Genomic DNA, 72,089 nt, shown 5'->3' with positions numbered 1-72,089 from the left:
AGCATGGCTTTGGCTCAAGTACAAGGGAAATCAATGGCATTGTGCCTGTAGGCTAGTGACCTTCTCCCAAATCTAACCTCACTGGCACTTGTCTGTTCTGAGAGATTAAGAAAGTGTTGAACGGATCCCATATCTTTACAATGAGGGCAACCTGGGCTCCCACCCCAGTGCCTTCCTAATTTCCTAAAATGGCCTGAATCGCTGTGGTCACTTCCTAAGTGGGCTCTCCGTCTGCACCTCTCCCCACGCTGGTCCTTTGTCCCCACTGCTGTTTCAGGAACATGCTTAAAACAACAAAGATCATCAAGTCAGAATAGCTTCCCTTCTCCAAGCATCATTCCTGCTGTTGAGCCTGCAGGATGAAATCAGGATCCACAGCACATGTACCCCAGCCTCTCTCTACCCTCTGGGCTCAACCTACCTTTTCTGTTCTATCTCCTAACCCTTCCCCATAAGACACTGTGTGCACACCCAACTGTTTCACTAGGACCTTGCCATGCTCGTGCATTTGCATCCTCTGTTCCTTCTGCCTGGAATTACATTACATGTTAGACCTCTCCTGGAATAAGAAACAGAGCCTGCAGCTGTGAGGATTTTCCCAGGTACTCAGAGGAGCTCATTTCAGCAAACTTGTAGGAAGGTCCTATTCTGGCCAGAAGATGCATTCAATCTGTTGGTCCTTTACAAAAATTGAAGTTTTTTTTTCATGTGAATTGGCTTATGATATCTGTTTTACTATGAGTACAGGGAGCTGCTTTGCTATTATGAGCTGAATTGTGTCTCTCTCAGATTCATATGTTGAAGTCACAAGTCCCAATACTTCAGAATGTGACTATATTTAAAGATAGGACCTTTAAAGAGGTGATTTAGTTAAAATGAGGCTGCTAGGGTGGACCCTAATCCAATCCAACTGGTGTCCTTATAAGAAGAGGAAATTTGGACCCACACACAGATACCAGAGTTGCACGCACACAGAGGAAAGGCCATGTGAGGACACAGCGAGAAGGTGGCCGTCTGCAAGAAAAGGAGAGAGCCCTCAGGAGAAACCAGCCCTGCGGACACCTTGATCTAGAACTTCTAACCTCCAGAACTGTGAGAAAATAAATTTCTGTTGTTTAAACCCCCCAGTCTGTGGTAATTTGTTATGTGAGCCCTAGCAAACTAATACACTTGTAACAAGCAAAATGTTCTTATTCATCTTTGAATTCTTTAAATTCTTAGTGCTTAGAGCTTCTTGGAACATAGCAGATAATCAATAAAGGTATATCAAATGGCAGAAAGAATCTGGGATTGGCATCACCGTACAGGGCTGGGATGTAAGCACCACATTTTGGGGGAAAGGGCATATCCAGCTGCAGAGAGATCTGGGATGTTCCCAGGAGTCTAGGGCAGTAATAAAAATGATAGGGGTCCAGGGCACTGCTGTCCACTGCATATCACCATTCGGGCACATGCTCAGGGACCCTCTGAAGACATCTCTTCCCTCCTGAAGACCTTCATGTCCCTTTGGGATGACAGTGAGTTTCCAGATTCTTGGCTTGGTTTTCCTTTATCATAAGGAAACAAGAGAAGGTCTTTTTTTTCCACGTCAGCACGTATTAGTATAACCTCCACCCCACATACTGCCTTCCACCTCTGAAAAATAGGACATTCCTGTTTAGTGAAATAACATGCCAGCCACAAAGACAAATGGAGAGCAGCAAGAAAAAGAAGCTGGGAGGCTGTGAATTGCTTTTCTTTCTTTCCCATATAAATATAGTAAGAGAATGTCCGATGCATAATTGAGCTTTGGCGAAAGATCTCAGACCATTTGTGGGGGACGAGTGGGGACTTTTTACGGAGCCAACTTCTTTTCTACTTGAGGAAAAATTGATGTTGGAGCCAAGTTATACCCAGCCTGACCTTTTCCCTCTCTTCCTCCTCCAATGATGACACTTCCAGACTGTTTTCTGGGATTAATGTTCCCGTTTCAACCTACCTATGGTAAAGTTCCTTTACCCATGTCCTCATAACACATTCACTTGCATAGTCTTGTGAGTGCCTCCAATTTATACTTGTTAGTATATATATATTTTTACCAAGTTCACAAAGCTTTTGCTTCAAGGTAGGACTGCCTGGCTTAGTGTCTGATGCCCATAGATGCTCTACAAATGTCTGTATGGAGGAATGAATGAGATGACCTTGTTTTCCCTACCTCTACCTTATGCCTAAACATACACACACACACACACACACACACACACACACACACACACGTACACACACGCACAAATACTTCTCTATTCTACTCCCTTTTCTTTCTTTCTTTCTTTTTTTTTTTTTTGCGGTACGTGGGCCTCTCACTGTTGTGGCCTCTCCCGTTGCAGAGCACAGGCTCCGGACGCGCAGGCCCAGCGGCCATGGCTCACAGGCCCAGCCGCTCCACGGCATGTGGGATCCTCCCGGACCGGGGCACGAACCCGCGTCCCTTGCATCGGCAGGCGGACTCTTCAACCACTGCACCACCAGGGAAGCCCCTCTACCCCCTTTTCTTGATAGCAGTTGTCAAGCTTGCACCTGCCTGGCAGGGTGTCTTCTCCCAAGCTTGCCTTTAAACAGGGTCTCAGGACTTCTCTGGCGGTCCAGTGGTTAAGACTCCGCGCTTCCCCTGCAGGGGGCACGGGTTCGCTCTCTGGTGGGAGAACTAAGATCCCGCATGCTGCACGGTGCTGCAAATAATCAAACAAACACACAAATAAATAAGTAAACAGGGTCTCATGCTCTGGGCTGCTAATTCTTTATCGATCCTACCAGAACTGCCCAATCTCAGCTCTTGTCATGTCAATTGCACCGATTCCAGAAAAAGAAATGTATTAGCCCAAAGAAATGAATGGTGGCATGCCAAGTCTTGCCAGAAGGCCAATGGGGAAGAGATTATTTTAAGGGGAAGGGGATTCCTTAGATGATGCCACAGGTGTTTTCTGTATTTTAAGCTGACTGTGCTTGGCACGTTGGGCTATAGACAGCTTGCTGCAGAATTTCTCCTTTGATAAGGGTTTGGCGAGAAGCCTTATTAGATTTAAGTCTTTAGTATAGTGAGGGGACATCTTATCTACTTTGGAAAACCTGTTCTCTTAGAGCTCTATGCAATGCTATAATTTACATATGGATCAATCTGACCATTATGTATCCAGTTGATAACTCATTTAGATTCTGATTCCCAGCACCTCAGTGTACAACTCTGCAAGAAAGCAACACTGTGTCTCTGCTCGTCTTTCGGTGCATGGAGACTAACAACCTCAAACCCATGTAAGCCATCCAGAGCTGAAGACAGCGGGCCCCCTATTGGACAATGCAGCTGATGAATGAGGTGACATTAATTAATAAGCCTAGAATGAATGGCTTATGGTCATTCATTCACTCAGCATATATTTATTCACAAAGCAGCTTGGTTTTGAGTTTCTCAAGGAGCTCCTGACATCTTCTTGGAAGTATAGAAAAGTCCAAATCTGTTATTCTTAGACATAAATGGCTAGAGAAGAAAGAATCAAATTTAGGCTCCAGTTTGAAGTCTCCTGGGTCAAAGCATGCCCTATGTCATGTAGGTCTTATACTCCACTTCTGTACTTCTTGCCACTTTCTTACCTGGGCTCAGGAAGCCCTGTTTGTGTTTTTTTGTTTGGGGTTTTTTTTGCACAGCTAATACAAGGATCCTGCAGTTCCTCCAGATTCATGGGTCCCAAGCATTAGTGGTAGGACTGACTTTTAAAAACCTAGCATCCTATAGACGTGCAAAGAAAAAGGGCAATATTTTAAAGGGTGTCTCCCCAACTCAGGCAATTTGGAAACCACTGGTTTTGCGAACAACTCAAGCTTCCGAATTAGTAAAACTTGGACTTCAGTGTTCTAGTCTGAGTAAACTCCCTCACCTCTCTAAGGCCTGTTTCCCACCGTCTCTGAAATGGAGATAATTACACCTACTTCAAAGAGTTGGTGTGTACCTATGTGTGTTTTGTAAAAAAAGAGAAAATACCTATGAAGTGTTTATCACAGAACATAGTAGGTTTTCAGTAACTATCAGCTCCTGTATCTTCCACGTTTCAGTCCTGAGAATTGACTTAAGCCACACTGACCTCTCCTTCTTTACATCATGTCTGCCTCTTTGGGTTCTCAAAGGCCATTGCCAAGTGTGCCTATGCGGCCTCTAGCACGTACACTCTGAACTACGGATCGGTGCCCGGTGAACCTTGAGACATTGTTCAGATTTGCTTCTGTAGCTTTATGTAATTCAAACATGATTATGGAGTTGGAAAAAAACGAGTCAAAGAGTCAGTGCACTTCCTTGCATCAAACAGTAAAAGAGCTCTTAGTTGAGAAGCATTTTCTGTCAAGGGAAGCTTCAGGCTTGTTCTCTCCATAGCTGGACTTCTTTACTTCATGCTTAATCACAACTCAGAGAACATTCCGGAGGGCTGCAGAATCCAGCCAAGGGTGATGATGGGCTTATCGTCTTGGAAATGCACTTGGAAATCTCCCCCAACAGTTTCCCTCCAGTGAGGGCTGCATGGCCTCACTAATTTAATGAGCCAGGCAGGGGGAACAGAGGTGTTGCATTGGGCTCTGGGGGGTCTTCATTGTGCCGTGTCATGAGAAGGGAATAAACACTACCTTATGGAATAAAGTTGGGGACAGACTAGGGCAACATCGGACCGAGGAGAGTCACTGGCGACAATCCAGTTCAACCCTAGTCTTTAAAGAAGGGGAAACGAAGGCTCGGAGAGGGCAGGCTCTTTGCTCAAAGTGACACGGATACTGCAGCTGGTGACGGATCTCAGGCAGCAGCTCCCATTTCTAGTTTGTGCTGCTGCCTGATGTGCTCCTGGCACAACAATTCTGTGGTCTTTGGAATTCCATAGGGTGAGGCTTGTCTTCATTGTTTATTTTCAAACTTTGGTGATTCTCCTCATGACCCTTATCTCAGCTACCATTGCTTAAAGGTCACATTGAAAAGCAGGGAGAAGTGAATGAATGAGTCAACGAATGCAGCTCTCAGCCCTCTGTCTGGCTGCTGCCAGCTCCGCCCTAAATTAACTACACGGTGCACACTATTTGGCTTCATTGGGTGCCAGACAGATAGTGTTCCTCCCAGCTCAAGACAGGACAGCAGGCAGTTCTGTCTTTCTGGTCTCCATAGTGCCCCTCCTGGAGCAGGGGTTCGGTGACATCTTGCTGAAAGAAGGAATAAAGGAGCAAAGGAACCAATTGATTCCTACCTGTTGGAGTTCCTCTCTCTTCACCCTCACTCCCTGGTGTCCTTGTCCTTTGGTCCACAGTGCCTAGAATCACAGATTTTGAGAAAGGACTTTTCAGAAAGGCAATGCTGGATAACCAGATCCAACCCAGTCCCTTTCCAGAACGGATGACGTGCCCAAGGAAGGGTCACAGAGTGACTCCGTGTCGGGGCTGGGACTGAATCCCAGCTTTTGTGATTCCTGGTGCAGGAGCTAAGCTTTCCCTGCCCCTCTGTTCCTTCTATTCGCTTGTCCTCCCCAGGAACATCTCAGACCTTGGCTCTTAACCTGGAAGATGTGTTCCAGGGGCCACTTTACATGCTCACCGTACGATGCGCTCCGAGACGACATCCTCATTAAGAAAGTTGGCATAACAGTAAGTGTGCAAAGCATGGCTTATCCCCTACACTGAAGGATAAACATTGCCTTTCCTCTATCCTGAAGGACCACCCAGCTCAGCTGAGACTGGTTTAGGAACATGGGGCTCCACAAGAGGCTCTGAGGACTGGGGCCAAGGACTGGGTGACAAGTGTCACATCATGCCTCACACTTGGTACGTCTCAGTTTACTGTTCTCATATGACGCTCGTACATCTCCTGTTATCTAAGAATATACTGCACACTCTTAAAGATGTGCAGACAGAGGCTCAGAAATGGGACGACTTGGCCAAGGTCTTGCAGTGGCTATGATGGAGTGAGGACTCCGGTACCTGGTGATGGATCGATGAGAGGATATTAAAGTGGATAGATATTCGTTAGGCCGACCTCAGCAGGAACATCGCCTGCCTTCCACGTCAGTCACCACAATTGGAGAGTGAGAATTAGGTTGACAGAATTGTGAGTCTCAGCACTGATGTTCTTAGCTCTCTTCCTAACAAGCCACATACGTTAGGACATTTGCTATCACAAGGCAACCTGAAAATACAGTCTCTTAAATGAGATAGAAGTTTGTTCTCTCTTTCCTAACAGTCTGAGGTGAGCAGCTCAGACAGGCAGGAAGCCTTGCTCTTAGAGGTTGTACAGGGACCTAGATTCCCTTCATGCTGTGGATCTATTCCCTAGGGTGTGAGAAGCAAGCAATTGCCTTTAAGCAAGTGACATGAAATTCACAACCTGTCACTTTTTCTTACTGGCAAGAATGTAAGTCATAAGGCTCCCTCGATCTGTGAAATCCTGAGAAATATAGTTTGTAAATGAGTGGGCGTGCGTGTAGTTAATTTTGTTTGTGAGTTGAGGAGTGGTTCTATTATTAAAAGAAAGAAGGGAAGATAAATGCTGGGGACCGTTAGCAGTCTTGGGCACAAGGGCTAGAAAACCAGGTTCCACTCTGAGTCTTACTAAGAAGAAGAGAAATCAGAATACTGCACCTTGATCGACTACATACTGAAGGGCAAAGTCTAGGCTAAGTCGTTGATGCCTATTGTCCTATTTAATGCTCTTAAGAACCCTACAACATATGTCCTATTATTATTCCTGCATTCTGCATAAGGAAACAGGCTGGGATTACATTAGCTGGTAAGGGAGAGCCAAGACTGGTGCTCAAATCTAGCTGACACTTAAAGTTCGTGATCTTAACTTTTATGCTATACTTCCTTCTTCCCTACCATTTGAATTCCAAGCTGGGAACTCCTATGTGACAGGACAGCCCAGGCAACCTAAAACACTCAGTCAAACAAGGAATATATCCACTCCCCACCGTTCTGTTAATTATACTTAATGTACGAGCAATCCAAGGTGGCATTCACGGAGAGATTATTCAGTCATTCATTCACGAAGGAAGAAAAGATTGGACACCTTCTAGGGAGCAGGTTTGAGGTTACTCACTTGCTTATTCGATGCTGAGAGAATTGGACATAGTGTCTGATTTTTAAGGAGCTTATAAACTAGAGAAGGAGATGGTCCTTAACTCTGTAATGACAACCTATAATTCCACAACTAAAACTGGTAGTAAATATATACTATAAAGAAAATGCCATAAGAGAAAACGACGGGAGGAAGCACTTACTTTAGACACAGTGACCTGGGAAGACTTCTCAGAATAAGCATCATCTCAGCTGTGCTATGAAATGTGAACAGGAGGCATGAAAAGAGTGTGGGCTGAAGTCTCCAGGGAGAGGGACCAGCCTGGAAAGGCCTTGACGCAAGCGGGAACTTGGCATGTTCAAGGCACGGGCAGGGGCCCAGCTTAGCTGGCGTTTGGCAGGTGGGGAAATCCCATAGGAGATAAGGATGCTCTGGAAGCCCCAGGTCAGACCAGGGAGAGCCTTGGAGACTGTGTTAAGGAGGTTGGAGCTCTATCTTACTCCACGGGGACATTGGCAGGAGTGAAATGAATTATTTGTATTTTACTAAGAGCCCTGTTGTGGAAAATGGAGGGGGAGAATCAAGAGAGAAAAAGGTTGAGAAGCTATTGCAATGGTTCAGGTGAGAAATGATGGTGGCTTGGACGACGGAGTGGGGAGAGGGGGTGGAGTGTTGTGGATTTGTGATCCATTTGGGGTTGAGTGATGGATTGGATTGGAGATGGTGGAGGGGACGGGATCCTGAACTGAGTTAAGAAAGAAATGACTCTCCCAGGTTTCTGGTTGAGAGACTTGGTGGATGGTGGTACTTGCAACTGACATGGGAGAGACGAAGAGAAGGACTAGTTGAAGCGATGAACTAAGGTGATCAGCAGAGCGGGCGAAGATTTTGAAACAAGTATGGTGGCCAAGGGGCAACAAAATTAGGTCAGACCCACCCTGGGGCTCTGGGTGATCGTTCTACATGCAGGTCACACAGGCACATTGAGAATCCCTCGGTGAGGGGCTCTTTGGGGGTGAAAGTCTGTTCACCAGATCAATTCAGGGATACTGAGCAGAGCTGCTTAAATTATGCTCATCAAGGAATGACCCTAAGTCCGGGGAGAGTGATAGGGTACCCCAGGGGACACATACGATAGGGAAAACAGGCTCGAAATTACTCTGTCCTTTGTTTTCTCATAAAAGCTAATGTGAATTTTTTTCCTATTCCATAATATATACCTGTATTTATGTGTAATATACATGTATGTGTATATAATGTCTATTGTAATGAGATTAATATTATTAATATTAAATTATGTCTCCAATTACTTATAATCAAGTGAAATTGACCATCCAGGAAAACGTGTCTCATTTATACCTTGGTTTCATTTACCTCCTGGCATAAAGCCAGGCACTTTCTGAGGTATGTGTCTCCCTTTCTAAGAAATATGACTGTCAATGAATAAAAATCAGAGTAGGAACATGTAGGTACGCCTTCACCATCATCTCCAGTCTTGGGTGAGATTGTTCCCGTCCCTCGAACAATGATAATACTGTCCATATGCCCTCCTGCAGTGGCCAACTTCACCGTGTCACGTGCACACAGGTCATTTTAGTCTTTATCTGAGCTGGACAAGAGGCACTGTGGCTTTCTGCCCCAAGACCTCGTGTTGTGTGAAGATCAAAGTAAGGTGATCAGGAACAGCAGAGCTCTGACGATACCCCATGCTCCTGGAACTGAGCCGGGGCACACACCATGGACAGGCACACACGGCTTCTTGTCTGAGGACGAAGCTCTGTCCCCAGTCCTGGGCTCCTTGCATAGAAATGGGAGTGGGAGGCCTGCCTGAGAATGACCTTCATTAGCTCTGAACCAGCTTTTCCTCCTCTCCCTTTCCCCCCTCAGAGATTTATTTATTCATTTGCTTTGGCAGAGTTAATGGGGACTGAGGCTGGGATGGCGGGTAGCCAATAGTGGATGGAGAGTGTTATATATTGCTTCCTGCAGGGTGACACTGGGGGCGGGCAGGGCGGGAAGAAGGGAGGGAGGGAGGGATGGGGCTAGACGGGCGGCTGAGGTCTGCTCTAATTGAATACCTAGAGAACAAGATGGATGGTTCCCCCCAGGGAGCAATTAGAACTTGAGGTAGCAGGAAGAAAGAGGAAGGAAAAAGCTGGGTGGGGACCGAGAAAAGGAGTCAGGGAGAGAAAACCCCTGGTGGTGTTGGATCTCAGAATAAGGCAGATACACCAGGCAACAGAGATGGAGGTGAGGTGGGGGGAGTCCCTGTAGCACACACATCCCAACAGCTGGTCCAGCCCAGGGCAGAGGCGCTGGTGTCACTTAAGAAAGTCCTTCCAGTCTCCCCCTTGGACCTGGCAACTCCACGTTTGATGACGCATGAAATTCATTACTTAGGCTTAGGATTTTGAGTCCCTTGTGGGAAGCAATAATTTAAGCTGTGATCATTGTTTTACGCCACGATATGAATGAGCTGTGTGGTGGTGTGGTGGGTGGAGGGGAGGTGTTAAGAGTAAATTAATACCTGGAAAAAACAAGTTAGGGGATATGAGTGGAGGATGATGAGGAACGAATGGGGTTGAGGACCCCAGAAGCTGATCACTGTTGTCTTCTCTATCACCCCAAGCTTAGTGCTCTATGGCTGAATTTGAAGGGTTCAGTGCCCTGGCCCAGAAACACAGGCAGAGATGCAGGAAGGATGCTTGAGGGAGGGTGGGTGGAGCTCGCTTGGGGGAGGCATAGGTAGAGAGCGTGCATAAAGATTTGGGGAGTTAGGCAGAAGACTGCTTCAGGGAAAAGTTATTACCAAGAGTGGAGGTTTTTAGGGAGAATTTGATAGAAAAAAATGACTGGCAGGTGGGTGAGTAGCAGGCAAAATGTGAAGGATCCTTATCATACGCTATGGAGTTTGGGCTTAATTTTACAGATCACCAGAAAGAACCACCAGCACTTTCTGAGCAGGGAGCAGAAGAGAGGTGGTTGAAGGGGAAGGTGCAGAAAACTAGCCCCCTGGACCTCATTTCACTTGCTCTTCCTAACACCCCGGGAAGGGAGGTCTTACCCTCTGATTTCTGTGGCTGGGGACCTTGTGACCTGAGAGGTTATATACCTGCCCAAGACATTCAGCTGCAAAGCAGGAAAGCTGAGATTCAAATCCAGGTCTATCTGAAACCCAGATCTGTGCCATGACAGCATATAGGCATGTTGGCGGGTTTTAGTGAGACTGAAATTCTCCACCAATATGCCAGGTTTTGTTAGCATATTAGTTTCCTAGGGCCGCCATATGCATGACCACAGATTCAGTGGATTAAAAGAGCAAAAATGGATTCTCTTCTGGTTCCGGAAGCTAGAAGTCTGAAATCAAGGTTCTCTCTGAAGGTTCTAGGGGAGAATCCTTCCTTGCATCTTCCAGCTTCCAGTGGCTCCAGGAATTCCATGGCTCGTGGCAGCCTCACTGGGATCTCTGCCTCCGTCTTCACATGGCCATACCTCTGTGTCTACACCCCTTCTCATCTCTTATAAGGACATACGTCATTGGAATTAGGGCCCATCCTAACCCAGGAAGACCTTGCCCTCAGATCTTCAACCTTATTGCATCTGTAAAAACCCTTTATCCAAATAAGGTCACATTCACAGTTTCTGGGTGGACAGATCTTTGGAGGTCGCTACTCAGCTTACTCCAGGGAGCTTGAGGAAGGAGAACGGAGACCAGAAGCTCTGAGATACATCTCCTCCCCTTTCACCCCAGTCAGTAGCTGTGTGGCTATGGCATCTCCTAGTGCTTTACCATCCACTGTCTTAGTTGCTTTTCACAACAGTCTGGCAAGGGGTCGAGAAGGAAGGGATGGTCCTTGTTCTTTATAGGGATGAAGGAAAAAGGCCCAAACCCTGAAAACTTACCCCATGGTTCCACCCTCTGGAACTAGACTTTTGGCTGGCTGGGGGGTGAGTGAGTGAGTAAGGGACCTATTTCTTTACCAATTGAAACAGTGTCTGGTTCCAGACTAACTGAAATAGTAGTGGCATCTCCTCTCCTGATTTTCAAGACCAGTTGCTGTCACCGCAGTTTGACCCAGTACCCTGTGTTCAGAAACCCTTAGCTAAAAGACCCTTAGCAGATGGCCATGGTCACATGTCTGTAAGTAAACGAAAAGTTTTAATAACCTTGGCCAAAAGAAAACTTTGGTTCCTGGCTTTCACAGAGCTAAGGGTTCAAGTGTTCCTGGCTGGCTGGTGCAATGGCTGCTGGTGGCTGGAGCCCCTCCTTGCTGGCCACCTTCAGGGCTCACCGCCAATCCCTGCGGGTAGTGATGTCTTACATTTGTGATTGGCCTAAGCAGGCCCTGAGTCCTGGGCTCTGGTGCTGCCTTCCATGTGGCCATAGGGTGGGAGGTGTCCTGAAAGCCGTGGGCAGTGGTCACTGAGTGCACCTGGGTAAGGGGACAAGAAGGCCTGCGTTAGCATAAGTGTGTTTCATGTGTCAGGAGAGGGATTCGGGGAATATTTCAGAGGCTCTGCAGTATCCAAGTGAGGTGTCCAGCCAGCCCCTCACGGCTTGGAGGAGCTGCCTCTCTGTGCTGGGACGCAGATGTCTGACATGTGTTTGTGCGGAAAGGGTAGGGGGAGGGAAAGTGGAGCTGAGAAAGGAAGCGGAGGGGGAGGGGGGGCGGAAGAGGGAGAGGATGAAAGAGAAATTGGTGGGGGAGTAAGGGTCAACCAGAGAAAGGTAAATAAAAGGAAGGGAGAGAAGAGTGAAAGGAGAGAAAAAAGTGGCTGGTTCTTGTGTGATGGGAAACGGGGTGATCCTTGACTGATTTGCTCTCAGGGACGGGTGGCCTTTGACCATCACATCCCCCTGGAAGGATGCTCTTTGAAACCTTAAGCACAAAAAATGTAGGATGTTCCCAGCCATGTCATTCCAACAATAAAGATAATAATAAAAAGTAAATTCACCCAAGTTCTGTGGGTTTTTTCATGATGAATTTTTAAAAATAGCAAACAGGATTTCATGAGGTTTTACAATAGCAAACATTATCTTCTTCCAAAAAGTACATTTCGATGACCCTCCATTGTCAGTGCTCCAAGTACAGGCTTATCAGGTAGAGCGCACCGAACAGGTGAGTATCAGCAGAATGAGGGGGACGTCATTGGTGAGCGTCCTTGTGTTCATTTGTACAAAGCTATTTCACATATGCTATAAGACTGGATTCTATGAGGAAAGATAAAGCAGGTTTTTATTTTTTAATTAGAAAAATGTATGGCTAAAGAAAAATGAATCCTTCAGTCCCAACATCCACCTACTCCAGCTGCTTACATTTCTCCAGCGTGTCTAATGACTGTGCATTCATGAGGATGTTTATACAACACGAGGAAGGATGTTCTCCTTCAAAGCTGTCCAAGAATGGAAGACCCTCTTCAGGAGGAAGGAAGTACTTGTCAGTACTGCAGTTTCAAATGCACCCCGCCATCACCACCAAAACATATATCCACATCCTAAGCCTCAGTACCCGTGAATGTGCCTTATTTGCATATAGGGTCTTTTCAGATGTAATTAAGCTAAGGATCTCAAGCTGAGATCATCCTGGCTTTAGGGAGGCCCTAAATCCAATGACTGGTGTCCTGATAAGAGAAAGGAGTGGGAGGTATGGGACCCAGACATGGGGGAGAAAGCAGAGACTGGAGTGATGCGGCCACAAGCCAAGGAATGCCAGGAGCCACTAGGAGCTGGAATTGCCAAGGAAGGGTTCTCTCTAGAGCCTTCAGAGGGAGAGAGGACCTGCCTGCTGACACCTTGATTTCAGACTTCTGGCTCCAAACTGTGAGCGTATACATTTCTGTTGTTTTAAGTTTCCAAGATTGTGGTGATGTCTTGCAGCAGCTATAGGAGACTAATACAGAGGGATCAAGCAGGGGATTACGCCTCCTTGGTGAGGATTATCTCCAACGGAACCTGAGCATCAGAAGAGCAGGTCGTTTGGCTGTGTGACTGTCAAGGTTCTTTCTAATCCTCAGATTTTATAACTCAGAGAATGTTTACTCACCTGCATTATGTACTTATAATTTCATGTTCTGCTTTTATGTTCAATGTGATTCTATATGACTGTGTATGTGATTTCATGTATTTGTCTCTAATGACTACATAATATGCCATCAGATGAAAGTACCACAATTTCCTAACTTCTCTTACTGTTGATGCAAATGGTTTAAATATGTTTTACTATTATAAGGAACGCTGCCTCAGGCCTCCCTGCTCAAGCAGCTATTTTTCATTCGATGTCCTATGACGGTGGTTCTCAACCAGGGGTGAGGCATGTGGCGGTGTCTGAAGAAGACTGATTATTACAAGCTGTTGTCAGGGTTGCTACTGTCATCTAGTGGGTAGAGGCTGGGGTTGCTGCCAAGCATCCTACTTACAGGACATCTTTCCAGCAAATACTATCCAGTCCAAAGTGTCGACAGTGGTAAGACTGAGAAAACATGCCTTCGGATAAAATCTTGGGATGGAATCAATAGGTCCTTGGGTTTCACTCTTTCTTTTTTTTTTTTTTGTGGTACACGGGCCTCTCACTGTTGTGGCCTCTCCCGTTGTGGAGCACAGGCTCCCGACGCGCAGGCTCAGCGGCCATGGCTCACGGGCCCAGCCGCTCCGCGGCATGTGGGATCTTCCCGGACCGGGGCACGAACCCGTGTCCCCCGCATCGACAGGCGGACTCTCAACCACTGCGCCACCAGGGAAGCCCGGGGTTTGACTCTTGACATGTGTTGTAAGAGTGTAGGCAACTGCCCGACAGTCACGTGCCGGCCAGTGGCAGAGCCAGGCCCACAACTAGGACAGACTGCAGTCCAGCACTGTCGTCATCCCAGCCCAGAGACCTCTCCTCCATAGTCTCAAGCTATGGAAACATCTAACAAGGTGTTTCAGGACCGAGAACCAACACAAGATAAATATACCTGGACCTTTGGTGCTGAGGCTCTTGAGGACTTTGGGAAAATGAAGTTTACCCCTCTTCCAAACGGAACGTTGGTTCCCACGGTGTTAGGAAGACTTCCCTAAACACTTCAGTCCGTACCGCCCATCTCATCATGCCTCTCATCATTGTCTGCACTGATCATGAAAGCGCTTTAAATGCTCTGGCACATGGTAGGCCCTTCATAGATGCTTGGAAAATGTCTGAATGATGATCAGTTTAATAGCTTTCTGTGAACTATCCTGGGTATGAATACAGTCTGGTCTGAAACAGTGACTGTAGGAGAACACATGCTCACTGAAACTTGAAATGGTCCAGGCAGAACCTGCAGCCTCTCCTTCATCTCTTGAGATTAGGGGGCTGTTCCCCATTGGATGGTGGAGGAACCCATTCCATCCGTGCTCTCGGAGCGTGGTCCAGAAGAGGGCCCCTTCCGTGTCATCTGGGAGCTCATTAATAATGCAGGCGGCTACTTCACAGGTGTACAGTCCATCGTCTACCTAAAGCCCAGAGCCGTGTTTATATGTGGATGGATGAAAACGGCCCCCCCTACCACCACAATAGCAGAAGGAGCTGGGAAGTTCAACAGAATTGATCTGGGCAAGACACTCTTCCTTGCCAGTGAATGTGATGAAATCGTGTAATAATGCACAGGGCAGGGAAGGGGCACGCACTCCTTTAGCATGATAAGGTGGGATTATTATCTTGCAAGCCCCTAAAATGAATACAAATTTCTCATGAAGGCCAGACAAGAGTCTTGAGAATGACATTAATCCTCAACATGGGATAACGTGCTAGTCTCAGATCCTTTATGAGGAAAAACGGTCACAGTCCAGAGAAAAGCCTTTTGCCCTCATTTCTCTTCCTCTGCCCTTAAGCATCGTCTAGAACTCCCTCCCCACCCCACCGCTTCCTACCCTTTGGAAACCAGAGCTTGTGCCTTCTTCTTACCAAAGTAATAGAGATGGTATTAAGAAAGGTCATTGGGATTAAGAGGGTATTTCAGGCATTAGGAGGCTGTAGAGATGGGGATTTCATTACTGTATCAGGAGGATGACACATCCTGGGCAAGAGGAGGGGGAAGAGATAGCAAAGGAAAAGGTCTTGAAGGAAAAGAGCTGCAGGAAGGGGTGCCTGTGCAGGAGGGGTGCCTCCCCTCTTTGTGAGGTGGGAAGGGACCGGGGAGTGAGGCCAGGGTTTAATGTCTGAGTCCCGTGTCCCACCCTTTCCCCTAAGGCTGCATGAGTGTGACCAGATCCTTTCAGTAGGAAGCTGCTTCATTGGGTCCCAGAGTCTGTTAGATTGGAGGAAGACAAGAGAAGAAAGAGAAGGAAGTCTCCACCTCCACCCCAACCCTCTGGTCATCTAACAGGTGTAAACCACACCCTCTTCATGGCTTATTGGGTGACAAGAAGTACTTGCCCTCAGACTGTGAACCAGCTGGAAAAAAAGTAAATAAAATGCTCCTTAATTAGCATCACTCTCTGTGGGACAGTAAACAAGGGTCTACTATGCAGGTTCTATTGATATAAGAAAACTGAGAACCAAAAGGTCTATAAACAGCTTCATGGTAAAACAGCAATCTGGGTCCAGGACACCAAGCACGTGTTCCTCCCCGTATCTGACTATCTCTGTGCCCCTGGGAGAAGAGAGAGCACCCGCCTGTATGGTCTCCGGGAGAAGGCAGTGGGTGCCAAGCAAGGGACACAGTGGTCCACACAGCCAAGGGGGAGAATGTGATGTCCCACTCTGTGCACCACGCACAGTTCATACATCCCAGCATGTGATTCATTGCTCTTAACTTCTCCCCTCCGTGTTGTAGTGAAACTGAGAGGGGTTTTGCCCTCCAAAAAGCATCTGGAAGTCTTTGAAAGGCATTGATCATGTCAGCAGGCACATGCCTACCTGAAGAACAGTTGGGTTGCAGTGGATCAGAGTGAAGTGTGTGACATGGGCTGCAAATAGGGAGCCCCTAGCGTCTGACATGCAGTGGGACTGCATTCAGAGGGAGTCTTCATAGTCTTATAGGAGCAAAAATGTCTTTCCTGCAGCAAAAAATGTTCATAATCCTCTTCTTATCCATCAAACCTCAATCAAAACTTAACCTCTTTCTTGCTGTTGTATTTATTTTTCAAGAAGTGAGCATATTGGCTCACCTTACTTCCTTTACCTTCTTTTCCTTGCTTTCTTTGTGGGTTTTATCCAAAGTCGTGAAGCCTGGGAGGTGGACGTGGAGGAGGCCGTGTCCATGGCAATGAAATGATAGACTATAAGTAGTAGTCAAACATTTAACACATGTATTCACTCATGCACTCAACAAGTAAACATACTTACTGAGCACCTGGCATACTGGCATGTGAAGGACAAGCAAGATGAATAAGACAGGACTAGTTAACAAGATACAGCATGTATCCTGATTACTACTATACCAAGAGGAAAATCATTGCCCCAAGATGTACAAATAAAATAGTATAGGATTTGAGGAGAGAACGTTCAGCTTAAGAGTACATGGAAGGCTTTGTGAGGTCTCAAGATGACATTTTTGTTGGGCTTAAGGAGGATTCAGGCATGAGAGCATGGACAGTAGTAGAGATTACTGGCAAATGAACCTGATAAAATAGTGACAAGGAATTATAGGTTAAATATTGAGGATGGTAAATTATATAGGTTGAAGTTCAGGTAAAGTATATGATGGGAAGTAGTGGAAATTGTCTTTGGGAAGATATGTTGGTATCAGATGGTGGACCATATTTGGTGGATTATGATGGCTGCAGAGGAGTAGAATATGATAAGTGTGGTCCTTCACCCAAAACTCACAGACACAGGCGAGTGGAATAGTTGTAAAGAAGAACATTTATTATACTTTTTCAGTGGCCCAGAAGAAATGATGAAGACCTGAATGACATCAATAAGAGTTGGAATGGAGAGGAGAGTTTGGCTGGATGATAAACTTCAGATACTGGGTTGGTAGGATTTATCACTGATCATTTGTCAAGCCAAGGGAGGAAGTGAAGTTCAAGATGACTTCAACGTTTCCAGATGGTGAAGGAGAAATCAGAGGAATCTATTAAGAAAAATGGGAAACTAAAGAAAACTAGCTGATTTTGGAGGGAAGATCAGATATTCAGTTTTGGAAACACTGAATGTGTCAGTCCACTGGGCTATCGAGGTAGACATGTATAGCAGCTCTTTTTCTGCAATTGCAAGGTTGTAGTTTCAAAATCGGGAGTCTTCAGAATAGAGATTATAATCAGAGCAATCAAGCTGGCTGAGATTGTCAAAAACAAGTCCAGAGAAAGAAGAGGAGAAGAATGGAGTAGAAAAGAAAGGAGAGGTGAGGTCAGATCTTTGGATAAGCTATGGTTCAAAAGGCAAAAAAAGAAAAAAAAAAAGAAAAAGAGAAAAGTTAAAGAGAAAAGAAATTGGAGAAGATAAGAAGGAGGAGGAAGAGGTTCCAAAAGGAGTAATTTGAGAAGAGGGAGGACAAAGGGAGCACTACAGTACATTGGAAGCTGAATCAGATATGATATGATTAGGTTTGCTGTATAAAATGGAAAACCAAAATAACAGTGGTTTAAAATTTTAGAGATCTGTTTTTCTTTCAGAGAGAAGAAATCTGAGATAAACAATTAATAGGCTGGCATGACTGCCCCATGTTGTCATCAAGGACTCTGGCTCATTCTGTGCTTCTGTTCCATAAACTTTTGTATATGGCTCCCCTGTTAAAGTTTGCCTCATGGTCCAAGATGGCTGCTGGCGCTCCAACCATTATGTCCACATTACAATAAATGAAAGGAGGAGAGGGCAAAAATGCTTGTGTCCTCTTTTTGTACTACTTTTAGATATTCTTCTATAAGTCCTGTCAGACAACTTCTGTTTCCGTATTATTGGCTGCAGTTAGCAGCAGTGAAGCTGGGAAAGGTATTATTTGCATTGTTGCCTGGAATAAACTCAGAGTCTATTTGTAAGTAAAAGGGGAAATGAATACTGGATAAGCAATCAGCAGGAGTGTCTACCGTAGAAGCCAGAGGTGTTTCATATAGTCCAGAGGAGTCAATAGCAGTGGATTTAAAAGTGTGGCCACCAAACCAGTAGCTTCAGCGTCACTTGTGAACTTGTTAGAAATGCAGGATCCTGGGCTCCATCTTTGACCTATTGAATCAGAAACTCTGAGGGTGGTGTTAACAATAATGAACAAGAAATTGGTGTCTTAATAACCCATCCAGTTGATGGGTTATACTTAATTTGAGAACCATTATTCAACAGGTTTAAATGCTGCCATTTATCCCAAATTGTTTGCCTCAATAATCACTGTTTGAGCAATTGTCACGTATCAGGCACAGTGTTGTCCCTCTATCTATATCATATCATTTAATAGGTGGCTTAGTTAAGGGACCATGAGAGCAAATAACAATACTTAGAATTACACTAAAATGGTTAAAAGTTTCTTTGAAGAGTTAAAAAGGCCTTATTATAACCCAGTGACACTCTTCTGAATATTGCTTCTTATTTCAAAGGACTAAGCAAAAATCTGGTTGTGACCATTGTGTTTATCTGAATTTTTAGTTAGAGTTTTGACCAAAATGAACCTACTTGAATAATTGGTCAGGTATACGGTGTGATATGGTTCCCAATAAAAAACACACAATTATGTGTTACTAAATTGAGGAAGAGAAGATGCACATTGTAAAACTAAAACTCACCAATAATCTCATAGCAGTGAGATGAAGTAACCATGGGCTCTTACTTCCCCTTATAGCTTAATAAGAATTGTGAACAGATAGAAGTAGACTGATTACAGTTTTTCTCCCTTACAAAGAGACAAATAAATAAGCAAATGATGTCAAAGATGGTTAGAAAATTGAGGTAGGAAAGACCACAGTTCCAGATAATCTTCTTACCAAATAATTAGCCAGAAAAGTTACTGACGTTTATTTTCATTTATTCATTTATTTAAGCAACGTTTTCAAAGTTCCCGCTACATCAAGCATGGCACGGAACACGGCATCAAAGCCAAGTAGACCAGTGTCTGCTCTTCAGGAGTGCACTTGTGCTCTGTAAGGAGGGGAGATGGGTCCAAGAAATACACACCATTGAGAGTTGCAGTGGTGACACGGATGCAACCTTCCGTGGGGCATAAAGGCCAATTCTTCCTGGAGAGATAGGATCCGAGATTTCACTCTTTTAATTGGTTTCTGTTCTGGATTTGGAGTTTTTCAAGGGTAGGCGTGAATTCATCTCTGTATTACAGAAAATCTTCCTCTCTTCTATTTCCAGTCAATAAGCCCTGTAAGCCTCACTTGGTGATCGTCCTGCTGCAGCCAATGAATGCACAGATAGCAATGTCTTGAGTATTCAGAACGTCCTCCATTACGTGCTTGCTGTAGATTTGCAGACTCATACCCAAGGCTTAACCCTGAACCATAGCTATTGTTTTGGTCAAGTGTGTGTGTGTGTGTGTGTGTGTGAGTGTGTGTGTGTGTGACATCTGGAGATCATTAAAAAAAGTCTAAAAACCCAACCCCATCAGGCTGAAACACGTCATTTTTTTAACATCTTTACTGGAGTATAATTGCTTTACAATGGTGTGTTAGTTTCTGTACATCATTGTTTTTAAAGCCAGCTACCACATAAAAGTTTTCTTTGACTCGGAAAGGAAATATTTGTTCCTATACCTGCTGTTGGCTGTTACCAAGTGACTTCCTATGGTCTTTGGACAGATGCATTTTTCCCCCCTATTTTGACATTTTCTTCCCTAAGGTCATTCTGAACTCCTCCAAGACATTGGTCATACACAAAACATGGCGAGACGGTCCCATGACATTGAGGGGCTGGGCAGACCATTCCCAGGAGAGGGAATCTCCACTGCTTCTTCTATTCCCATTGAAGAAATGTCTACCCAGGGTGTTGTACTTTAATCCAGTTAACCAACCTAGAAGGGGATGAAAAATAGAAGACCTGCAGGATGACAACGTTGTGTCGTGCATGGGACAGCAAAGAGTCTAGTCTACTGGAATACAGAGTGAGAGGTCGATGGAAAGACAGAAATAGTTCAAGGATCTTGTATCTTAAGCTAAAGAGTCTGGATTTCCTTTGTCCTAACCAGCCACATGACCTTGGACCAATCATGTCCCTTCTCTGGACCTCAGTTTCCTCTTCTGTAAAAGGAATGAGGTTGGATTAGAAGCCTCCTCTTACAGATGATAAAAAGGAGACACTCAAAGCCATTCAATGGTGTGTTGGAAGGTTTTTTAGGGAAGATTCATCGGAACTGTAGAATGGATGGCATTGAGGAAGTGTGGGATGCAGGGAATCACATAAGAAGGTATTTCAGGAGGCCAGGCTTTCTTGCTTGGTACCTGGCTCCTGACCCTTGGGTCTGAAGCAAAAGACATTGTCTCTCTGTCCCCATCACTCTGTTCCCCCCCTCCACTGCTCAGAATTCCAAGTCAAAGGTAAGGCTGACTGATTGGTGGGTTCTTTCCTTGGTCCCCCGAAGAGTTCAGCGTAACTCCTCCTCCTGGACAGCTGCAGGATGGGGTCTCAGGGGTAGCGGGGTCTTCTATACCCTGCTCTGGTTCTCCAGTAGCCAGTCAGAGCATTGGGAAGAAGCAGGCTACCGCCATCAGCATGAAGGATGGACCGTAGTTTGTCACTGAACTGAGTTTCTCAGTTGCACGTGCAGCTTCAAGAGATAAGGAGAGGAGGGGGGACAGCCCTCCCCCTCTGGGCCTCTTGCCTCCTCTATGGCACAAGGCCCAGCACCCTCCCCTGCCTTTGCCATCTGTATTCACCAAACTTCTTTATAATAACATTTGCATTTGTGTTGAATTTATACTGTCCGAGCTGACCCTCCCCACAGCTCTGAAAGTAGGTGGGACAGAGGTTGCTGGATCCATTTAACTTAAGAGGAAACTGAGATTTGGTTTCAGGGTGACCTACCCAGTTCACAGAGCTACTGAGTTGCAGAGCTGGACTCCCCTGAGTCTTCTGACTCCAAATCCATTGGTTGATTCTGGTACCAGAGCCCAGTGAATCCAGCCAGCCCTGGAGAGACTCAGCTATTGGGGAAGGAACAATCCAACCTCTCTCCTGTGCTCCAGTCTCCAGACAAGGACCCTCATTGCCGGGTACCAGTAGGAAGCTGGGTGGCAAGCGAGTCTGGGTGATGCTACAGAGAAGGGCAGAGAGTGGATCTGGGGGGCAAAGAGAGGCTCCCCAGCACACCAGGCATCTCATGCTTACCTCCACCATGGCATGTATACGTGTAGCAGTTTCCACTGAAAAAATGGAATGCTCAAGCTGCCAGTATTTAGTGGCTGCTGCTCTAGGGTAGAAGTTCATAATCTTCTCATATAATTCAGGGGATCAGTGAACTTGAGTTGGTAAAAATGACATTCTTTGCTTTCACTAAACGCTAACTGAAATTCAGCATTTCCTTCAATTATGAAATAGGCAAAAAGCCAAGGTAGAATTAGCAGTAACTGTGACATTGCCATCCATAAGATATTTTTATGTATATTCCAGATTTTGCAGATATCTGGAAAGATGATTTATATTCTTCACTACTTCAAAATTGTAGTAATTTTTAGACCTGGCTGTAGATCGTGTTATTTAATGTGTTATTTTAAAAAAAAAAGCTCATCTATTATTGTATCACACATTTGGTTTTTAAAAATTATTTTGACAACTGGTTCTCAATAAAACTGGTATCCTTTTAAATCCCACATATTGCATGCACTTAAATTTTTTTTTCTGAGTTCATAGATTCATCAGACTGCCAAGGGGGGTCTATGGCACAAGTAAGTTTCAGGAACCCCTACTCTCTGGGCCATGGCAGAACTCCTGGAGCAGAGGTCCGGGAAAGTCCTGGAAGACCGTGATTCTATTAAGAAAAACTCCTTAACACGTCTTTGGTTATAGGTTAGATCCTATTCTGGAATGGAAAAGTGGTACCATTGAGCTGAACTGTTTGGCATGGATTGTCCAGAGAAGCAGACATGATCATATTGTGAAAGTGTTGCTTCTCTGGGGGTTTGAGTCCCGGGCTGGGGAATAAGGCTAGAGAAGGTGTCATCGGGTGGAAAGTCACAGCCTAGGACTGGAAGGGGGGGGTGGATGTGCTTGAGCGGGTGTGGTCACTGCTACCTATGTCAGGCTATCCGTTTCTGCTCTGCCCTCCAGATACGTTTGTTACAGCCCAGAGTTAGTTCTCACTTGGGGAATTAAGGGCAAAGCAGTGAGAGGAAGGGGAAATAGCCTGAGAAGCGATACTGAGCCCCGATAAATGGAATGGGCAGAGAGAACCCAGACAGAGGTGACAAGCAGGACAGATATGCTGGTCGTATGATTCCTGGGGTGTTCCAGAGACCCTCAGGAAGAGAACCTGACAAAGCCTGGATTCCCGCAGACACACAGCCTGGGACTTTGCTGTGTTACCATCCTACACAGACTCTAAAATCCCGAATGATTGTAAGATGACCACAGCTCTGTGCACCGCTAAGAAAGAAAAATGCTGCCAGTTACAGTTGGGAGACATCAATTGTACGATGGATTCTGATTCCAGACATCTAAATGTGAATAAATGTGTCGCTCAGAATTGTTGAAATATGGTACTTTAATACTGAATTGAAGAGTGATTCTCCCTTCCAAGGTTGACAAGCCCAGGGAAGTGGACGTTTTCTGTTGTAGCTGTTGGTAGCCTTGATTTTCTCCCCCATCCCATGAGCCCACTCAGAGAACTGGGGCTGTGTCTTAGCCATTTCTGTGTCCCCCCACATCAAGCACAATGTCTTTCTCCTGATAGATGCTACAAAAATGTGAGTTGTGTTAATTACTGACTGGCTGAATGCACTAATGAAAGAATGAATTCATGAAGAATGTGGTTCAGGGGCGTATCGAGGTGAGGTGGGGAGTGGAGGAAGCCACCCACCCCAGAAGGAAGGATTGTTTCATCACTGACCTTTTTGTTTTTAATTTAAACTTTTAATTTTATCTTGGGGTATAGTTGATTAACAATGCTCTGTTAGTTTCAGGTGTACAGCGAAGTGACTCAGTTATACATATATGTGTATCTATTCCTTTTCAAATTCTTTTCCTATTTAGGTTGTTACATAATATTGGCAGAGTTCCCCGTACTATACAGTAGGTCCTTGTTGGTTATCCATTCTAAATATAGCAGTGTGCATCGCTGACCTTTTTAGATTGTTTAGCTCATGGCAATAATAAAAAGCAGATCAACTTTTTATCCATTTTATGATTGTGTTTAAATCCTGTGCGCACTGTGCGTCCCCTTACTGCCCGCACCTAGGGCAGACCACTCCCTGCAGCCCTTTCTGTGCGCTTCCTGCAAACGTACGAAGTGGTGAAGCTCCGATTCACTGCACAATGAATCAAACCAGGATGAATGTGACCGGACGTCTCTGGTTGCCCACTTAAGCGGTCATGGCCTCCATTTATCTGAGATTTTACCCTGAAACCATGCAGACACTGGGGAGCACTGGGAAGATATACTGAACGCAGGACTGAAACACTGAATGGACAAATGAACAGTACTTGCCAAGTGGTTTCCATCATACTCCAGATGATGCCTCCCCCGCCCCCTACCCCCCATCTCACCCTGGCTGAAACAGCACTGCCATCTCCCTAAGGATGCCATCCACCTAGGGAACGGTTCTCCAAGCGAGCCGTTGAACATTTGCTCAATGAATTGTGAAATAACCTCTGCTTGGGGCACCATGAATCGGGAAAGAAGAGCAACCCCATAGGGCGGCTGCCCCGTGAGTGCTGTCTCCCAGCCGTGCATCCCTGGAGACCAGCCCAGTGAGCTTGGTGAAGAAGTGAGGGGATGGGCAGAGCTACTGGCTGCAGCCACGAGGCGTTTTGAGATGACTTGTGGGATGGCTCTGTGCTCATGGGATGGCTTGGGATGGCTCTGTGCTCATGAGTCACTAGGGCTAAGTTTAGTGCTGGCTTCAGTGACAGAACAGATGGGCAGTCAGAGCAAAGACCTTCTGCTGGACTCTAGCCTGACATGACCCCATCCGATTGGTCAGCCAGATCTGCCCTGACACAGACTCAGGCCTGTGCTCCCAGGTCCTGGCAATGGCAGGCAGAGGACAGGAATCCGTGACTGTCCATGATTCCTTCTACACACACTCATTCAGAAACTTGCGTTGAGCACCTGTTAGGCAAAGGTAAACGCAAGTCCCTCCCTCAAAGGACATGAAATCTAAATGGAAGATAGATCATAACCACACAGTTATATCAAAGGGATCAAACAGATGGGAAATGGACAGGAAATGACAGTGACTGCAACTCGGGTGGTGTTTTACAGTGAATAAAGAATCCTCTTCGATCTATCATTTTATTTGCCTCAAACAGTCATCATGGGGAGGTGTATTATTATCCACAGGTGACAGATCAACACACTGAGAAGTGAAATAAGTTGCCCGACATCCCAGAGGGAGCAAGTGGGGGAAGCTGGGAGGCCAGACCTCCTCCTTCAATTCCCAAAGCAGAGTCTTTTCCATACCACTCTGCTGTTAGGTCAGCTTCTTTTAGGATGGGATGTTCGTTTGCTTGGATAGGAGAGAGTGTGGTTTAAGAGTCCTAGTCCAAAACAGCAATGGTAATTTAATAATCTCGGAGTCCCTGGCTTTACCATTCTTTCAGCCTCTGTCACCCACACAACATTTCATTCCTCCCTCCAAGATGTTGTATTTTTTCCCTTCTTGCATAGGGATGTGCTTTATCCTCTTTTTTTTTTTTTAAATTGAAGTATAGTTTATTTACAGTGTTTCAGGTGTATAACGCAGTGATTCAGTTTTACATACATATATATATACTTTTTAAGATTCTTTTCCATTATAGGCTATTACAAGATTGAATATAGTTCCCTGTGCTATATATCCTCTTTTTAGGAAAAAATATAATTTTATTGCTTTTATGATCATAGAGCTATCTCTACTAATAGGAAGGGGAAAGTGGGAATACATTTGATTATTTTACTTAATAACTCTAATGCAGACAGGTAGATAGACAGGTATAGGTATACAGTAGCATTCTTTCTTATTATGACTACCCAATAATAAGAAGATAGAAAGCACTAGTGATTATCACATTTAATGGCATGTGGTTTAACAGAAATATTTGTGTATGATGATTTTCTGAGAGCTCTCCATGCTTATATTTTTTTAATTTTTAAAATTTTTGTTTCGTTTTTTATTGAGGTATGATTGACATACAACATTGTATTAGATTCAGATATACAACATAATGATATTTGATATTTGCAAATATTACAAAATGATCACCACAATAGGTCTAGTTAACATCCGTCACCACATGTGGTTCCAAAGACATTTTTTTTCTTGTGTTGGGGACTTTTAAGATCTACTCTCTTAGCAATGTACAAATATGTAACACAGTGTTATTAATACAGGCGCCATGCAGTACATATATCCCCAGAGCTTATTTAAGTTAAACTGGAGATTTGGTTCTTTTGACTCCCTTCTCCCATTCTGTGTTTTATCCTTTTAATATCTTTTCCTGCTTCTTCAGGGATCATATTTCTCTCCACCTCTGGAAGGGCCTGTGTCCTGGACAAGGGGAATGGGCAAGATGGCGGGAAGGGGTAGACATGATATTTATGGAGGGGCTAGGAAAGTACTCTGATACACTCCTGGATGCCTTCATTGAACCTTTATTTCCTGCCCAGTATCTCTCAGGGTTGTGGTGAGGATTCAGCCCAGGGGGCAGCCATTTCACCCTGCATCCCAGAAACTCAAGCCCACATGCAATTTCTTCAGGGAAACCCACTTTTCCACCATGTAGGGAAAGCCCTGGGTTGAATCCCCTGGGATGGAATCCAGAGAACAGGTCTCTTTCAAGTCTATTATATGCCTTTTCAGGCAAGAAATAAGATCTTCTTGTTCTAGGGTCTGTTATGATCCTCTGATGGTCACCTTGCGGGTTTTCTAGCCTGAACTCAAACATGCTCCCTGGTTTCCCTTTAGATGTATCTTGCCATTTTCAAATTCCAGCTTTTAACACAAAACCTAAGTGTCTGTAAGACAAGCTCTGGCCATGCTTCTGATCTAGAGCAATGAATCCTGCTGGGTGTCACTTCCTAATGAGATGTTTTGGGCATCGTTGGGATGTGGGGAGAGAATGGTCTGGTGGGGAGGTGAAGAGCATGGGTAGGGTGATGTTGAGGTGGAGGTGAGAATGCCCACGTGGTTTATTGATAGTAGGCAGAATGACATTGTTGTTTCGTCACATGATGAGTGTTTTCAAGGCACTGAGCCAAGACCAGCCATAAACCTATCAGGGGAAACATGTCTGTGAAATATTCCCGAGTTCACAAAGCAGAGGTCCACAGAGGCAGCACATCTCACCTGTTCACTCCTGCAGGTGGCCACCAAGCACAGGATCCGGAGAAGGTGGAGGTGGGTGGGCTTCTTAGAGACAGCTGGCAACAGAGCCAAAATTGCAACCCAGATCTACTGAACCCTAAGTTCACGTTCTATTCACGGCCCCCAAGTGTACATGATTGGGTGATAGTCATTCTGGTTCTAACTCTGCCCCTAATTAGTTTCATGACCTTGGTTATGTTACTTATCCTCTCTGGCCTTCGGTTTCCTCCTTTGTAAGATGCAGTTTTGGAAAAGTTGACCTCTGGCTCCCTAGGGGCAGGGACTGTGTCCCCAGCGTATGGAGTGCCACCTGGCACTTAGTCGATGCGATGTGAGTGCCTAGAGAGAATTAACTAATGTTCCACTATTCTGTGAATGTCCATTCTTATATGAGCTCTGTGAATGAGAAACGTTGCCGCCATGTCAGTCAGCAAAGGATGTTGCAGCCACCAAGCCATCACATTACAGCTGCCCCGACGGTGAGCGCTGACGGGACTCAGGATGGAAACAGGATGCCCACCATCAGCCCCTGCAGCCACCCCCCAACGGTGCACCCTGAGAGGACTCACGGTGGGAAAGCACAGGATACTGGTCATAGAGAGTTAATGTGCACGTCAAAGGAAGGATTTCAAGGAGCCCAGGCTCTTGCATCTTCCCATACATAGAAAAGTACTATATTCATCCACGTGAGATATCTGGTTTTCTTTAACTAACATTAATCTTTCGATGTTCCAACTACCTGGTCTTTGTTGCAAAAACTCCTAACAGAGCTACCTGAGAGGCTGTCTCCTGGGCTTGAAGTCCGCCAAATAAAACCTAATTCTCAACTTTTAGGTTGTGCAATGTTTTTCAGTCGACAGCTCCATGTCTTTAAATCTGCTCTCGATTTGTTTATACAGATCTTTCACGCTCTGACTATTTTATAAGGTGAGCTGTTAAAAGGAAGACACTTTTTCTAGTTCCTTCTATCAGCATGGTGCCCATTGCAGTGCTCTTGTGGCAAAAGAGGCTTGACTTGTTCTATTAATGGTGATAATGACAGTGGTCATGGTGAGCACGTGGAAACGAGGTGGTATGATCCTTTCCATCTTAATGATGGTCCTTCTCACCCTTTCTCTTAAGTCTTGGGTCACTGGTTTGTATCACGTTAATGTTCACTTTATTATATGTTGCTGCTTTAAGTGCATGAGGAAGTATGTATCCATGAGTGTATTGTGTGCATCCTAGACTTCAGTGTAGTGGACCTGTATTTTTTTTTTTGGTTGTTGTTGTGTTTTTGGCCAGGCTGCATGGCTTGCGGAGATCTTAGTTCCCTGACCAGGGATTGAACTTGCGCCCTCAGCAGTGAAAGCACGGAGTCCTAACCACTGGACCCCTACGGAATTCCCTAGTGGACCTGTATTATTTTTGCTTTTCCAACATCTGTTTCCCCTCCTTCTTTTAACACCTCCGTTTTCTTTAGGTAAACCCCCTTAGCCACTCTCACATTCTATACCATGAGTAGAGCTGACCCTACGTGCTTGTGGACTGTGGTTCAACCCTGGATAATAGAGCATTAAACCCTCCTGGCCACCGGGCTTTGTTCAATGATGGGCACGTGATTGGATCAGATCTAAAGAGACTCAGTTCTAGACCTTTTTTTAATTGAAGTATAGTTAAAAGAAAATAACAAAAACAAAACAAACAAAAAAACAAATTGAAGTATAGTTGATTTACAATGTTGTGTTAGTTTCAGGTGTACCTTTGAAAAGATACATGCACCCCAAAGCTCATAGAGGCGTTATTTACAATAGCCAAGACATGGAAGCAACATAAATGTCCACTGACAGATGAATGGATAAAGAAGATGTGGTATATATACACAATGGAATATTACTCAGCCTTAAAAAAAAGAATGAAATAATGCCATTTGCACCAACACAGATGGACCTAAAGATTATCATACTAAGTGAAGTAAGTCAGACAGAGAAGGACAAATATCATGATATCACTTATATGTGGAATCTAAAATGTGATACAAATGAACTTATTTACAAAACAGAAACAGATCCACAGACATAGTTTCAGGACTTTTGATGGAATCGTTGGGAATAAAGGCTTTATCTTTCTGCTGGACTTAGGACTGTGTAGATGTAGGCCTGTCCTACCAGCAGCCAACCTTCTTGCCTCCACAATGAGGGGGCAATTTGTCTGAGAATGGAGGCTACACAGAAGAAATCAGAGCCTAAAGATAGAGAAAGATACTGTTTGAGCTCCTGGAGCCAACTGAACCTGAAGCCAACTCCCCCAGGGTTTTAGTTGTGTGAGCCAATCAATTCATAATCCTAGGCCAGTTTGGGTTTACCATCATTTGTGACTGAAGGTGTGATAACATTCCAGTAAACTGTGAAGCTCTGGACAGTCAGAACTGATTTTCTCACTCTTCCCTCCCGAATCCTGCAGAACTGTGGTGTGGAATAGGGATGCTGTATGCAAGATGCTTAGCACGTGATGTGTGCTCCAAATGGTGACTTATTGGGTAGGATGGGCGCTGGACCACACAGCATGGACAGCCCTCAGTGAAGCAGTGCAGAGTGTGACGGGTGATCATCCCGGGGCCATGGGTTACCATGCGCACTGTCCAGTGCTGTTTATGAAACTGCTTGTTTTATAAATATAAATGATATATTTATAAATATAAATGTGGCATTGATAACAATTTGGGGACAGGATGCCATCTTTGCCTTCACACCAGTGTGGGCTTCTGATTTATTTTTCTCTCTAAATGTCTGCCTGGGAACTAGATGGCATTATTAAGGAGTTGTCTTGGTTTACCACATTTCCTTTCATTTTTTTTCTACAGACCTTATTATGAAGGTCACACAAGGCCATAGGCAGAACTGTGATCTAAGACAGAAGGACAGGATCTTACCATTCCTGGTAGAGCTAGGATGATGCCTCCTGAACGTAAGAAACCCACTGGTTTTTCTGCCTACGTTTCTCTCCACCATATTTTGTGGTAGACAGTGAGATTTTCCAGGTAATGAGCTATGCCTAATGCTTAACCCAGGCCTGGCCATGGGTGGGGCCAGTGCTTGGAGTTTCCTGAGGCCTCTGAAGGCTTACGTTGGCCCTGAGTACTTCTCTCAACCAATGAAGAATGTTTGCAGGACGGCAGGAGCATGGGGACCCTCTGGCCCAGTCAGTGGCCTCTGCGTGGTGTGAAGATCAAAGGAGCATGCATGACCTCATGAAATATTAGATACGAAAAAGCACATCTTTCAAAATCCATGCAGCAGGCCTGCCACAGTCACTGCAGAAAAACACAGGCTAAAAGCACCAAGGCAGCAGAACAGAATGCAAGAGCACTTGGGGTCTACGAGGATGCACATCTGTCTCCGTGGGCTCTTTAAGCGTTGATTTCTTTGTCTGTGAGGTGGGGAGGATAATAGTGGCTCCACAAGGTTCTGTTGTTAGGATCCATGTTTGTAGGGTGCCTGGTGTATTGCCTGGAAAAAATGTCAGGACTCAGTAAATGAAATCTGTTAATGTTAGTTTCTTACATTGTGTTCATTTACTACTTAATAGTCACAGCTCATGGGATGCTGGTACACACACATGCGCACACACGACTAAGGAGCTGTGTCATCATCCTCCAAGATGTGATCGCGGTCCTCATGTAGGGAAAACTGGGGAATGAACCTCTTCATTTTGTCTCCAGGGACTGGGCACCTGGAGGGACTTCGTCTATTTTGTTGGGTTATAGACAGTAGGGTACCTGCAGAGGTGTGTGGAACAGGGCTCACCCAGCGTTGGCCATCAGTGCATATTTGTTGAATGAATGTAAATGAATGAGCAAATCTCTTCTTAAAAATATCTTAAGGGACTTCCCTGGAGGTCCAGTGGTTAAGACTCCACGCTTCCACTGCAGGGGGCGCGGGTTTGATCCCTGGTCGGGGAACTAAGATCCCACAAGATGCACAGCTTGACCAAAAAAAAAAAGAACTTAAAGGAAAATGAAAACAACAAGATCCTACTGTATAGCACAGGAAACTATATTCAATATCCTGTAATAAACCATAATGGAAAAGAGTATGAAAAAGAATAAATATATATGTATTGCTATAACCGAGTCACTTTGCTGTACAGCAGAAATTAACACAACATTGTAAATCAACTACACTTCAATAAAATTTAAAAATAAATAAATATTTGAAAAAAGAAAATGAGCTTGATTTCTTAGAAGTGAAATACGGATGAACCACAAGCAATGAGTTCCCAACAAATGACAGACGAGGAAAACATTGAGAGACACTGTAAGGCTCTTTTTTCTGGAAAAAAAAAAAAAGGATGAATTCAGGAGGGTGGGAGAAATAAATTAGCTTTCTAACCTCATATAGTCCTTGGACTTTGAAGACTCATTGATGAGAATCTTTGATATTGAAGAGCTACTGAGAATTGGGTGTCTTCAAAAGTTATTTGTGTCGCAAATTGAAAGAGGCATAGGACTTTTTGAAAGTAAACTAAAACAAGCCAACCACTCAACCCAGAGTAAGACAACCCAGTCAAAATCCTGTGCTTCAGTGTTAGGTCCTGTTGGCAGTCAGGGTCCTGGGTCCTCAGTTTATTCATCTGGTCAGAGTAGAGGTACCACCCTAACGGATGGAGCTGCAGAAATGGAACCCAGAATAGCCTATATTCTGTTACTTGTTAAATACAACCCTACTTCCTTTGTTCCTACACTTATGTTGAATCTTACTGATTCCCAGTTCAGGAAATTCTAATATGGGCCAAGGAGTGAACTGGATTGGAGTTGTGAAAGAGAGAGGGTCTGCGGGGTCTGTGTGTTGAGGGGAAGGAAGTTGGCAGAAAGAGCCCTTGAATCTAACACTTGCTGACAATACTGCACTATCTCCTCCAGCCAGGGCCACCCAATTTAGCACTGGATTATTCTTGAATACTTCTGCACGTTAGTTCCCTTCCCTTTGAAAGAAGAAAACACACCTTATACTCTTTGAATCTCTCCATGTGCCTAGCTCAGTGTAAAAAACAAGGGCTTACCGATTGCCATGGACTGCCAGACTTTCATTCCCTAGGTGTGGGCACCAGTAGGCCTTAGACCTACCATGCAGCTGAGTATCAGATGCCAGCCAGGGCCCAGCATAAAAGTCACCCATGAGAAGGAGCTGACTTAACCCCTTGAAATGTCTGGCATTTATGACTTCTTATTTTTGTCCTTTGTAGGGAGAAATATTAGGGAGTCAGGCCCATTGGGCTGTCAACAGGGAACTAGGAGGAATGGGGCATGAACACAGCAACTGTAAGTGTCTGAGGAATTTGGGTAGACATCTTTGCAGGAATGGTATTTTGAAGGAAGGATAGAAATATTGTGTGTACGTGTGGGCACCAGCAAGAATGTGTTTAAGGGCCTATGCTGACGACTTCTAGACCAGAAAATGTGGAAAGAAAATAAAATACTGGGGCACCTAATTTTTTGCAATAGGTCATATTTCTAAAGGAAAAAGATATGAGAACACTACTCACTTTGGGTATTTTTTTCTTTTTCAGTAGTGGGAGCATTTTTTCTGTACCTGCCCGACCATGTCCTTGGACAACCACAGTCAGGTCAAAGCTGAGATAAGACACCATCAAGTCAAAGGAGCCATGGGTACCTCACTGACACCAGTGCCACCACTCCAACCTCAAGACCCAAAGACCATGAAATCAAAGCTTGGCCCAATATGGCACCATGGAATTCCTAGCCAGACATTGTTCCCACCTCAGAGGGCATGATGGGTAGTATTGGGCCATCTAAACAAGCAGAGCAAGTATAATTCCTGAACAAGATCATGCTTTAGATGCCACACCGTGGTCTTAAAACCAACCAGCATCCTTGAGAAGATTGTGAAAGGCAGATATTTTATTTTCTTGATCACCCTTTTTGAGCATTCTTGTTCTAAGTAGCCCAAGCTTATAGGAATGGCAATGCTCTAGACAGCCAACTGACATATTGCTAACTAGTGGAAGTCTGTGTGCATGTGTCATTGTGTGTATGTGTGTGAGGACCAGACACACAAATACAGAGAGTGAATAGAGAAGAAATCTATACAACTGATCTTGAAGAACATTCAATAATGCTGATTTAGCTACTTACTTCTTGGGCTCCCATGACTACAGGATCAAATACTCTCCTTCTTTGTATTTTTTGATCATCATTGAATGCTTTTCTCAGAGAAAGAAAAGATGAAGGCTTAGGTTCAGGGCAGATTTTATTATTTCGTAATTGATCTAGACAGAAGGAAGTTTTTAAACTAGGCTTCACATGATGAGGCAGAATTTATGAAATGCCCCCTTGGATCTATCACCAGATACTTTTAAGAGAGAATTAATCATAGACCCCAGAGAAAACGGGCAGCTGGAGGGGAAGCTTGGGGGAGGGGGATGTGGCTGAGCCTGGCAGAGAGAAAGGAGGCGAGAAAATGGGTGGAGAAGGAGGCTGAGGGCAGCATTACCTCATCCCTTTGGTCCTGAATTCCTCTGCAGTCTCTGTTCTGCTTTCCAGAGGGACGGGGCCAGGCTGTCCATCTTCTAAGCTATCCTGAGCACCATGGCCCAATTCGTCCTCCTAAATCACTGCTCACTTCTCATCACTCGCCTTGTAAGGAGTCGGAGGGGGCTCTCTGTTGCCTGCTAAATCAAAGCCAGCTTCTCTGCCTCACTTGCATTGGCTCCCAGGACTCAGCCCTCCCAGCCCTCCCAGCCAGATCTCCCCACGGCCCTCTCCTTCTAGCAGGCTCCTTACTGCTTCCTGCACAGACCCAGCCTTCCCTACCTCTGTGCTTGTGCTCCTGCTGCTCTTCCAGACGGGAATATTGTCGGGAGTGTAGCTCAGAGGCAGAGCATTTGACTGCAGATGCGAATATCGTGCTGCTTCCCTGCCCCCACCCCAGAAGCCCCACCTCCTCCATAAATGTGCTCTTCTTGACTACTTCCGTCCTTTCTGAAGCCTCCCCTCTCTGAATCCAGTGATATGCTAGTAGACATTTAAGAACAAGCTCTCCAGAGGGGGAGCTAAGTACATTCATATACACACATGAGTTTATTATAAATTTTACTGATATAAAGAATGGGTAGTGCACAATTTACAAGTAATAATAAAATACATACTACGCTTTATTGTAAATTCTACATAGCCGGTGTTCACAAAACACTTTCACTGATGTTCGCCGGAGTCTTGTATCTGTAGCGAACCTATGATTGCAATTGACAAACATGTTGTTCTGATGTGAATGCTGGTTGACATTTTAATAAAAAAATGGAAGTGAAACAACAAAGGCATGTCACAGTCTCACTTGCTCAATGACTTGAGAGGCTTCATTGTTGAGTTGGAAAATAATTTTCAAATACTCAGGGTTTGTGTGTGTGTGTGATTCACAAGGTAACAATTACACACACTCCTAATTTAGTTTGCATTAATAACATTTTCTCCATCACTTTGTTAAGTCTAGACAGTCAGCAAAACAATAAACCAAGGTCTGATTAGTAGCATTTGCCAATTCCTATGGTGTAAATAGTGCTGCCATGACCAATGTCAAGCCCCATGTGACACTGCTGAGTGTGGGGTTGGAGGCATGCAGCAGCACAATGTTACTCAGAATTTGTGTCATACATGCACAATAGGCATACATAACCTCAAGTGCATAAAGATAGAAAAATGTAACATGACTAGGCAGTGATGAACTTTGAGTATTTATAACTTTTCCTTTGAATACATTTAATTGTAAGTTTATAGACTGTCATTTTTTATGTTGGCTGACAAAATTCCTGAAAATTTAACCATCAGGTCTCGAAAGCCAGCTCAAGTTGTCAGTACAAGTTGACTGAATCACAGCACCGTCCCATTCCAATATTTAGGAAACTATGAAGTTCCAGGCACCATGTGAGGCACTGGGATAAAGAGATGGATGACTCCATCCTTGCCCTCGAGGATCTCACGATCCAATGGGGACCACAGATACGTTAAGAGATCATGACAACAGATTTGCACTGTGATGGAGGCATGGGTAGAGAATGAGGATTCTGGAAGCCCAGGAAGAGGAGGCTGTCAACCCGTGGCTGTAATCACAAAGGCTACACAGAGGAGATGATTTTAAATGGAATCCAGTAAGATGATGGGGAAGGTGCCAAGTGGAGCGGGTGGGGCTGGACATGCCAAGCGAAGGGAAGCGCATGATCAAAGACTCATGTTCCTGCAATGTCAGGTAGTTTGGCATGGCTGGAGATGGGATTCGTGGTGGGGAATGGCTGGAGATGAGAATATTTGAGAAGGCTGGAAGATGATTACGAAGCGCTCATAATCATGACCATGCATTTCTGTGTTTAATTGGTCCTTAGTTTTTCCTGAGTATATATTTCCAAAATATTTGATTCTTATGAAGACAAATCTTAATTTCCACCTGTGTAATATTGACTCATTCATTTACCTGCACGCCTGGCTGTGGAGAGAGCCTGAGGAAGAAGTGTATCCCCACCTCCTAGAAATTTTGTGGATTATTGGCACGTGGGACTTTGGTGGAACAATTTTTTCTTCTCGAATGCTCCAACTCCTTTGATCTCTTTTATTCCAGACAATAGGACAAAGAGTTTTGCTCCCCACTATTAAGGCAGACCGACAGAGAAGGTCCAAAAGAGTGGCAAAAGTTTAAAAGAATCTTGAAAATCAGATATTTTATATCTTTCAGAGTCATAAAATCACAGCCCAGTAGCAGAGCTGGGTGAAAGGTCTGGCTATTCTGACTTTCTGTCCAAGAATCTGCCCACTAAACCCATGATTCTACCTTAATTTCAAATCTTAGCCACCTGCCATTCACCCTCCTAGATAATTGTGTACTTTTCTGTGATATGGTGACATGGAAAGCATTTGAAATGGAAAAGGACGTTACATGAATCAGATAATTGTGTTCGTTGGCCAGCTTGAGCAGGCAACACAAAAAATCTCTGAAAAACAGTCAAAATCTTGTCAGAAACATTTTGGAAACCAGAACTTTAAAACCCAGAACTGGAAAAGGAAGGTCTTGAAAATTGTTTTGCTTTGTGTGTGTTCAGTACGTTCAATTAATGTGAGAGCTTGGTTTCCAAACACAAATAAGAGATTTTTCAACAAAGGAAGGACGTTTTATTGGGTTTCAAATTTCTAACGGTTGCCTGTCACTTGATAGAGAATAACTCATTTTCAAGATTTTTTTAAACCCAGGGAAAAATAGGTAACATGGCTTTCTCTCCTGAGATGGGACAGAGGTGTATGTGGAGGCTTATGAAGGACAGTCTCCTAGGGGAGAGGAGTCTTGTCTCCATGGTGAACTGTAGAAGGAATCCAGAAAGAAGAGAGCTGTGGAAACACTTGTGAAAAACCACCAGCTACACAACTACATGTATCAGGATTACCTGCATGGAACAGGTGGTAGGAAATGTTTTTATTTGCTGTATGGAGATATCCCCTCAGCATCACTTGGACAAGTAGAAAACCCAGCTCAGGGAGTCCTTCCCATTTATCTTCACCATCTCAAATGATCCAGTTTGGTTTCCCAACCAACCACTCAGGATTATGCCTAGCAATCTCTTCATGCATAAGAGGAGAAGTAAAGGGAAAATTGAGTGGTCTGGATTCCAGCTCTGACCCTACCTTGGGGAGAGATATTGTTGTCAAATCCACTCACAGTTTGGACCCTGATGGTCGAGACCACGCCAGACCCTGGATCTGCCCACCTTGCATCCCATGCATACCTCCGCCATCATAATTATTACATTGCTTTGTAACTTTCTGATTATTGATCTCTTGCTCCACTGGACTATAAGCACCCTGACCTTAGTCATTGCCTCTCATCCATTTATTTCCAACCCCAAACACAAGCTTACCTATTAAAGGATTTAATAAATGTTGGATAAAAGAGTTAAGTGACACTAGGCAAGTCATTTTTCTCTCTGGGACTCAATTTCTCTATTTTTAAGATAGATCGTTGGTATAAAGTCCCTTCCAACTGTCATATTCTACACTTCTCTCTGTAATGATGCTTCTCTCTTTCAGTATAACATAACTTTATAGGGTCAGAAATCATGTATTGGACTTCCCTGGTGGTGCAGTGGTTAAGAATCCTCCTGCCAATGCAGGCTACATGGGCTCGATCCCTGGTCTGGGAAGATCCCACATGCCGCGGAGCAACTAAGCCCATGTGCCACAACTACTGAGCCTGAGCTCTAGAGCCCGTGAGCCACAATTACTGAGCCCGCGTGCCACAACTACTGAAGCCCACGCACCTAGAGCTCACGCTCCGCAACAAGAGAAGCCACCGCAATGAGAATGCCATGCACTGCAACGAAGAGTAGCCCCTGCTCGCCGCAGCTAGAGAGAGCCCGTGAGCAGCAATGAAGACCCAACGCAGCCAAAAATAAAAATAAATAAATAAATACATTTATAAAAAAAAAAGAAATCATGTATTAATCTTCTGAAGAAAGGCTCCTTTCATGCTGACAACTACAACTGATGAGAAGGTGAAATCCTCACCATATATGCCCTTTGCCTTCATCACTCAGACAAGGGTAGAAAAAAGCATACGTAAAAGTGTCCAGAAATAAAAAAAACCTTCCTTTTGAGGCTTTTTTTTTTAATACATAGATTTTATTTATTTACTTATTTTTAGCAACTTTGGGTTTATAGAAAAATTGAGCAGAAAGTACAGAGTTCTCACATCCCCCCCACACCCCTGCAGGTTCCCTTGTTACTAATATCTTGCACTACTGGGGTGCAGTTGTTATGGTGATGAGCCATTGTTGTCATATTGTTATTAACTAAATGAAGCTTATTCCCTGTAATCAAGAAATGGGGGACACAGAAAGGCTTTTGTGCTCAGGAACCCCACAGGGTCCTCCTTGGTCAACCGCTCACCTTTTTACTGTCTCTACAGTTGTGCCTTCTCCAGAATGTCATATAGTTGGAATCATACAGTAAGTAGCCTTTTCATCCTGGCTTCCTTCATTTAGCAATACCTGCATTTAAGGTTCCTCCATGTCTTTTCATGGCTTGACAGTTCATTTCTTTTTATCGATGAACAACATTCCATTGTCTGGATGTAGCTCAGTTTGTTTATCCATTTACTGAAGAAGGACATCATGGTTGTTTCCAAGTTTGGGCAATTATGAATAAAGCTATTACGAACATTCATGTATAGGTTTCTCATGTGGGCCTAAGTTGTCATCTCATTCTGGTAAACACTGAAGAACGTGTTGCTGAAGCACACGTTAAGAGTATACATTTTGTAAGAGATTGCCAAACTGTCTTCCAAGTGGTTCTACCATTCTACATTCCCACCAGCAATGAGTGAATGAGAGCTCCTTTAATTAATTTATTTTTTATCAAGTAGGTTGTCTTATCAACACTTCTGACTTCATACGTCTAAAACTGTTTTTACTAACATCTAAAACTGTTTTTACTATCTCCCTCTTCAAATCTCCTTATCCTGATGAATGGTCCCACCATCCATCCAGGGACTCAAGCCACGTCCTCCTCTCTCCTTCGCCACCCAAATGAATTAACTGCTACGTTCTGTTGACTCTCACACTTGCATTTCTCTGAGATTTGGTCCTCTTCTCCCCCCGTTCAGCCTCTATTCACGGAACAACCTTCCTCTGGTTTGCCCCTGCTCCACATTGCAGGCAGTTATCTTCCAAAATACAAAGTTGCTCCATTGTTAAAAAGACAAAAACGTTTGAAGTTCTCCCATTGACTTGGGGTGAAAGTCCCAGCTTCCCTGGATGGCCTGCAAGGTCTCACCCACACCAACTCCCTGACAGCTAGCTATATCATTTGTAGTATTTGCAGTCCTCTGAACTCGCAAAGCTGTTGTAAACCATTGCATCTGCTGCTCCACTGGATTTTCTCCCTGGAGAATTTCAACTCAGTTTCATGACTCAACTCAAAATCACCCCCCTTGCCCACTGGGAGAGTAAGGATGTCCTTCTTTATTTTTATTTCTTTATTTTTTTAAATTTATTTTTGGCTGTGTTGGGTCTTCGTTTCTGTGCAAGGGCTTTCTCTAGTTGTGGCAAGTGGGGGCCACTCTTCATCGCGGTGCGCGGGCCTCTCACTATCACGGCCTCTCTTGTTGGGGAGCACAGGCTCCAGATGCGCAGGCTCAGTAGTTGTGGCTCACAGGCCCAGTTGCTCCGCGGCATGTGGGATCTTCCCAGGCCAGGGCTCGAACCCGTGTCCCCTGCATTAGCAGGCAGATTCTCAACCACTGCGCCACCAGGGAAGCCCGGGTGTCCTTCTTTAAATCCCCATTGAGCCCCATGGTCTAGCTGAGTTATCCTCATCTCACTAATGGACACTTATTTTGTTTATGGGTCTGTCTTCCCCTTCCACTCCCATGTCTGTGAATTCCTATATCTTTCAAACCTAGCCCACTTATAAAAGTTTGCTGAAATAAATTTTTAAAAGGGCAATGGTAGGAATGGGGGTAAGGAGGGCTAACTGCCTCCAGTAGAGCCCAATCATTTCAGAGAATGCACATCCGTTCAACCACCACTGGCTGATTTAACCACAAAGGACTGCGAAACAGCAGGAGAAAGGTCTCTGTAGCCTCCAGCGATATGTATTTTCCCCTTCTAACAATTTTGAATAGGTTCTGAGGGAGAAGAGCCCAAGATCATGCTAACTCCTACTCTTGTACGGATGGGGGAGGGAAAATTGTAAAATGCACGATGTGCAATTAGTTAGATGGCTGCAGAAAGGCCATAAAAATTACTCATTGTCACGGGAAGGATTTATTCTGCCTCATGAAAATTATCCTGCTTTAGAGAACAGGTTTGCAAGTCATTGCAACAATTCTGACCGGATCTCCGTGGGTGAAGCCTGGCCCTCTAGGTAATCTCTTGCAGGTGCCTTTGTGTGCAGATGGGCAGGGAGGGGAAGGGGCAGGGAGGACCTCTTAGGTGGGAAGAACCATCCAGGTTCTGGGTCTTCCTGATCTTCTTGATTATCAGTAAAACTTCTCACGGTGAGCCAGTTACTTTTGTTTCTTTCACTGAAATCATTTTGATAATCTTGGAAACTGTGCCCCCCCCCCCCACTGGGCTACCTAAGAAAAGTGCTTAGAATGGGGTGATGACTTGGCCACTTAGCCTGTCGAAACAAGCCTCAAACTCCGAGGTTCTCCTGAAAGCAGGGTTTGTCCTTTCTTTCAAGTCTCTTCCCAGCTCTAGAACATATCCCAGGAAGGTTCCTTAGTTATCTATTTCATATGCTTCCTTGTTACATATTTTTTCGGCTGCTTGAAAGTCATCTCATTGAGTCAAAGGGATCTGAGTTGAAATCCCAGCTCTATCACTTGCTGACATGTAACCACAGAAGCCCTTGAGATGGTTCTGGGCAGCATATTCAGGAACCGAACATGGTTTCCCTTCAACGGTGATGGGTTGAGATAACAAGGCTTTGTTGCCTAGTGATTAGATGGGAGGGTTTCCTCTGATGGAATCCACATGTTTGACTGCAGAGCAGGGAGGAGCTGTAGGTGAGAGTCCCAGAGGGAGAGGGTCCTGGGACACAGTCTCCTTCATCCCTGCCAGAACAGCCCACATCTCTGGGCTGCCCTGCCCCCAGCAGGACCCCGGAGCTTCTGATCTGGGGCCACCAGAATCCTGCTTTGCAGGCACAACATGCTCCTTTGGTCCTCCAGTGACTTCTAAAGGTGCTAGGTGTTCTGAGAAATGGTGACCCTCTGGGGATATGGGTGGCTGGGCACCCAGGGTGGGGAGAACAGGGGTGATGGAGGTCATTAGTTTTTTTTGTTTGCGTGATCGTTGGGTTTTGGTACTGGCTTGGGAGCTAAGTTCCTGCATTCTTTTTTCTGTTCTGAGGCAGACTTGCTTCCCTGAGATTTCGGTGTGCAAAAACCAACAACAAAAATAAGTGAGTTAAAGTCATGCCTAAAATCTTCACATTAAACTTTCTTCAGAAGATACAGAATCACCTACGCAATATTTTTGTAAAAATGGCTTATCAAATGCCAAGCACTGTAATGAGACTTGACAAATATTCACTCAGTTAGTCTTGGGAGCAAACTTGGGAGGTTGGTGCCATTATTATTCTCATTTTACAAAAGAGGAAAAAGAAATACAAACCCCAAATCACACAGCTACTAAGTGGCCTATCGAGGATTCTCACCCCGGAAGTCTGGCTTTTAGTCTGTGCCCTTAAATGTATTATATGAAAAACCTATGCTATGCTGCCTCCCGGTCTGAAAGATGCCTGGATCCTCAGAGTTCTCTTGACTTAAATCTCCACTCTGCTTCAGCCTTGCTCATCCAGACCTCATCCTGAGACTTCTCGTCCCTTGGAAATACTCTACCTCAGATTTTTTTCTTTCAAAAAGGAGAGTTTTTTAGAGAAAATAATTATTTTGGAAACTTAATGCATAGGATTCTTCTTCCAACTCTAAAAGTCTATACTCTTATGATCTATGCTATACACATTTGGGAACAGGATTGGCAGAAAATAAAATCACCCAAAGGAAATTTAATCTTAGTGGCTCTATCTGGAAAATCTTAAAATAAGAATTTATAAGACTACCGTTTGTATTTAGTTTCATATTCACACTTTATCTAAAACCTCAATACCTGCAGCCGTCCTGACCATAATATCTCTAGTTTTTTTTTTTTTTTTTTTTTTTTTTGCGGTACGCGGGCCTCTCACTGCTGTGGCCTCTCCCGTTGCGGAGCACAGGCTCCGGACGCGCAGGCTCAGTGGCCATGGCTCACGGACGCAGCCGCTCCGCGGCACGTGGGATCTTCCCGGACCGGGGCACGAACCCGCGTCCCCTGCATCGGCAGGCGGACTCTCAACCACTGCGCCACCAGGGAAGGCACCCCCCCCCCCCCAGGCTTTTATTTGCTATTTGTTTCTGGCGTTGTTTTGTTTTAGGGATGAGGAAAGACATGAAAACGTCAAGAAACAGGATTTTTCATCTTATCTGCTCCTACGGAAAAGCCGTATGAGAAGATTGAGGGGTTTTGAGCATGAGTGCCCATTTCTTCTTGTCTGGCCCCTCAATAAAATCTCCTCTGCTCCAAATAAATAAATAAAGTTAAGACAGAAAGAAAGAAAATTTTAAAAAAGAAAAAGAAAAGCCATGTGATATCTGGTTAAATCAATGTTGTAGTCTATTTAAATATTTAAAAAATCAAAGTTTGTGAAATAGACCTGATCCTTTCAAAATCGACTGCCTCTATCAGAGTGCATTAGTTTTCTAGGGCTGCCATAACAAATTACCATAAACGTGGTGACTTCAAAAAACAGAAATGTATTCTTTCACAGTTCTGGGGTGCAGGAATCTGCAAGCAAGGAGTCAGCAAGGAGGGTCTGGGGCAGAATCGGTTCCTTACCTCTTCCTGTTTCTGGTGGCCTTGGGTGTTCATTGTGACTGCATTATTTCAAACTGTCTCTGTCTTCACATCTCATCCCCACCCCCCATGTCTGCTCCTCTTTTGCCTTTTTTATAAGGACACTTATCATTGGATTTAGGGCCCAGCTGGGTAATCCTAGATGACCTCATGTCAGGATCCTTAACTTAATTGTATCTACAAAGGCACTTTTTCCGTGTACAGTAAAATTCATAGGACCCAGGTCTTAGGATGTGGAAATAGCATTTTGAGGGCCACCGTCCCATCCACTGCACAGAGGGTGAGCTAATAGGATGTTATGGTGGAAGATTCATCTTCAAGTTTTGAAAAGTGAATATGAGCATTGAATGTAGACTGTAACTCAAACAGGATTTAGATTCAAAGGATAAAGAGCTAAAATTGAGAGAGGCTATGTGTTTTGGAGTACTTACTCTACCAAGATTATGAGCTGTCCCTAGACTGATTTCCCATTTTGGCAATTTTTTTCTAACTATTCCTAGTAGATACTTGTTGTCTGGCTCCTGAGTGTCCATTTCATCTCTGTTCTGCCATTGGTACTAGTATTGGGAATTTCCTCTCTCAGTCAGGAAACTCCTTGCTACAAGGGTGACACACGTAACACAGGCCTGGCCAGTCATATATTTCACTGGCCAAAGTGATTGGTTTTGAGATGAACATATGACCCAATCAGCCAGTGAGGTTTTTGCTAGGGTTTTTGAGTGAGGCAGGGAAATTTCCCCTTGAGACTTGAATCTCAGATGATTGGAGACTGTTTCTGTGAAGGCTTAGTCTGTCATGCAGAGTGTAGCACGTCAGAAAGAGAAAAACAAATACCGTATGCTAACACATATGTATGGGAATATTAAAAAAAAAAAAGGTTCTAATGAACCTAGGGGCAGGACAGGACTAAAGACATAGATGTAGAGATTAAACTTGAGGACATGGGGAGGGGGAAGGGTAAGCTGTGACGAAGTGAAAGAGTGGCATGGACATATATACACTACCAAACGTAAAATAGATAGCTAGTGGGAAGCAGCCGCATAGCACAGGGAGATCAGCTCAGTGCTTTGTGACCATCTAGAGGGGTGGGATAGGGATGGTGGGAGGGAGGCCCAAGAGGGAGGGGACATATAGCTGATTCACTTTTTTATACAGCAGAAGCTAATACATCATTGTAAAGCAATTATACTCCAATAAAGATGTAAAAAAAAGAAAGAAAGAAAAAGGAACAAAGCCAACACAAGGGGGGCAGAATAAGACCTGCCCAAAACACCTGACATAAGTCACTATTAAAGCACTAGCCCTTTGTTATATGAGCCTACAAATTATGTACCTTTTATTCGTTAAGCAGGTTACTGGATTTTCTATTACTTGCAGTCGAAAGAGTTCTACCTCATTGATATGACATGTTTTCAAAATAGAAGGAAAGTATTTTAAATATTTTGGATATTTTGAGTAAATCTGTGCAATTAAGTGGTTTTTCATATTCACAGAGTTGTGCAACTATCACCACTATCTGATTCCAGTACATTTCATCACCCCGAAGCAAAGCCCTATACTCATTGTCACTTACTCCTCACTCTCCTCTCCTCCCAGACCCTGGTGACCAATGATCCACTCTCTGTCTCTATGAAGCTGCCTAGACACTTCATACAAATGTAATCATACAATATGTGGTATTTTGTGTCTGGTTCTTTCACTCAGCATAACGTTTTCAAAGTTCCTCTATGTATCCTGTATCAGCATTCCTGTTCATTGCTGAAAAATATTCCACTGTATGGATATATCACATTTTGTTTACCCATTCTTCAGTTGATGGACATTTGGTTGTCTCCCTTTCCACTTTTTGGTGATTATGAATAATACTGCTACGGACATTTGCATACAAGTTTTTGTGTGGGCATACATTTTCATTTCTCCAGGAGTGGAATTTTTGGATCATATGGTAAATTTGTGTTTATCTTTTTGAGGAACTGACAATTTTCAAAGCTGGCTGCACCATGTTCCCATCCTCCCCAAAATGTATGAGGTTTCCAGTTTTACATCCTCATCAACACTTGTTATCGTATATCTTTTTTATTATAGCCATTCTAGAGGGTGTGAAATGCTATCTCACTGTGGTTGTGATTTGCATTTCTGTAATGGTTAAAGATGTTGATCAAATGGCCTTTTTTGGCCATTTTATTTCTTTTTTGGAGAAATATCTATTCAAGTCCTTTACCCATTTAAAAAATGGGTTATTTGTCCTTTTATTGTTGATTTGCAAGGTTGATCTATCTATCTATCTATCTATCTATCTATCGATCGATCGATCATCTATCTATCTATCCATCTCCAGGATAAAAGTCCCATATCATATGTATGGCTTGCAAATATTTTCTCGCATCTGTGGGTTTTCTTTTCATTTTTTGATAGTGTCCTTTAAGGGACAAAATTTTTCATTTTGAAAAAGACCAATTTATCTATTTTTCCTTTTGTTGCTTGTTCTCTTGGTGTCACATCTAAGAAGTCTTTCGAGGACTAATTCAAGGTCATAAAGATATATTCCATTGTTTTCTTCCTGGAGTTTTAATGTTTTAGCTCTTGCATTTATATTTATGATCAACTTAATTTTTGTATATGGTGCAAGGAAGGGATCCAAATACATTATTTTGTATGTGCTAGATATCCCAACACTAATTGTTGAAAAGACTATTATTTCCCAGTTGAATCATCCTTGCACTTTGGTTGAATATCAGTTGATCATACAGGAATTCCCTGGCTGTCTAGCGGTTAGGACTCCCCGCTTCCACTGCAGGGGTCACGTGTTCAATCCCTGGTCAGGGAACTAAGATCCCACATTCCACTCGGCACAGCCGGAAAAAAAAAAAAAAGAGTATCGGTTGACCATAGATACATGGATTTATTTTGGGAATTTCAGTTCTATTCCATTGATCTATATGTCTGTCCTTATGCTAGTACTAGCACTGTTGCTTTGAAGTAAGTATTGAAATTGAGTGGTGTGAGTCTTTCAACTTTGTTCTGTTTTAAGACTGTTTTGGCTATTCAAGGTCCCTTGAATTTCATAGGAATTTTAGGATCTGCTTGTTAATTTCTGAAAAAAGGCAGTGGTATTTTGATTGGGATTGTGTTGAATCTGTAGCTCACCTTGGAGAAATATTGCCATCTTAGCAAAATTTAGTTTTCTGATCCATGAACATAGGAGGTCTTCTTATTTATTTCAGTTTTCTTTAATTTCTTTCAACAATGTTTTATATTTTTCAGTCAACAAGTCTTGCACATGTTCTTTAATATATTAATTCCTTGCTATTTAGTTTTTTTGATGCTATTATAAATGAAATTGTTTCTTTAATTTCTTTTTTTGATAAAAAAAGAAATTGTTCACTGCTAATGAATAAAAATCCAATTGGTTTTTGTATATTGATCTTGTATCCTGAAACCTTGCTGGACTGATTTAATAGTTTTCAGTTTCTTCTGGATTCTTCAGGATTTTTCTACATACAAGATGATCATATGATGTACAGATACAGCTAGTTTTACTTCTTCCAATCTGAATGCCTTTTATTTATTTTGCTTGTCTAACTTCTCTGACTAGAACCTACAGTATATTGTTGAATGGAAGTGGTGAGAATGAGAATCTTTGTCTTGTTCTTGATCTAAGGGAAAATATTTCATCTTTTACTATTAAGCATGATGTTAGCTGTGGGATTTTCATAGATGCTCTTTATCAGGTTGAGGAAGTTCCCTTCTTTTCCTAATTTGTTGAATGTTTTATCATAAAAGAGTGATAGATTTTGTCAAATGCTTTTTATGCATCTTTTGAGATGTTCCTGTGGTTTTTTTCCTTTAATCTATAAATATGACATATGTTGATGTTAATTTGTCTTTAAATGATTAATGGAATTAACCAGTAAAGCCGTCAGGTCTTGAGCTTTTTTGGTGAGTAGTTTTCTGATTAATTCAATCTCTTTTTTATATGCCTATTTTCTACTTCATCTTAAGTCAGCATTGGTAGTTTGTGTTTTTCTAGGAATTTACTCATTTTATCTAGGTTATATTTTTTTGACATATTATTAATAATATAGTACTTTTATTTTTGTAAGATTGGTAGTGATGTCCACTCTTCCATCTCTCATTCCTGATTTTTATAATTTGAGTGTTCTCTCTCCCCCTCCCCCAATCTCTCTCCCTACTCTTTTCCTTTTCCTTTTTCTTTTTGTCAGTTTAGCTAAAGGATTGTCAATTTAAAAAATCTTTTTAAATAAATAACTTTTCTCTATTACTTTTACTTTTCTATTTCATGTTTTTCCACTCTATTTTTTATTATTTCCTTCCTTCTGATAATTTTGTGCTTAGTTTGCTTTTCTTTTTCTAGTTTCTCAAGGCGGAAGGTTAGCATATTGATTTGAGATCTGTCTTCTTTTTTAATATAGGAATTTACAGCTATACCTTTTCCGCTAATCACTACTTTAGCTACATTCTATAAATCTTGGTATCTTGTGGTTTTGTTCTTATTCATTTAAAAGTGTTTTTAAATTTCCCTTGTATTTCTTCTTTGACTCTGTATTAGGCTGCTAGGGCTGTCACAGCAAAATATCACAGACCATGTAGCTTAAGCAACAAAAATTTATTTTCTCACAGTCTGAAGGCCAGAAATCCATGATGAAGGTGCCATTGGGGTTGGTTTCTGGTGAGCTCTCTCTTCCTGTCCAGAAGACATGTTCTTTTCTCTGTACTTGTATGAAGAGAGAGGGATCTCTGGGGTTTCTTCCTCTTCTTATAAGGATACCAGTCTTATCAAATTATTTTCCCACCTTTATGACCTCATTTAACTGTAATAGTCTCCTTAAAGACCCTATTTCCAAATATAGTCACATTAGGGATAAGTTCTTCAACATATAAATTTTGTAGGGACACAGTTCAGTCCATAACAGATCATTGGTTATTTAGGAATGTGTTGTTTAATTTCCACATATTTGTAACTTTCTGAAATTTTCTTCTTTTTTTGATTTCTAATTTTATTTCATGTGATTGGAGAATGTCCTTCAAAAAATTCCTATCCTTTTAAATTTCTTGAGGTTTGCTTTATGGTCTAATGTATGGTTTATTCTGGAGAATATTCCATATGCACTTGAGAAGAAATGTGTATTATGCTGTTGTTAGGTGGAGTGTTTTATAGAAGTTTCATAGATCTAATTTATTTATAGTATTGTTCAAGTGTTATATTTTCTTGTTTTTTTCTTCTAGCTTTTCTACCCATTATTGAAAGTCGTTTATTGAACTCCCTACTATTATTGTTGAATTGTCTATTTCTCCCTTGAATTCTGACACATTTTGCTTCATGCATTTCGAGGCTCTGTTGTTAGGTGTACATGTGTTTATAATTATTATTTCTTTCTCATTAATTGACTCTCTCATCATTATAAAATATTTTTCTTTGTCTCTAATAGGAATTTTTTTCTTAAAGTCTACTTTTGTGATATAAATAAAGCCATTCCAGTCCTCTTTTGGTTACTTATTGTATGGTATTTCTTTTTCTATACTTTCAAGTTTCAACCTATTTGTGTCTTTGAATCTAAAGAATGACCCTTGTAGACGGCATACAGTTAGATCATTAAAAAAGTCCATTTACCAGTTTCTTTCTTTTGATTGTAGTGTTTAATCCATTGACATTCAATGTAACTACTGCTAAGGTAGGGTTTATAGTTGTCATTTTGCTATTGTATTATATATGTCTTATGTGTTTTATTTCTTTATTCCTCCATTTCTGCCTTCTCTTTTGTTAAACAGATATTATCTAATATTCCATTTAATTCTCTTGTTGTTTCTCTTAGTATATATTTTTGAGTTATTACTGGTTGCTCTGTGGATTTTAATTAACATCTTAGTTTATAAAAATCTGGAATATATTAATACCAACCTAATTTTAATAGTATACAAAGACTTTGCTTCTTTATAGTTCTATCCTCTTCTTATGTGTTAGAGTCACCATGACATCTCTATGCAGTGGGTGTCCATCAACTCAGGTTAATAATTAGTGTTTTCACAGCTGTCTTAAATCAGATAAGAGAAAAAAAGTATTACAAACAACTAAAAAAATGCCTTTATTGGGCTACTCACAAGCTTGACAGTGAGAGTGTATTCCCCCTTAAATTTTGCTCCCAAAGTATCTCACTTAGCTCACCCTGGTCTCAACTCTGCTGCTCATTTCGTCCTCCCCCAGCCCCTCCTTAAATGCCAGCATTTTCTATTTTCTTTGTTTTTCATAAGTGTGGGTGACAGAGGCCGAATGTAAACAGCTGAAGCAGTTCAGTGGCTCTCAATGCCACGTGCCTGCTGCAGACTCAGAGCAGACATCTCCAGCCCTCTAATGAATGGTCCCTTGTGCATTGCCCACCCGGCCAGGGGCTGCTGCCGACAAAGGAGGGTGTGGAGTGGCAGGGGGAGGAGATTCTGCTGGGGAGGAGGCCTTCTGTTAGAGCAGGGTCCCTGTGTCAAAGGGGGTCCTTCTGGGAATTCAGCCCTATGGAACCACAGGTATGCACAAACAGAGAAAAAAGAAATCAATGAATGTCTGGTCTGTGCTTGGGCTTGTGGAAAAGGATTGCATTTCCTTTCCTTTTGTCTATTCATAGATTCTCAGACCACTAATTCCTTTAATCAATAGTGAAGATTTGTACCAGGTGTCTCAGAGATGCCAGCAATTGTTTGTTGCATTAATGCCACTTAATCCCCTCTCTTGCAGAGCCTGCTCAGGGACTCCAAGTGGAACCCACTTGGGGGTTGGCTTCTCCAGAGTGGTTCGGAAGCATGGGACCAGGGATTGAGGGAGGCCAGCGGCCATTGCTTCTTTGTACAGAGCTTCCCAGTTTATAACACCCTTTTACATTCACATTTCAGCAGGCAGACAGGTCAGAGGTTACCATATTTCCTAGAAACTAAGCAAGAAAAATGCTGCAAATTAAAATAGGGCACATAATTGGTGATAAGATATATTCCAACTTCAGAGACATTAAAATGTAATTAAATAAATGTGTGTGTCTGTGTACCTTGGAATCAATGAAATTTAGTTCCAAGCCTATTTAACAGGCAAGGAAAACTAGGGTCCAGAGGAGGTAAATGACAAAGCTAGGCTCCTAGTTCACTAGTTCCTGGTCCTCTGGCTCCCAGCTCAGTGCAATTTTTAATACAAAGTCTGTAGCACAGTATTTAAGGGCAAACCATGTACCTACTCTGGGCTTCCCTTCTCTCTTCTGTGAAATCAGGATAAGAACATTTGGCTTCCCTGCCCCAGAGGGTTATTAGGAGGCTCAAATTAGATGATGTAGTTGCTTCTCCTATTTTTTCATCAATTGACTAAGAGTTTACTGGGTGTGTCCCGGGTGGTGAGCTCTGAGTCAGGTTCGAGGAGATAAAGGGAGACAGATAAGGCCCCTGCCTTTGTGAAATTTCAAATACTGCACTTTGTAACTTGCAGAGGAATATACGAGGACAATGAATTACTGTTGCTATTGTTACCATAGGAGATGCTGGCAGGAAAGCCCTTGAATGGAGCCTAATGGGGTTGACAATGAAGGAGAAGGTGGTTGCCCAGCTTTGCCTAAGAGAAACCTCAGATATGGTGTCTAGAATTTTCCAGGGCATAATGAAAACAAACTGAACATCTAAAATTGGAATTCTGACCCCAGTGCTCTTCCCGGATCCTCTCTTGCTTTGCAACTCTTTATTCCCTTCTCTAGTGCCTTGAACTTGCCGTGGGCTTTCTCATCTGCACGTCTTATCCCCATCCTTTCATCTTCTCAATGCTATTTGAAAAAATCCTGCCCGTCCTCAAGCCCAGGTTTTAGAATATTTTAAAATAATATAATATTTTAGAATATTATAATTATATTATTAGAATAATAGAATATTTTAAAATATTAGAATAAAATATTAGAATATTTTTCTTATCAACTCAGATCACAGTGATTTCCTTCCTCTCACTTCCTTCTGCATGTTTTTGCAGCCCTGATCCTTCAGCATTCACCATGTTTTAATTCACTGACAATATCTCTGTGTTTGTCTTCCTACCTAAGGAAAGGACTCTGCCCTCCTCAGAATCCATGCCTTGACTAATTTATTGCTGGTTGAACCTTACTCCTCATTTTTTTGTTTTTTGGCTGTACTATATGGCATGCGGGATCCTATTTCTCCGACCAGGGATCGAACCCGTGCCCCCTGCAGCGGAAACACGGAGTCTTAACCACTGGACCGCCAGGGAAGTCCCTTTATTCCTCATTTTAAACTGCCTCAGCATCCTCATTCTTGGACTCTGTGAAGTAGACAGTGAAAGTCACCTCTTATAAAATGGAAAGCCAGGTTCTAGCAAAAGTTATCTGTGGTGAAATCAAAGCTAGAAACTGATGCAGCATCTCCTCCCAAGATGTTCTCCAAGTTGAAAGCTGGGGACAAGTGACAAATGATCTTCTTAAGGCAAGTATGATGGGCCCTGCTCCACTCTGCTTTTTGTTGTATTTTTCTAGCACACTCTCTATACTCTGACCTTAAGAAAAGAATGGAATTGGTATGTAACCCTAGGAGAGCGAAAAAAGTTAGCAAGGAAACCTCCTCAGTGCCTGGCAGTATGTTAGTGCTTACTAAATATTTGTTAAAGGAATAAAAAAATGAAAAAAAACAAGAGCTGGGCAGCCCTGTGAGAGGGTGACCAGGGGGCTTGGCATTGACACCTGTTGTTACAAGGTCTAATTCCTTCTTTTGCTAATGGACTGCTGGTCCCATCGCTGTCTGGGAGACAGTTATAGGATCACAACATCTTAGAGTCCCAGACAGGCCATGCCCACTCCCACCCCAGGACCTTCAGACAGCGTTGTTCTCACGGCCCTTGCAGCACCCTTCCTCTACATTATGTGTGTGGTTTTCTCTCTTACTTCATTCAAGACTCTGTTTAAATAAAATCTCAGTAGAGAGTCCTTCTTTCAAAGCTCTATCTTCAATAACACCTTCCGTCACTCTCTATCTGCCAACCCACTTTCCTTTCTTCATAGCACCCATCGCCACCCAGAATGGCTATAAGCTAGGTGAAGTCACCACCTGGGAGTGTGCCGTGCACAGCCTGTGTGGCCATGAGCAGTGGTCTCTTTGTAGAGGACGTCTTATGTATATACTGGTTTATTTGTTCATGTCTGTCTCTCATCACTAAAATGTAAGCTCCACGATAAAGACTTGGTTGTTGTTTTTTGTTGAATCCTTAGTGCCTAGAACAGAGCTTGGCACATAGTAGGTATTCAGTAAATATTTGTTGGGTGGAAGGATGGCTAGATAGATGGGTGAGACCTGGGGCTAACTTTATCTTCACTTCTATAGCGTGATACTGCTCTCTTCCCTACATCTCTTGTTGAAGAATGGAGAACAGCATTCTGACAACTTCACAGATTTTACGTCAGAGCTTGTGGGACATTAGTTACCACCTCATGCAAACCTCTTATTTATATGTACAGAAACTGAGAGCACTGTGGTTCTTCCCGGCTCACCCTAACACGTTCATGGACCAGTGGCAGAGCTAGGCAGAACCCATGCTGCTCAACTTGATAATCTTTCATTCTACACTGTTGACACTCCCTCTTGAGTAATGGAAGATTTAATACCTCTATGGCATAAAATAGACCTGTACTTTGGATCAGAATCTTCTTTTTGAGACAGGCAGTTGCAGCTAATTTTAATGGCCCAGGGTAGCTTTCAGACCATTCTGACCATCCGAACAAAGCCATACTCAGGTTGTTTTCCTAGGATAAATCCGCTCATAAGAAATATCTGACCCGGCATACAAGAAAGATCTATTCTACCAGGACCTTCCTGTCAAGCAATCAGAAGACCAGTAAATGAGCCATTCTTGGTGCAGATACCCGAAAGTATCATGAACAACCCAGGCATTATGTAGGCAGGTATACACAGAGAAGCCAGCCTTATGGGAGACTGCTCTGATGACCCATTCCAGGCTCATCATAGAAAAGAGAAGGTCCAAGTGTATTCAAATCCAACAAGCCTTTATGGAGGGCTTCCTAGTACCTAACCCTAGGTTTCAATACAGCTTTGTTATAAAGCAGAAACTAACACACCATTGTAAAGCAATTATACCCCAATAAAGATGTTAAAAAAAAAACAAAACACTACAGCTTTAAACATGAGGGAAAAATCTCTAAGGATCAACCATAATGAGCTGTATGTGGGAAAGAGGGTCAGAGAGTTCAGGAAGGGCTAGATGGGTCAGAGAACATTTCAGGGACAAGGCAGTAATTCCGTGGAGCTTGGAGAGATTAAGTACATTCAGAATATGAAGAAAAATAAACAAAACCATGACAATAGGAATGGTCTAGGACCTGGGTTCCAGGTGTATTTATAGGATAGACTAGGTTCTAGTGAAAAGTATTTTTATAAGTGGCAGAAGCACATTATGGAGAAATGGAAGTCAGGAAGAGGAATCAGACATGATACTGTAAGGGACAAATTGTTGTGAAAATACAGTCAGATTTTTGAAAAATGACATGATGGAAGGAAGGCACTAAGCAGTTCATACAGGTTGGTTTGAAGGGAAAGGGAGGAGATAACTGAAGGCAGAAAGGCCACGTCCAGAGCTGAACCAGAGAGGAAAGAGTTTGATTGACAGGTGAACGCCATCTTTGCACACAGCACTCTCAGCCTCCAGCCTCTTCATATGCATCCCACCTTAGGTGAGTAGATTCTATTCTTTCAAATATCAGAGAAATAGATCCTACAGCTCCCCTACAAGCCCTGCCTCTGTCATGTGTGACCCCAGAGGATGGAAAGTTCTTCCTTTGCCTTAACGTTAATCTTTCCCATGGGCATTTATGCTTTCCTTCCTCTGTTCCCAGCAGTGAGGGGAAAAGGAAATAAAGATTTCATAAAGTCATCCTAGAATGGCACTGCTGGAGGGGATCTTTGAAATCATTCAATTCTACTTATTTCTTAAAAAGATCAGGAAACAGAAGAGGAAGGCTGCACAGCTCCTCTGTGTCTGGACTGGGATCACACAGTGGTGTGGTTAAGAGTCCACCTGCCAATGCAGGGGACACAGGTTTGAGCCCTGGTCCAGGAAGATCCCACATGCCACGGAGCAACTAAGCCCATGAGCCATGGCCGCTGAGCCTGCACTCTAGAGCCCACGAGCCACAACTACTGAGCCCGTGTGCCTAGAGCCTGTGTACCTAGAGCCCGTGCTCCGCAACAAGAGAAGCCACGGCAGTGAGATGACTGCGCACCGCGACGTAGAGCAGTCCCCACCCGCCACAACTAGAGAAAGCCTGCGCACAGCAACGAAGACCCAACACAGCCAAAAAAAAAGAAAAGAAAAAAAGAAGTCACCTACAGTCTATTCTGCCATCTCTAGGGAAGGCTACAGTGTACCCAACAATCATCCTCTTCACAAGCCAGACATGCTTGGATCTGAGACTGATGTTGTCACAGTGGACCCATTCCTATAAAGGGTTTTGCCAATGAAGCTTGATTTCAAAAACACTGAAGGGAATAGAAAGACAAAACAGTTAAGAAATGGACAAAGGATTTGATTAAACATCTCTCCAATGAACACATACAAATGGCCAGTAGCACACGAGAAGTTGCTCAACATCCTTAGCCAGTAGGGAATTGGAAATCAAAACCACAAAGATATACCACTTCCCATCCACTAGGATGGCTATAGTCAAAAAGATAGAAAATAACAAGCATGGTGAGGATGTTTACTTTCACACATGGCTGAAAGTATTTTAAATGGTCCATGCCATTTGGCATGCATTATAACCAAAAAGTGGACACAACTCAAATGTCCATCAATTGATGAATGGATAAACAAAACATAGTCTCATATATCCATACAATGGAATATTATTTGGTCATAAAAAGGAATGCAGTACTAACATATGCTACGACATAGATGAATCTAGAAAGCATTCATCTGAGAGAAGAAAGCCTGTCACAAAAGACCATATCTTGTGTAAATAATTCCCTTTATATGAAATGTCCAGAACAGGCAAATCCAGAGACAGAAAGTAGATTAGTGGTTGCCTAGGGCTGGGAGGAATGGGGAAAACTGCTCATGGACAAGGGGTTTCTTTTCGAGGTGATAAAGATATTCTGGAATGAGTAGTGGGGATGACTGCATGACTGTGGATGTACTAAAAGTCACTGAATGGTACACTTTCAGGTGAATTTTATGGTGTGTGAGTTATATCTCAATAAAGCTGTTATTTTTTTTAAAAGCCATCACAGGCAGAAAGAAAGCACAAGAGGAAGGAAACAGACTATTGAGAGGAACCAGGCAATGAATATATCATAAAACAAATATTTTACTTTTTTTTTTTTTTTTTTTTTGGCGGTACATGGGCCTCTCACTGTTGTGGCCTCTCCCATTGCGGAGCACAGGCTCTGGACGTGCAGGCCCAGCGGCCATGGCTCACGGGCCCAGCCGGTCTGCGGCATGGTGAGTGAATTAACATACTCCCAATACAATTTATGTATTTTTTAACGTTGTCTGTTAAAAATGTGTGATTTTCTCAAACTGAGGCTGCTCCAGGAGCCGTTGCTAATGTGAGCTTCTGCCGCCTTTCTGACAGGGGCAGCCTAGCCAGCCCTGTCTTAGGGCCTCTATTGAGTTTTCTCTTTTCATCTCCCCGCTTTTGTCTGCACCCCTGACAGGAAGTTTACACTGAGCTCTTCTCCCACAGTCAGGAGGAGTGAGCCAGAGACATGGGTTCATGTTGGATATTCTCCCAGCTAAGGGTTGGAGGAGAGGTTGGTTGTCTTTGATTCTTTCTTCCAGGGATGGGTTGCTGTAGGGAAGGGTAGCCAGATCTTTGACTCCCCGATGGGAGTCACCCTGATTCTATTCTGCTGAGTGCTTTAGGGATTCAGAGACTATTCTAGAATCCAACGAGGAGAGTATTTATCATGGGGAAGGTTGACAATAGCAGCTAGAAGCGTGGTGTCCAGAGCACTCCACTTGACATCAAGAGGCCAGTATCTTGACAATCTGCGTGACTTTGGACCAGCCACTGAATCACTCTGGGACTTGGTTTCCTCAGCTATAAAAGTGGGAATAATAATTCCCCTCCTGCTTGAATGCCATCATCACAGGAGTTGTTAGAAATCATCTAGCACCACCTATTTCAAATCCTACCCCCTCCTGGATCCTATCCCCATTCTCGTCCACCCCCTTGTAGTTTTGACAAGTGGCTGTCCAGTCTCCATACAAGTTGACTAGTCCTAAAAAGTCTACAATGTATTAAGCTAAAGTTTGTAAGTTTGCAAACTTCACTGAAACCCTTAGGCACCCACACTATACCTTCCACATGACAGAATCTTGAAGACCAACATCTAGCATTACCTACAGCTTCCCTTCTCCAGACTAGATCCCTCCGCTTCATCAAAAGCTCCTCGTGTGGCATGGTTTCAAGTTCTCTGCCACCCTGGTTATGCTATGAACACATTTCACACTGCCAGGTTCTCTAACTACTAACACTAGTACTGAAAAGTCTGCAGAGTAGAGAGGAGCTTCACCTTCCTTCTGGATAGTACCTTCTTATTATATTAGTATCAATGTATTATTATTAATATACATTTGCATCTGTTTTGTGGCAACCGTATTCACAGGTAACTCACATATTACAGTCTGTGAAACCCACAAGCTCTTTTTCACATGAGATTCTTTATCAGAGTCGTCTTCGATCCTTTTGCTTGTGTCCTTTTTTTGGGGACTAAAGTGTCGGATCTGATGTTTTCCCCATCAGGTCCAGTAGTTTCAACCCATTTCCTGCACTACAGATGAGTATTTGGTCAATGGTTTGATGACACAGTGATGACAATGAAGAGATCAGGGAAGCACAGAGATACCAGCTCTGCCCTTTAAGGTTCTCTGTCGAGAAATCAGTGCCTGCAGATGTAACCCCAGAGCCGCTAGAAGCATGCACACAGAGAGACACTCGACTCACCCAAGCACAGGCTTCTGCCCTGTCCAGAGCAAGTGTGTCCAGAGCCAAAATGACGCTAATGATCTGAACAAAATGGAAACTGAGGCCAACATGGGTTCAATCAATTATTTGAAACTATACAACAGTCACTGAAGAAACGATGACGTTTTAAGCTGTCCCTGGGCCATAAAGAATGGGCAAGAGAATCCAAGTTTATTAAGCAAAGAGCTGTGAGAGCTAGTGGTATTTACAAGGACATGAACGGTTTTATGAAACACATATGAAGCAGTTGCTTTAACTAAAACAGAAGGTATTCTGGAAGGACATGAAAATCACTCCCTGGGTCATCAAGTATCTGAACAGTCTGCAGCTTCTCCCCCTGTGGAACTTCAAATGAGACTAGAAACCAACGACCCTGGATGGTGAGTCAGTCAACCACCATTCCTGCACACCTGCTATGTATCTAGCAATGTGCTGGGTACACAAGAAATGCCATACACAGCCCTGCCCATAAGAAGCAAACGATATAAGGCAGCAGATAATTAATTTTCCCAAGGCATGGTACAGACCTACCCATTACAAGAAATAAGTAAAGGAAAATTCAGCACCGTCTGGAATTGCTGGGAAAGGCTTCAAGAACAACTTTGGACTTGAGCTGAAGTATGGAAGTATGAAAAAGATTTGAACAACTCACACGATAGGAAGATAAGGAGAGATAGAAGAGAGGGAAGATGGGAAGGAGGGAGAAAGTGCATTAAGAGACACTGCAGTGTAAGCCCAAAACAATGGAATTACCACACTTGGCCTGAGGAAGGGAGTTTGGTTAAAGACCACCTTTCCCGTACCCCTCTTCTTTGGTCCTGCTCTGCTCTTCTCTTCCACGAAATCTCTCCTAACACTAGAACGCTCTGAACTCCTGCTATACTCTCACCACTCTTGTATGTTTAAATAACCTGGTCTTACCAACATCTATATCATTTTATTTAACATTTTTATCTTTGCAACAGGATAGTAACCCCTTGAGGGTGAGGATTATGTCCAGTATGTTTTGGCATTCTCCCAAAACTCAATGCAACAAGATGAATTTTAAGTTCTTAGAATAAATAAATGGATCAGGTAGAATCTGGGTATCATTTCTGGCTCTAGCCCTCTGGGAGCTGCTGCCTCTTTAATTCTTAATTCTTCATCACAAGACTCTGCTGAGTGCAGTCAGGTGGTAGGTGTGAAAGAGGAGCTGGAGACGCAGCCCCTCTGGACTGTGTTTCTCTTGTTATGGTGGCGACAACCATCTCAGCTCTGCTCTTGGTAGTAACTAATCCCAGTTCTGGCTTCCAGACCTTGAGTATAAGTTAGGTGCACTCAACAAAAAGTCAGGAAGCAAGTAAAGATTTACATTAAAATTGGAAGGAAGGGCCCCCGTTTCTCCCACTGTCTGTTGACATAGCTTCATGAAGATGCCAAGTCTGGGATGGAAAGGGCAACTGTTTACAGAATATTAGCATCTAAAAGGGCCTCGCCCATGGAGCCATGTAGGAAGTATTGAGATTGCTCCGTCACATCTATCCTGATGGTCTTTTCCTATCCTTTGCAAATCAAGTTTTTTGGTGAGAAGGCAGCCAGAAATCAAATGCATTTACCTCTAGAAAGGAAAACATCCTGAATCTTAGGATTAAAGCCTACCGAAAATATCTGCTGGTCGTTATTTCTCTTCTGGATTTGAGACCTCTTTGGCCCTACTGTGAATCTGGTTGCAGATCCCTGTGGCCATGTAGACCCCACACCTGGGCACACTGGTTGTGGCCCAACTCAGCTGAGACGGAGAAGAAGAACTAGCTCCCAGGGAGTGGAGTTTAAGGGAAAGCTAAGCTTCTTTGGATTCCTAGTGTATGGGGTTCCAACCTCACAGCCACTTGTTAGCTGTGTGCGGTTGGGCAAGTTATTTAGCCTGAGCCTCTGTTTCCTCATCTTTAAAATGAGAATAATAACAATGCAACACTGAATGGGTGGTTGCAAGGATGAGATGAGATGAGATCACATATACATGAAGCCTTGTGTACAGCAGCTGGGCAAGGTAAGGACTTGATAAGTCATAGCTATTATAGTTATCATCACTCTGTGTGTTCTGGGGCATCCTCCGCCACTCAGCCCTGCTCAGGATTGGGTAGAGCAGAGGGGAGGTGATGGGTCTGAGAGTGGCTGGCTGTGTGTGTTGGTCAAAAGGGGCAGGTGTGTCCTGAGAACACTGCAGTATCATGGGTGTGTCTCAGTCCCAAACCAGGTTGGAGCATCTCTGACACAGATGAGTCAGGTCTGAGCCATAAGGGATGCTCAGGTCCTGGGCAAACCCTGCTTCCCATTCTCCCTGCCAGACTGTTCTCACAGGAAAGGATTTAGCAGTCACACACCCTTAAATTTCCTGCCATCTCTTTTTCTCTCAGTCTCTTCTTGGTCTTTGGACAAAATGGAAGAGCTGCGGCCATTTTAGTGACCTCACTTTATCCCCATTAAAGGAGCTGAGCACAGCCTGTGCTTGATACACCTACTTGGACCTTCTGGTAGATGATCGGATGCCATCCTTGTTAGGTGGATCAGGGCAGGACTAACGTAGGCGTTGATACCATCGGGTATGATCTGGCCCAAACCATCATGTCATTTACCTAGCACAGAGGCAGAAGTTCTGCCCTACTAGAATCCTTCTTTGGAGTGATAGGTGTGTAAAGCTACATACACCTCTGGAAAGGAAGATGCTTCCTGAAGTCGAAAGCAGTCATTAACTTCTTGATGTACAATCGTTCACAGGGATTTCACTCATCATAGAAAGAAAATATTACGAGACTACAGGAAATAAAATAGAAGCATTGAGTGGAAGGGCCAACAGGTGAGACGTAGCCAATGACTTCACTCCGGAGTGTGGAGCTCTGGGCGACAGGAAGAGGCTGCTTCAGGTTGCCTGGAGAAATCTATGGGAAGGGATGTGGGGAAGCTTCCCAGTTCTGCCGAGATTCTGAGGAATCATTCTTTCTGCCCCACCTGGAATGGAGAATTCAAGTTTGGAGACATAAGACAGACCCTTATCAAAGAGTGAACACGTGTAGCAGGATTAGGGCCCATGGACATGAATAACTCCACCAGGCTGGCCCTGATATCTTCCTGATCCGCTCTGAAGGGAGGGATCCGAGGGCTGAGACATAACCTCACCACCAAAGCCAAAGTATGTCACGGAGCTTTTAATAACCCTGCCTGTCCCTGCCTCCCTCACAAAGGGGAACAGCTGGCCTCACCCTCCCCTCTTTTCATTGTCACTTTCCCTCTGTGATTCTAGGACATTGTCTTTGAACGGGTGTCCCCAGACTGAGAAGCATGTTTCCAGGATATTAGCAGCGATCATTTGATAATTTCTCTAACGCTGTTATAGCTGGGATTGTCTCTCTATGTGATGGTTACAAAAGGCAGTTGGGGAGATTCGGTCTAATTAGAGGCCCATCTGTTTTTTCACCTGCTTTCAGTTTCAGTCCCACCCATGTTTGCTGGCTAACCTGGTTTGGTGCCTAAACCAGCAGCATCAGTATCCTCCAAGGACTTGCAGAAAGGCAAATTCTAAAGCTCCACCATAGATCGATGTATCAGGTCCAAACATCTAGGTTTTAACAAACTCTCCAGTTGATTCACATCGCAACCGATCTCAAGGTGAGAACCACTGGCCCATATTTTAGAACGTATTTTAGCCTTGGAATTCTTCAAGTTAGAACCTGGAATGGAATTGAAACAGGAGGGAACGGGGCAGGGCACGATCTTTCAAAGAATAATATAGCCTTTGCATATACGACGTAACTGGTTAGAACCGATTAGGCCCAAGATGGTGGAAGAATCGACTTCCAATATACCTTGAGCCTCCTTATACACTCATTGTAATACATTAGCTAAATGACACACCCACCAGCGCCATGACAGTTCCAAGGTCAACCATAAAAGGTCAAAAAGTGGACGGTGGCCCAATTCCTGGAAATCCCCACCGCTTCTCCAAAGTAGTTGGAATAATCCTCCCACTCATTAGCCTATGAAATTACCCAGCCCATAAAAACTGACTGCCCCATACTTCGGGGCCTCTCGCCTTCTGAGATGGCCCGTACTCTGTGGAGTGTGTTTCTCCCAGGGCCTCTCTTACCTTCTGAGACAGGCTGCATTCTGTCTATGGAATATGTATCTCTCTAAATAAATCCACTTCTTGCCTATTGCTTTGTCTCTCACTAAATTCTTTCTGTACTGAGACATAAAGACCCTAAACTTCAGTAGGTCCTGAGACCAGGTGTGTGATTTTAATTAAAAGACAGTGGGTTCAAGTCACAACCTGGGTTGTGTGGTTTCAGAATTGTAAAAAGAGGAAGTCTTTGAAAATATCATATTGTTTATCCTCCTCATTTTTCAGGTGAGTCACTTGAGGCCGGAACGATTTGCCCAGAGATATGGTACATTCCTCACAGAGCCTGTGTCTCATGGGTTCGTATTCCGAGCTCTAAGAGTATAGATCAGAGTGTTCCCAGGAGGTTTGGCCTTGGAAATATGTTCGTGTCTCGTGTCAGGGTAAAAACCAACCTTTCTCGTGCTTTGATCTTCTCTGCTGAGGTACAAATCCCTTCCTCTCTCTTCTTCCTCCTAATCTCTAATCACACCCCAAAGCAGAAGTGTCTTGCAGAAAAAAAAAAAAAAAAAATCTCCGAAGGCTTGGAGTAGAAGTATGGTCTCTCTTCCAGAGCTCCAACAGGTGATTCCCAAATGTAATTGTCACCCAGATTCCCTGCGCGCCTGAGAACAGATGGGCAGTCTGTGGAGGACTCCCTCCTGGAATTTTGGGAAAACCTATTCACAGACGTGGAGGAGGGGCTGCAAACTGTGTCTGAACTGGTCGGCTGGCAACTTTCACTCCTCTCAAAAAGGAAAAGAACTTGCCGTGTTTGGGGTTGGTCCATTATCAGTTGGGGGAAAAAAACAGAACAAAACCCTAAACCGTTTTTTCCATCCTCGCTGCTTATGTCCTTCTAATTCAGGATGATTGCCGACTTTCAATTTCATCTATCATTTGAGACCATATGTGGAAATTCTGATCCCTGACATTTTTATTTTTATCTCTCAAACTGAAAAGGCTTGTTTCTCTTCCAAACCATCTTATTAAAAAGGCTAGGGCTTCCCTGGTGGCGCAGTGGTTGAGAGTCCGCCTGCCGATGCAGGGGACACGGGTTCGTGCCCCGGTCCGGGAAGATCCCACATGCCGCAGAGCGGCTGGGCCCGTGAGCCATGGCCGCTGCGCCTGTGCGTCCGGAGCCTGTGCTCCGCAACGGGAGAGGCCACAACAGTGAGAGGCCCGTGTACCGCAAAAAAAAAAAAAAAAAAGGCTAGAGTTGACTCCAAGGGCTGCAGGCAGAATGGTGACAAGTGACGGAGTGGGAGGGAGGGAGAGGTGGGTGCTTTGGGAAGGCCAGGGTTGCTGCAAGTCCTAGCCTGTCTCGGGCTGTCCTGGAGGGTGCCTGCATTATTCACAAAGACTCTGCTCACTCTCTTCCCAAGACCTTCAAAAGCCTTTGGCTTATACAATCTGCCTATCTCCTCTCCCCTAAACACAGTGCTGTGTGTTTCTCTATCGAAAGAGGTTTAAACAGTAAATCACTGGAAGAAAACTGGTTCCTTCTGCTTCCAAAAAATTCTTTTTTTTCTGGCTTGGGCATTATGTTTTTGTCATTGGGTGCCCTAATTCTTTGCCTTCAGGAGATCTGTAAGTTAATATTTGCAAAGAGATGATCACTAAAAGCCAGTATGGGTTATGTGGAACAAACCCCATCTCCTCTTTTTAAAAATGGTTACCAGGCAGCAAATCAGAAGAATGCTGTAGTTATATAGAGTATCTTCATTTCAGAAAGGCATTAAACAGTCTTTCATTGTAGCCATATTAAAACAAAAAAACAACAACCAAAAAAAGAGAAATAAAGGTTGTCTCTGTGTCCTGGGTGTGAATTCACAGTGGTCATCATTCAACTTGTACCAAGGTCATTTGTGCCATGACCTGGGCCTTCCCCCCCCCCATGCTTTGCTGGTCTCTTCTTCAGTGATTTCTGCAAAAGTATAGAAGGACTGTTTATCAAATTTGTGTGAAGGATAGCACAGAGAAAGACGGACGCTTTAGATAACAAGATGAAGATTCAAACATTCTCAAAGTAAGAGTATTTAACTTAAAGCTAAAAAGTAGAATTTTTAATCCCAAATCCTGCCATTAGTTACATAAAAAGAAGATGAAGGAGGCTGGGTGGGCATAATAGTCATCAGCTAAAACAAACAACAAACAAACTTGGTGTTCCCGTTGACCATAAGCTCTGGCCTACAGCTGCTAAGAAAACCAGACATGTTGGGGTTCTATTAATAGAAGTATACAGAGCAGATCAAAGGAGACAATGGCCCCACTGCACCCTGCACTAGGCAGACCACAGCTGGACTATTGCCTTGTCCTCTTCTGCATGCCACATTCTGAGAGGGACATTGACGAATAGGAGAGAATGCAGAGGGCCGGAAGTGGGGTGGTGAACAGCCTGGAATCGGATTCATGGATGCTCCAAGAAATGGGAAAGTTCAAGAGGTTCCAGAAATTACAAAAAGGCAGATTTCAGCACGGAAGATTTTCTAATAATCAAAGCTACCCAATAGCGGTCTATCTTTTTCTCATAAATTAATGAACTAATTTTCAAAGAAAATGCTCTAATTCTAGCTGTAAGATACATCTGGTATTTTATTGGGAAGACTTCTCTATAGCATGGGAGGCTATATTAAGATGAGTATGATGTCTAGGTCCTTTTTAAGACTGCTTCCAACCCAAAGATTCTGTATTTGGGCTAGTTTTTCCACCACATCAACACCCTGGATTGGGAACCGTGAGATCTGGTTTTCAAGTACGATTTTGCCAAGATCCAGGTGGGCTAGTAACTTCTCTCTAGGCTTCATTATTTTTTTTATTTGAAAAGTGGGAAGGATGAATTACATGATTTCTAAGGTCAGTCTTAGGAAGAATATTCGATTTATTTTATTTTTGAAATTATAAAAATTACTGAGTTAGAGGTGATCACTAATTGGGTGGAACAGACTCTTTGAAAACTTATCTTGCAAAGTGAATATTCCAAGATCTGCTTGAAGCAGTCATTTCTTCTTCAATTCCCCTGTCTCAGTCCCTGACAGAGGATATCTAAGAAGGCTGCCCAATAATTTCTGCAAATGGACATTTTTCAGCAATGGTGGCTACGGGGCTCTTTTCCAAAAATGAAATTCTCATATGCCCATAGGAAATATTCAATGCTTTTCTATAGTGTTGTAACACTAAAAAACTGTAAAAATCTTGACACAAAACCTCATAAGCACTGTAGAGATGTCTTTAGTCCCAGCTGGCGGAGATCTAACTACCTACAGCCACTTCAAAGACTGATTTAAATGTTCCTGTTAAAATTTAAAACAATCTTACCCCTTGACCAGTGATTCCATTTCTCAGTATTGACCCTACAGAAATATACTCTCATGTGTGTAGAGGTCTGCATAAGAGTGGTTATTGTAGGTCTGTTTGTAATAGCAAAAGGCTGAAAACATCTAATTGCTCATCACCTTGCGGAAGGCTAAACCAGCCATTGTGTATCTATCCAAGGGACATTATGCAGCAGCTAAAGAGAGGGTACCGATGAATGAAGATCTACACCTCCTGCTAGTGAGTGGGGAGAGAACCAAGTTGCAGATGATATAGTCAACATAATAATATTCAACCATAGAGCATGTTGTTTGACTTGTACGGAATGCGTCCTGCACTTTGCGTTTGATTTTTCTGAATTGGTGGCTAATATTTTAAATTGAGGAATTCTACATTAAAATATAGATTTACTCTTTAAAAGAAAATTGGCTTTAAATCAAAGTTGATAATTTATTGTGTATATAACATGTATAGAAATAAAACACATGACAACAATGGCACAAAAGGTTGAGGAGGGAGAATGGAAATATAATGTTAGAATATTCTTAGAGTATACATTAAATGGTATAATGTTATTTGAAGGCAGGCTCTAACAAATTGAAGATGATTATTGTGAAATCTCTAGAGTTCACCCCTTAAAAAATTAAAGCAAAGAGGTATAGCTAATAAACTAACATTGTAGTTGAAATAGAACAATAAAAATACTCAGTGAACCCAAAAGAGGACCAAAACAGAGGAGGAAGGGAACCACGAATAGGTGGCACAAATAGAAAATAAATAACAAGATAATCAATTTAAATCCAAACATTAAATACATTAAATATAGAAGGTATAAATACTCCAATTAAAAAACAGAGATTGGAAAGGAAAACAAGACTCGACTAAATATATTCTTTAAGAAATCCAATTTAAATATAAAGACACAGATAAAATAAAGGAATAGAAAATATACACCACGCAAGCACCAACCAGAAGAAAGTTAGAGTGGCTCTGTTCATATCAAAAAGTAGACTTCATTAAAAGGATCGCAGTGAAGACAAAGGATATTTAGTAATAATAAATGAATCAATCCCTTAAAAAGTCATAACAATCCTGAACGGGTATGCACCTAATAACAGAGTTTCAAAATATAAGAAGCATAAACTGGTAGAACTAAAAGGAGAGATAGAAAAACCGCACAACTGTAACTAGATATTTCAACTCTCTTCTCTCAGCAATTGATAGAATGAGTAGAAAAAAAAATGAGAATATTGAAGATGACACTATCAACCAACTTGAACTAATTAACATTTATATAACACTCTGCCCAACAACAGCAGAATACACACTCAGGACACATAAACATTTATCAGAATAAGTCATATTCTGGGCCCTATATATAACAAGTCTCAATATATTTAGTAGGGTTAACATAGTACAAAACATGATTTCAATCACAATGGAATTAAATTGTAAAATAGCTTTGAAGAATTTTTGATTAATTATAAATGTATTAGGGGGATGGCTGGGAGAATCCAGAGATAAATTTGCTTCAAGTCTTCAAAAGTGTGGAACTGAACTTCTTGACTTTTAAGGCTGAACAGAGCATGATTGATTCTCTTACTCTTTTCAATTCCTTCAAGGCTGTGTCATAACTTCCCTAGTCACTAACATATTATGTAGAGATGCTTTTCACCGAAGCGAAGTAGGCAGTTGCTCATATGATATGTTCTGAAACATACCATGAAAAGCCCCTGCCCTTTGCCTCCAAATATTTCCCTTTCTGCCTGTTGTGGTGACCACCTGTAAAGCTGAGTTTGGACATTTTTTCAAGTATAAAACACTTGAAAACCCAAAAGAGATGTGAGTGTCAGTCACGAACATTTTAGAGTAGATCATTTTATCGTCGGTAAACAACTCAGGCCGTTAAGGAACTGATGCATTTTCATGGAGGGAAATGAGAAAACATCAGTGTCCAGATCATGGTCCTATCTAAGCTGAACAAGCCCAGAAAGGATGCTTCTGCAGGTGCCCTAAGAAAGAGAAAAGGAGAAAAGAAAGAGGCAGTGGGCAGAGATCAGGATACAGTTTAGACCCAGGTCTATTCACGATTTTCTTAGGACCTCCTGTGTAGTGGAAAGGCAAGATGATTAATGCCAGCAAACTTGTTCCTACCTTCACTGCAGTGCTGTCGTAGATCTGATGAGAATGAGGACTGACTCCCTCACTCTTCTGTGCCTCCCTCGGGGATGTGAATAAATGAACCATGTCCTGGCAGGCACCCCATGGGAGACAAGGCCTTTACCATGGAATGTTCCATGACGTGGACCCAAATGGCCCCAAAGGGCATATTTTCCTAAGGGGTCCCAGCTAAAATATTTATTTTGTTGGGTGGCATTCCTTTGTTTCCCATGGTCTAACTAGACATCCTTGCTTTACTCATGTCCTGAAACATAAGCTCGTCTTTTGAGTTTGTTGTGGTCGTGGATAACATCTTACATTCTGCATCATTGAAAACCGAGAGAACCTGACAACTCAGACGACTGGTCACCTCCTGGCATGATTTGAGGAGCCAACCCATCCTTTAAAGTCACTTCCTTCCCCCAAATCTCCCTTATTACAGTTACAGACTCATTCTTTTGACTGAAGCCAGTCAGTTGTACACTTCTGCAGGGCAAGATTGAGCCTTATCCATCTTTGAATCCCTTTAAAGCAGGAGGGACAATTCTTTGTTCAGGACTCCTCCCTGGCAAGCATGCTCCATCAGTATTGGTTGGATTGTATTGCATTAAGCTCTCTTAAAATGCAAAGCCTCTTGGAGGACTCTTATTAGTCAGATAGGAGTTACAGTCAATATAGAGAATTCTCCAACAGGGGAAGTTTGGTGGGAGGGAAAGGATATAAAGGTGGTAGATAACTTTTTGAAGAAGTCAGATAAACACTGAAGAGATGGAAAGGTATTTTGCTAAGGACGATACGAAGGGTGCAATAGAAGCTTCATGGACGTGGTAATTTTGGGGATACACACCCTGTCCACAGAAGTGCCCGATCAGCAGCCATGGGTCTGCTGCATGACTCTAACCCCACGGCTATCACCAGTTAGATGCGGGGTGACGACCAGATTGAAGATGAAACAGAGCTATCATCTTTCTCAAGAACTGACCTTAGGACCAAGGATTGGGAGATGGGGATGAGTCAGTATCCTCAACAGCACGTCACTGGGTTGTGTGTCCACACACTTCAGCTGCCTCCAGCTCTTGGACAGCTGGGTAGGTCAGCTTCTTCATGAATTCTATGAACTCCAGTATCCTTCCAATGATGCTCATTTTTGCTTAAACCTACTTATATGGATTTCTGTTGTGTTGGGTTTTGGTGTACAGCAAAGTGAGTGAGTTTATATAGATATATATAATATATATATACATATTATATATATATACATATTCTTTTTCATATTCTTTTCCATTATAGTTTATTACGGGATATTGAATATAGTTCCCTGTGCTATTCAGTAGGATCTTGTTGTTTACCTATTTTATATATATAAACTAGAGAATGTGAATCAAGTGTTGTACCCCGCAGGATACTGACCCCCTTTTTTTTTTTTTTTTTTTTGTGGTACATGGACCTCTGACTGTTGTGGCCTCTCCCGTTGCAGAGCACAGGCTCCAGACACGCAGGCTCAGCGGCCATGGCTCACGGGTCCAGCCGCTCCGCGGCATGTGGGATCTTCCTGGACCAGGGCACGAACCCGCATCTCCTGCCTCGGCAGGCAGACTCTCAACCACTGTGCCACCAGGGAAGCCCGGTACTGCCCTTTTAAGTGGGTTCATTTTTCTTTAAATGGGAAAGACTGGCTCTCATATTACACCATGTTTAGCATCCCTGATCCTCACCTTTCAAAGGCTGATAGAGCCTTTGAAACCAAAGCATTGCCCAGGTTTGCAGAATGAGGCAGGGGGTATTGCCTAAGTTGAGTATCACTCTGTTAAGCAGAAATAAAATAGTTTCAGTGATCCAACAGGTTTAGGAAATGTTGGGTTAAGCAAAGTTGTATAGGTTTCTTTAGAATAGGAGTTCTCCAAACACTTACTATGTGAATGGACAGAATGAACGGATCCAATTTCCCTTGACCCAACTCTTACTTGGCATCGAGCCTGGGGACACTGAAAAGGGCAGATGTTTGTCCCGGGGAAATTGTAGTTTGGATCCGCACTGTGAACCACCAGCTTCTGCTCTCCATGGAACCACCACTTCACGCCAGTCGAGAGCAGCACGTTGTCTAAGAAAGAGAAGGAAATAATGAAATGCTTTTTGCTGTTATTAGAGAGGCCAATAAAAGGAAACTCTGGCTGTGGTATGGTACCCTTTTTCTGTCAGTCTACGAGCAATTCCCCTATTGGGAAGGATAGTGAGAGTAAAAAAGTCCAAAGTGGGATGAATACTATGGCTAGAGGATGAATGGAAAAAATGGAGGTGCCCAGGGTCCACACCTCATTTGGATTTTACAGACCAAGTTCACTGAGGCAGCCACACAGAAGAGTCAAAATTCCTCCACCGTCCTCGCTAATTCTCCATTACCAGTGAAGACTGAAGTTTACATTTTCAGCCCTCACCCCCCTATCCAAACATGGGCCCTGCTCCAAAGCTATACAGCTCAGGCAAGCAGTTTACAGCTTCACCGGCCAAGTCTGTCTTGAAGGTTGGAATAGATTCTCTTGACGGCCATTAACATTTTCATCAAAACCGCACTATACAAGTTGGTCACTTTTCAGTTCCCCGCGTCTCCTGTGACAGGTGGTGGCTGGTTTGATGAACAAAGGTGACCAGGGCTGGGATCAATGAGGAAGGTGTTCTCAACAGAGATTCTGAGGGACTTCAAGGAAACCTCAAGGGGCCCCAGACAAGGCCGTCCAAACAGCTCTGGGAAGACTGCCTGTGGAGTGGCCGGGTTAGAACTGAGACCATGAGTCTGTCAACTCAGTTTCTTTTCTTGCTGCTAAAAATATTTTTGGTTTGCCATTTGACTTATTTTCACTAATTAATTAACTAATTTGCCCACTCACTCACTGAGCAAATACTTATGGAGAACCTACTGCGAGCAGCCCTGTTCTTGGTTCTGGGAAAACAACAGTCAGCAGACCAGTCAAGGTCTCTGCACTTACTGAGCTTGCATTCAAGTAAAGGAGACAGAGAATAAACAACTGAGCAAATAAAGATATAACTAAATGTCAGGAAGGGGCAAGGCTAGGAAAGAAAATGCAGAGTCAAGGGTTAGTGGGTGATGAAGTGGGGCTAGACGTTTGCTATTTTATACATAACTATGAAAGATAGCCTCTTCAAGAGGCATGAATGAAGGTGCGAGCCATCTGAAAGTTGGAGGAAAGAGCATTCTAGGCAGAGGGAACCATGAGTGTGAAGGCCTTCAGCAGGATTAAAGTTGATGGTCTAGGGAATTCCCTGGTGGTCCAGTGGTTAGAACTTAGCACTTCCACTGCCCTGGGCCTGTGTTCAATCCCTGCTTGGGGAACTAAGATCTCGCAAGCCACGTGGTGCGGCCAAAAAAAAAAAAAAAAAGAAAGAAAGAAAGAAAGAAAAATAAAGTTGATATTCTCAAGAGGAGCGTGAAGGTCAGTGTGGCTACTGCAATGTAAGCCAGGTGGGAGGTGGTGGAAATGGAGAGAAGTAGGCAGGGCCCAAAATGTGTAGAGTCCTGGAGACCATGATAAGGAGTCTGGCTTCTGAGACTGTTGGTTAGGGAACAGAAAGTAGGAGATAGCAAGAATGGAGGAAGGAAGAGATCATTCTGGCCTGGTTAAGAGCAGGAAGGTGGTTAGAAAACTACTGCACTGTTTCAGGCAAGGACAATCATGGCTTGGACTAGGGTGATAGCAGGCGAAGTGGTAAGACAAGTAATTGGATTGAGATAGTGTTCCAGATATTTCTTTTTTCCCCTGTATTTCCCAACCATTCTGCAGTTACATTACAGCCAGATGATTAGTTCAATGAGTAGAACTTTTGTGTGTCACATCCAGGCTGTGACAGTTAAGAGCCATTGTGTCCCCTCTGTCTCTTTCCTCCCCAACCACAGCCGTCTGGGCATCACATGTGCCAAAAGATGGATGAAGGTCTCCCAATGCATTTTCAGCCAACTTTTCTCATGTTGATTTAAATCTCATGAGAGTTAAAGTGCTTGTTCTGGAATCTCACATTGTTTAGTCTGAAAAGTACAATATATATTTTGAAGGTGAATCTAGAAGGATATGTTAAGGGAATAAAGAGAGAAGACTCCAAGATAAAGCCACACTTTTTTGGTGTTATTATAAGGTGAATTACGGTGCTTTTTATGCAGATGGAAAAGAGTTAAGGAGCAGCATCACATTTGAGGGTTAAAAACTAAGGATTTGAGAATGGACCTGTTAAGTGAGATGCCCCAGGGATGTTAAGGACCATTTGGGCCCAAACACATGTTCCTATTGTGTCTCGTTTTTGCAAAGTTTTGATGGTAAGCATATTAAGTTCCTAATGGCAGTTGTGATGATTTCGGCCAAGTAGAATCTGCTACTTAGATACTTTATGATGGTAGTAGAGGAAGTCAGGTGTAAAGCGAAAAATACTATTTTTACCTCTAACAAGGTTAGACTCCCCTATAAAGAAATGTTTCTCTATATTTCACAGAACACTATATGATGTAACAAGGGTTCAAACGTCAAATAAAATGGAGAAAATTTAGGACAGTCTGCCCTTGAAGATTAGTACTTAATCTTGGAGCTTCAAATTCACAATATGTCCAATGTTCAGTGAATCTTTAGTAAGGAAACTTAACTTTGTAAAAGGTAGTGCTCACAATTATTTTATGAAGGGACCCCTTCCCCCCAAAGCATTTTTCAGCATGTCATGAAATGCTGTGTTCCTCAGAACACAGTTTGGGAAACTATGCCATAGAAGAGTACTTCTTTTTTTTAAACTTTATTTTATAATGGAGCATAGGTGATTTGCAATGTTGTGTTAGTTTCAGGTGTACAGTGAAGTGATTCAGTTATACATATACACATAACCATTCTTTTTCAGATTCTTTTCCCATATAGGTTATTACAGAATATCGAGTAGAGTTCCCTGTGCTATATAGTAGGTCCTTATTGATTATCAATTTTATATATAATAGTGTGTATATGTTAATCCCAAACTCCTAATTTATCCCTCCCCTCCCCTTTCCCCTTTGGCAACCATAAGTTTGTTTTTGGAGTCTGTGAGTCTGCTTGTTTCCTAAATTAGTTCATTTTTATCATTTTTTATATTTCACATATAAGTGATATCATATATTTGTCTTTGTCTGACTTACTTCACTTAGTATGATAATCTCTAGGTGCACCCATGTTGCTGCAAATGGCATTATTTCATTTTTTTTTTATGGCTGAGTAATACTCCAATGTATATATGTACCACATCTTCTTTATCCATTCATCTGTTGATGGACAATTAGGTTGCTTCCATGTCTTGGCCGTTGTAGACAGTGCTGCAGTGAACATTGGGGTGCATGTATCTTTGAGTACTTCTTTATCTGTGGTAAAAAAAAGTCTTTTTAATGTCTAATATTTCATGGATTAACACTTTTATTTAAAATTACAATAAAAATGCATTGCTAGAAAAATAAAAAGCAGTCACACATAACATGAGACAAATATTTTATTATTAGCAGAGTCAACAGTCATAGAATGACCCTGTCAAAATGCTGAAAAAGTTTCCAACTGTTCTCTACAGAAAGTTCCGCAGTTATTTCATTGCAGACACGTAACAAATGGTTGGTGGATTGGCCCAGTCCATGGACTAGGTATTGGGACCACTACCATACCGCGTCATCTCCTCTCTTGGACCTTTCTTAAGGTGGACTCTCCCATTCCTCACGCCATGCCCTATGCCATGTTTTGTGGATTCTCATGATCAAAAGACCAACATTTGTATCAAAATATAACCTACTGCGTGGGCTTAACTCAAAGAAGCAAAATGAGAAGAAGCCAAGCTTGGCTTTGGAATTTATTTCTTTTGATATAAGAGAAAGAATCTTTGCCTAAGGACTGTAGTTAGCTGCCCTTGTTGATCTTTCATCCTTCTGTTTAACTGATGATATATCCAGAGGTAACTGGGACCTTAAATGAAGAGAGAAAACAGACAATTTCAACCTGGAAGCAGAGTCCTTCTTGACATTCCTCTGGATCAGTCCAGCTTCCCTCTTCTGCCCAAGAGTTGACCCCACTTGTGTGACACTGTCACAGTGGTTACCTTTGATAATCACCTGCACATTTTAATCTATCTACCTCTTTGCAGGTGGTCCACTGTTTATACCTTACAATACCTAGTCTTTCACCAGATCCCTAGTATTAGAAAGACATCTCAAGTTCCCTCTGCCTCTTTGGAATATAAATGTGCCAGCTTCCCAGATATAGATGAGAGGTACGTTTCTGGGAAGACGGACTTTGGGGGTTGATCCTGAGAAGGGAGGGATTGAGATGAAAATTCATCTGAATGTCAAGGTTGACACAGAGACCAAGAAAATTTGTCAGTGGAGGAGTTATTCAGAAGTGGGGCTCCTCCTGCTATCAGAGGAGGGTGAATTGGAGGTATATAAGACAGACCTAAAAAGAGAACCAGCTCTTATCTTCTGTAACATGGACAACTAACTTGGATCTAACTAAGATGGAGAACTACTCTGAGATAAGCCAAATAATAAACACCTTGGGTTCTAACTAG

This window comes from Leucopleurus acutus (assembly GCF_964270905.1).
Source record: "Leucopleurus acutus genome assembly, chromosome: 11".
In the NCBI taxonomy this organism is placed as follows: Eukaryota; Metazoa; Chordata; class Mammalia; order Artiodactyla; family Delphinidae; genus Leucopleurus; species Leucopleurus acutus.
Note: the sequence above shows the minus strand (reverse complement) of the source record.